The 60,948-nt window shown below is 40.6% G+C and overlaps 2 protein-coding genes across 4 annotated transcripts in view; both read right to left on the bottom strand.

The window, feature by feature from the left end:
- Window positions 1-289: 289 nt before the first annotated feature.
- On the bottom strand, window positions 290-30,467 carry IL18R1 (interleukin 18 receptor 1). 3 transcript variants are annotated; one of them, XM_057742706.1, is made up of 10 exons: window positions 30,407-30,467; window positions 27,206-27,449; window positions 23,930-24,095; window positions 21,270-21,420; window positions 15,334-15,396; window positions 11,120-11,240; window positions 7,755-7,894; window positions 5,603-5,764; window positions 2,708-2,866; window positions 290-678 (listed from the first exon to the last, which is right to left on the bottom strand). In XM_057742706.1, exons 1-10 carry the CDS (start codon window positions 30,465-30,467, stop codon window positions 323-325), a joined length of 1,623 nt encoding a protein of 540 aa, XP_057598689.1. In that variant the 3' UTR covers window positions 290-322. The 3 variants fall into 3 exon arrangements, with proteins under 3 accessions (XP_057598689.1, XP_057598690.1, XP_057598692.1); XM_057742707.1 differs by having other exon boundaries at window positions 27,206-27,446; XM_057742709.1 differs by having other exon boundaries at window positions 5,603-5,761; window positions 27,206-27,446.
- Window positions 30,468-44,787: 14,320 nt separating this feature from the next.
- IL1RL1 (interleukin 1 receptor like 1) overlaps window positions 44,788-60,948 on the bottom strand; it is a 16,689-nt gene continuing 528 nt past the window's right edge. The window contains exons 2-10 of the mRNA XM_057743071.1: window positions 60,713-60,923; window positions 59,541-59,712; window positions 59,283-59,445; window positions 57,561-57,632; window positions 55,888-56,029; window positions 55,649-55,794; window positions 52,131-52,277; window positions 50,394-50,561; window positions 44,788-45,173 (exon numbers count right to left, since the gene is read on the bottom strand). Of these exons, the coding sequence (XP_057599054.1) occupies window positions 44,788-45,173; window positions 50,394-50,561; window positions 52,131-52,277; window positions 55,649-55,794; window positions 55,888-56,029; window positions 57,561-57,632; window positions 59,283-59,445; window positions 59,541-59,712; window positions 60,713-60,923 (1,607 nt within the window). The remainder of the gene's footprint in view (window positions 45,174-50,393; window positions 50,562-52,130; window positions 52,278-55,648; window positions 55,795-55,887; window positions 56,030-57,560; window positions 57,633-59,282; window positions 59,446-59,540; window positions 59,713-60,712; window positions 60,924-60,948) is intronic.

The following is a 60,948-nucleotide window of genomic DNA, read 5'->3' as shown; positions in this document are numbered from 1 at the left end:
CTTATTTTAAGGTATAAGTTATTGTGCACCGTGTCCAGTCTCACAGTCGCTGAATATGGGATTGAACAGAGAACTTGCATCCAGTTATGAAAGAAGGAGAAACAGGAGACCTATTTCTGTTGAATTCCAGGGTCTTCTGGGAGCCCATGACCATAGCTCATTGTTTAATTTTATCCCCGGCAACCTAATGACAAATGTCACCTTCAGACTGTGAGTAGGACGTTCACAGAGTAGAGTTAAATATTTGAATAATGCCCTTTGATATCAACATTCAGTTCCCAGATTGTCAAGATTGGCTTCTTCTGCTCAGTTTTTCTGAAGATCAGGACTGCGAAAGAACAGGCAAGACTTCTGCTTCATCTTTACATGGTTTGACTGCTTTTGCAGGCATCAGATAAAGAAGATTCTTCCAGAACCTTGAGTTATAAGACAGAGACTTATCGGCCTTCCACTTCAGAACTCTGTGGGATTTCAAAAGCTTCAGCGATTGAGGCAAGAAGGTGAAGTCTCCGACAGGTGTAAATTCAATTAAGATTATTTTAATTTTCCTTTCCACTAGTGCCTCATGGAGTCCACTTTCAAGTTCATACCTGACTTCATTAGACATGTAACTTTTACTCAGGACAATGATCAGCCTTCGGCTTTTCTCTATCAATGAGTGGATTTCATCCACAACAGCTGAAAGTACAAGAGGTGGCAGATTAATTTAAGAAAACTGAAAGGGTGGGCATGAGATAAAAAGCATTTTGCACAGTCCTATTTTGCATGAACTCAATTTCACTAATATGTTTTTCTTTAAGACAAATCATTAATTCTCAACTTTATACGCCTATTAAAAGAAGCAATCATCTACACAATGATACAATGACTACGTACTTAGGATTTAGTACGGGCCGTACCTTCTTCTAAATATTTTATGTATATGCACTTATTTAATCATCATAATGACCCAATGAAGAAAGTATTGTGATCACCCCCATTTTACAGATGGGGAAGCCAAAGCACAGAGTGGTTAAGTAACTTGCCCAGAGTCACACAGCTAGTAAATTGCAGAACCCAAATCTGAACCAAAGTGGTCTGGTTCCAGAATATATATTCCTAACTATGACACTATCTTGCTTCTTTATATGCATGGAGGAACATGTTAAGATTCGAAATTAAAAAATTTTTTTTAAATCCTGCCATTATTCTAGACCACAGGTTGATAAATTTTTTCTGTAAAGGGGCCAGATGGTAAATATTTTAGCCTTTGCAGGTCATACTGTCTTTGTTACAGCTAGTCAACTCTGCTGGTATAGCTCAAAAGTAGCCACAGACAACACATGAATGTATGTGTGTGGCTGTTTCAATAAGAGTGGCAGGCCAGACCTGACCCATGGCTGGTAGACTGACAACCTCTGTTCCAGACCTCTAGCCCTTCTCAAATAGAGTTTTTAACCAAAACTAGCTGCAATTGAATATATGAACATTCTTTATTTTTATTTAAGAATTAGAAGAAATCTGTTTTTAAAATGGCTCCTAGAAAATAACAGAAATATTGGGTTGGCCCAAAAGTTCGGTTGGGTTTTTCTGTAACATCGTATGGAAAAACCCAAATGAACTTTTTGGCCAATCCAATATAATAAAATTGATGTAAACCAAGCAGAAATACTTTGTAAGTGACAGCAGGTCTTCTTAGATACAAAGAGTGACCCACAAAAATATCAGTGTTGAATGGGTCTGAAAATTTGGCATATTATTTCTTTTGAGAAGTTACTTATTATTAAAAAGTATTTTCTTGTTCTAATTTGTAATATTTTTCTTTCTTAACTTGTAACCCGGCGGGGGTGGGGGGATGCGGCCGGGAGGAAGACAACTGTTTCTTATTTACTGCTCTATCCTCAATGTCCAGCTCAGAATTTGTCACAAGGATGGTGTTCAGTAAATGCTGGATGAGGGAATGAGTGATGGTTAACTAGGAAGACATTTGTATCGCATCATTTGTGATGCGCCAGCATCCAATAATTTGATATCAGATTCCAAATCTCTGGAAGACTTCAAAGCTCTGGAAGACGTTCAGAGAAAACGTGGAAATGTTACTAAATTTCTTTGATTTTTAACTGTAATATACTTCCATATATGTAGTCACATATTAATTACAAAATCGAATTTCACAACTAAAGTATGTTAGGAACCACCAATCTCCTTTTATTTATCCTTTGCCATCACTCCTAGTTTTTACTTCAATTTTCTCACCAGTGTTAACACGATAAAGAAGAAACATTTTCCGGTAAGAATTAACATGCTTTATAGTCCAAAAGATCACATATTAAATTAGGAACTGGGTCTGCTATACAAGCTATTATCAAAAGAGGTATTCTTACTTACTGTGGGTTACTTCTAGATAAATGCCTCATGATAATAATTCTGGACCTGGTTCTGAAAATGGAATGCCCACTCCGTTTCTCCAAAGATTCAGAGAACTGTAAAGCCAGGTGAAGAGTTCAAGTCCTAGACCAGGTCCCCAAGAAGCCATTTTTAGAAGTAGTGCAATTTGCTCACCCTCTCACTGTTGATTGTATTGATTTAGCTGGTTATTTCTGCTTTAGAGGACCACTTAATTTGTTTGTTTTTAGGCAAGCAGAACAGCCTTTCCTAAGGCTAAGCTATTCAACTTTTAAAAAGAAAGTATCTCCACTAGCTTTCTATCTGATATTCCCTTTCTTACCTCCTCCAGGCATCACATCACGTTCAAATATGCATAACTTATACCCAAAATGTTTCTCCAACACCCTGGGCAAAGTCTCCACAGCAAAGGTATGCTCCTCTCCGTTCTCGGGCTGACATTCTTTGAGGTAAGACACAAAAGCATCATATGTTTTTCCATCTAGGAGATAAGGTTGACTCTTAATTAGTGTGAAAATAAGGGTTTAAGTATAAATTTGAGTGAAAGTTCTGAAAAATGGGAACAGAATCATTGAAAAGGAAAAGTTAAATATAGCATCCTTATGTCCAAATGCACCAAATAGTACACATTAAATATGTGCAGTTCTTTGTATACTGATTATACCTCAGTGAAGCTATTAAATAAAAGAATGAAATATTTTTGACAGAAAACAAATAGTTCTATAACTTAATGACAAATTTAGCTCAAAGCTAAATTAATTAACTTTGCTATCTTTTATATTAGTAAATTAAAAGTTATAAATGTGAATAATGAATCTATAAAAACTCAGGAAAAATATGAAAATTATTTTATGACTCTGAGGGGTCAAGACTTCATGGAATAAATAACTGCAGCTATGATGGAAACAGCAAGAGAACTAGAATTAGAAGTGGAGCCTGAAGATGTGACTTAATTACATGATGAAACTTTCAGTGGGTGAGCAAAGAAAATGTTTTCTTGAGATGGAATCTACTCCTGGTGAAGATACTGTGAAGATTGTTGACATGACAACAGAGGACCTAGAATATTACATAAAGTTAACTGATAAAGCAGCAGCAGGATTTGAGAGGGCTGACTCTAGTTTTGGAAGAAGTTCTACTGTGGGAAAAATGCCATCAAACAGCATCGCATGCTACGGAGAAATCATTTGTGAAAGGAAGCGTCAATCAGTGCAGCAAATTTCATTGTTGTCTTATATTTAAAAATTGCCACAGCCACCCCAAGCTTTAGCAGCTGCCATCCTGATCAATCAGTAGCCATCAACATCAAGGCAAGACCCTCCAAAAAAGACCCAGCAAAATGATTACAACTTGCTGAAAGCGCAAATGATGTTTAGCACTTTTTAGCAACAAAGTATTTTTAAATTATGGTACATACATTGTTTCTTAGGCATAATTCTATTTTACGCTTGATATACTACAGTATAGTATAAACATAATTTTTATATGCACGGGGAAACCCCAAAATTTGTGTTACTAACTTTATTGCGATATCTGGAAGTGAACCCACAGTATCGCTGAGTTATGCCTGCACATGAAAAAGTCCTCCACACACCACTCACAACAAAGTCAAAAGCACATCACTATCAGCAACCTGGGAATATTATTTGCATTTTATATTATAGACAATAGGCTAACCTCTCTAAAATGAAAACAGCTCCTAGAAATGAGCAAGCAAAAAAAAAAAAAAAAAAGTCAACAACCCAATAGAAAAATGGACAAAGAATATGAATGGGTACTTTGAGAAAGGAAATACGAATGAGTCTTAAACACATGAGAAGTTGCTCATATTCTTGCATAGTAAGTGAAATGCAAATGAAAACTACACTGTGATACCTCTCAGATTTTATCTATCAGATTGGCAAATATCCAAAAGGTTGTGGGTAAGCCTATGAGAAAAAAAAATGTACTCCCATCCTTTGAAGGTGGTAGGTCATAGAGAAATATGCAGGGCAATTTGGCAACATCTATCAAAATAACAACTGTATCTACCTCTGCATTTCTAGTAATTCCACCTTAGGGAATTTTTCCTTCAGTTACACATATGAAACAGTAACTATCACATTGTCTCTGCAACAACAAAAGGCCTTAAGCAACCAAACGTCCATCACACCACGACTAAATAGTGATACATCCACAGAAATAAATCACTGTGCAATACTAAAAAATGAGAGATTTTATAAACTAATATGAAAGGGTACCCAAGGTAGAGTAATGCAAAGTTCAGAATAGGGTGCATAGCATGCCAAAATTTGTCTTTTAAACAGGAGTGAAATAAGATTCTATATTAATAATCATTGGATATACCATCAACGGGGGATGAGGTGGGAAACAGGCCTGGGACAAGTAGGCATGTGTTATAATTTCTAAGACTTTTGATGTTTGAACTATGTATGTTCTACACACACACACACACACACACACACACACACACACACACAGAGAGAGAGAGAGAAACAAAAGCAAGTGCCATGAGTTAGATTGATTTTTTTTTTTAATCTGGCAACTATTTTGAATCTTGAGGACTTCTGGTCACCCTCAAAAATAGGGAAACTGAGACAGTCACCAGATAGAAGTAGGAGTAGGTAAACAGTGGACTAGAACTCAGGTCATTTGGTATGTAGTTCATGGTTTTTACAAGTACATCATGCAGCCTCCTTTGCCAGGTTAAAATAATTAACCATAATACAATTCTTTTTTTGGCTGCACTGCATGGCATGTAGGATGTTAGTTCCACGACCAGGGATCGAACACTCACCCCCAGTATTGTAAGTGCAGAGTCTTAACCACTGGACAACCAGGGAATTCCCAATTCAACTCAATTTAAATGAATTTTATTGAGTGTCCACAATATATAAGGTACTAGATGGCATGTGAGCAATGACATTCAGACACACAGTTCCTGGGCCCAACCATCTCACAGGGCATTTAGAAGGACATGACACACATGCATGAAACAACTAGAAAACAATTTCTGGCAACAGATAAGTAAGCACAAGAAGAAGTGGCCCAAACAACATTCATAACTGATGATTTGTTCAGATCAATTTTTCTTATGGAAAACCTCTACTGCCATTGTCAACAACATAAGCTAAATGAGGTGAAGATTGATGTTTATTTATACAGCTTCTTAATGAAATCATAAAGTAAGAAATCCCAGCATGATGACATTCATTACCTGCTAAGGTTTCATCTCTTCCCATGAAATGTCTATAAAATAGGACCAAGTCAACTCTATAAATGAAACCCACGGTCACTAGGCACACGACGACCACTGATATCAAAACAGCTACAATCATTCCTCTAGTGAAGATGTGGCCTGGGATGTCAACCATGTCTTCTAGAAAGAAAAAGAAAAAGGGAAAATTAGAGAAATTTCACCAGTGTCTTCTATCATCACTCTACAGTGGTCAGCTTTTACATTGAACACAAATCTACTTGTCTACCCAACACCTTCCATTGAGTTACTCCACACTCCTTCCTTTAGTCTCCAGTGGTGATCTTTCTGCTCCAGTTTTTAAAGAATAAAAACATATACAAGGATATTCAGAGACGTGAACTGAAAGCACTGCAGTGTAGTCTGTCCCTACCTGTGGAAGTCAGATCTCTAGGAGGATAAGACACTAGGATGAAATTCAGAGAGACCCACACATAAACCTCAGCTAGTGGGTTGGGAACATAACATGAAGGCACAGCATCTTGAGGGAGCAAGTGCTGAGCTGAGCTTGTGTGGGCTCCAGCCTGGCTCCATCACCTATTTTGTATCCTAGGGAAAGTCACTGATGACCTTAGTATTTCATCTGTATACACAGTATAGCTATGAAACGAATAATATTTCCTCCTTCACTTATAGAGTTGCTGTTTTGGAGGAAGATTAAATAAACCAGAGGACGATTGACTCAGTTTATGCTCATTATGGACAACATGAGATAACAGAGGAGTATAAAGGATAGAATAATTTTTAATATCCATCCCACAGCATGGCAATAGCACTGCCAACATGCTAGTACATTTCCTTCTAAGTTTTCTTTCTTCCCTGAAAATATTTACTTAACTGGGACCATATGATGATCACTCTTTATTGCTTACCATTATACTATGAGCATTTCTCTAGGTCTTTAAAATTACAATTCATACCATCTCAATATTTACATTGACTTCAGTTTTTCATAAATACACGTAATGCTAAAATGAACATAGGCATAAAACCTTATCGATCTTCCTGATTATTTTCCTAGAGTAGATTCTAATGGTGGTGGGATTTCTAGGTTAAAGAGTATAAGCCTGCATAAAGCTCTTGCCACCTTGACATAATTTTAGGATTTATCTTTCCAGTAAAATTAACTCTTAGGATGTAAGGAAGCAACCATCATTGCTTAGTAAGTGAACTCTGAATAAAGCCAGCCCCTGGGGTTCCTGCATCTCTGAAAGGTCTACTTATTTATGACTGTGCCACACAAACACACACACTCTTACATTGGCCCAAACACTCCTCCGGGACTAATGGTGGGGTTGAAGACCCTATTCCCCAGGTGACATTTGTAAGTCCAGCAGAAGGAAAAAATGATCAGGTAGAAACGTCTATAGCAGAGATAGCACAGCCATGCACCGATCTAGGACAGTCTACAGAACTACTTCTGAGCAGCTCCTGAGCCTGTGGCCCTGGGTTGGACTGTTTTGGTAGAGGATGGCAGTTGGACCGTTTTGATGGAGGATGCCCTCTATCAGGTGGGCACTGAAAAACGTTGAGTCCAAGTGATCAGAGCCATCAACTAACTGTCCACTTGTGGACAGGGACTGTCCAGGGACTGGCCCAAGAGAGGGAAGCCCAAGTTAGTCTTTGTTGAATGAAGGACCACACCCAAGGGCCCTTGTGCCCACGGCCCAGCTAAGGTAGGGTGGAGGCGGCAATTACTCCTGGACCACTGGCCTCATCCTACACCAAGTTACAAACTTTCCTCCTTTGTTCAGAGTGTGCCAGAGCTGCCCAGACCACCTCCCCTGCAGCCCTCACCCACCAGCATCTCCAACCCTGAGCTCCACCCACCTCCCCACTCTGGGCCCCTGGATGCTACATAGGATTGGAATATGATTGAGAGAAAAAGAAAACAGTTGAGGTTTTCATTCTCTGCTTGGAATCAGGGCACAGGGGATTGCAGCGAGGGCTGGGTACCAGCTCTGCCCTGAACGTCTATGACACAGGGCGAACCCTTCACCTCTCAGGAGCTTAGTTCCTGATGTGTAAGATGAGGAAGCGATGAGCTACGACAGGTCTCTCAGCTGCAACATTCTAGGTTTCCACAAACTGCCCAAAATAAAATTTCTCACACCTTTTTTCAACAAGATGAAGCTTTTGGTGTCTATGCCTCCCTTGCTGGCCGCAGTACAATTATACAAAAAGTTTAGATTTTTTTTATTAACATTCTCAATTCTCAGTGTTTTTGAAGCAAGCCATTTGCCTTCTGAAGTCCTGTAAGAGAGGAAAATGGTTTAGCAATAGGCTTTGTGTGTCACTGCCAGTAACGTTACCCATGAGAGAGGAATTCGTATGTGCAAATACATCTGCACAGAGACAGCGCTCTGTGGACTCCAGGGAACCTTCCCCTTCTGGTGGGTTCTCTTCAACTGTGAGCCCCCTGCTCCCCGGGGGAGTCAGCCCTCCTGAGACCATCTGGGGACGGTGCTGTAAACTGCCTAGAATTAAAATGCCTGGAAGGTAAAGATGCTCAGTTGAAAATACAAGAAAATATTCTCTCTCTCAATTACAGGCACATGTTATTTTATTGAGCTTTGCTTCATTACGCTTTGCAGATATTGCATATTTTACAAACTGCAGGTCTGTGGCAATAGGATGTCAAGCAAGTCTTTCGGAGCCATTTTCCCAACAGCATTTGCTCGCTTTATGTCTCTGTGTTGCATTTTGGTAATTCTCAAACTTTCACATTTTTCATTATCATTATATTCATTATGGGGATTTGTGATCAGTGATCTTTGATGTTACTACTGTCATGGTTTGGGCATTTATTTTAGCAATAAAGCATTTTTAATTAAGGCATTTACATTGCTCTTTTAGATGTAATGCTATTGCACACTTAATAGACGACAGCATTGTGTAAACATAACTTTTATATGCACTGGGAAACCGAAAAAGTCATGTGACTTGCTGTATTGCGATATTTGCTTTATTATGGTGCTCTGGGACGGAGCCCGCAATATCTCCAAGGTGTGCCTGTGTTTTCCCCTCTTCCTCCTGTCCTAACTGCTCAGCAGTCCTCCCACTGTGAAGTCACCACCAATTGTGACAAGGCTGCAAATCGTTAGTACAGATGCAGATTATCAGCTTTGTCCTTGCAATCCTAACGGTCACTCTTCTTTTGTTCAGCATTTAAATTAAAAAACAACGCTATTCTCAGACACCCCCAAGCCGATGAGAAATGCCAATTAAGCTGTTCATTGAGTGTCAGAAAATGACCAGAGACCACCAGGAGCAGCCAGCTCTCTTTCTCTTCTAAAAGGAATCAAGCTGTCCTGTTCTTGATGCAAGGCAAGTGCTCTTGACATCTGCCTCCTGTCAGGGGCAGGCTCTGAAGGCTTGGCGGGGGGCGGGGGGGGCATCTAGCACTCCCAGGTGTAGTCACTCACCTGCCAGGGCCCTCGCAGCTGTGATGTGGTACCCACCGTAGCCTCTCACTATCACAAATGCATTTTAGAACATAATTCTGTACTGAAGTCACTAGTCTAGAAATATCGACCACCTAACATCAATGTAAAATCCACCAATAAGGCACAAAAAACCACTGAGAAGCCAAAACAAATGACATAGAAGTTCCTGCACCCACTATAAAGAAAGATTTAGCTTCACTTAAGCTCTCAGCTTAGCTTAAGCTCCATTTCTAATAAGCTTGGTGAGTTGGTCTTCTATGCCTCCAGAGATCAACGATAGATCATGAGAAGCAGGAAACACAGGAATCCAATGGGGGACAGATGCTGAAGACAAGATACAGCAGCAGGGTAGCCACGCAATCCAACTGAACCATCATTCCATGAGCACTAATCCCGCACCTGGTTCTGGGCGAGGGTATGAAAAGAACCTCAGAAGTGCAGCTAAGGTGACAGACACTTTAGCACCACTACTCACTAGAACCTGAGTGTATAATTACCTTAATGACAGTAGTGACCCAAAGCCATTCAGAAACATTTTAATGGCTATAGGCTTAGCGTGTTTTGTTTTAATAAGTATAATCATTCCTTCACATAGGCTATTTCAGTATTAAACTAGATGTCATTTGGAACTTCTCGCACCAACTCTGCCTCCTAGATATTTATATCTAACCATTGCCCTGTTTGCTTTCTCTGCCTGTTCTTAGTGTGTTTCTAATTTCCATTAATGGACTCTGACAGGAAAATGCTGCCATAATTATAATGATCAGTGTCACAGGGCAGGCGACTGGTCATTTAAGTTAGTATTTTCTTGAGTCGTCACTTACATCTGACAGTCTTTGGAGACTCTTCTGGACTTGAGAAAATTCCTCAATTCTCACCTTTAAGAAAGATAATCAGGGACTTCCCTGGTGGCACTGTGGTTAAGAATCCGCCTGCCAATGCAGGGGACACGGGTTTGAGCCCTGGTCTGGGAAGATACCATATGCCACGGAGCAACTAAACCCATGTGCCACAAGTACTAAGCCTGCGATCCAGAGCCCGAGAGCCGTAACTACTGAGCCCACATGCCGCCTCCCAGCTTGCCACAACTAGAGAATGCCCCTGCACAGCAACGAAGACTCAACGCAGCCAGTAAGTAAATAGGTAAATAAATAAATTTATTTTTAAAAAAAAGAAAAGAAAGATAATCACTGGAAGGAATGTTCTACAAAGAAGCTCTGAACTCTCTAAAGAGCAGGAGGCAGTTCCTATGTCTGCATATCTCATGCCCAGCAAAGAATTCCCCAAACATACAACACAAAGCAGTCTTCAAACAGCTATTTTTCTCTTTGTGATTTTCGGTTGTTCTCAAGTTTCTTATAATGAATTATTTTCAACAATCAGAACAAAGAAAGGTATGTGTGTGAGCCAAGTACAGGATGTAGATCTGGAGAGGTAGCAGTAGATGGCCTGCCTGTGGCAGGGGCTGCCCCCAGGGTCCTCAGGGAAAGGTACTGATGATGCACTTTGCCACTTATGGACACAGCTGGCCCCACAGTGACACGTGGGCAACACACCTACGCACGCCTACTGCACACAAGGGGCCCGCTGTACATGTCCCAGTCTCCTGACCTGGTTTTTTCTCTGGCACATGAGTAAAAACAAAGCATTTGACACAATTTTCAAAATTCAAATGACAGTGGCCTAGGTAATCACTCTTTTATAAGATGCTTAGGTAAAGTCCCCATCCCCATCAGACCCTGACTGACCAAAAGCTACTTTTCTGTAAGTCGATGCTAAAAAGTTTCATTGACCTTCTTTTTCTAATTTAGATCTCAGCAATAAATTTCTGCATAATGCATCAGCCTACAGTATGGGAATTACAATTATAAAATACATGTTATAATTATAAGTTAAACTCATCTCAAGCATCCTATCAGCCATTCAGGAGTCTTGTGTTTTTATATCATATATATATACACATATATACATATAAAATACAGCATGATTTTTATATATCTTGCTATGCATGATGTGTATCACATATTCGTACCTAATTTTCATCACTTCCTCTTCATGCACATTAGGGTCCTTTCCATTTTCTTTCCAGATGTTCCAATAAATCACATCCTTTTCATTCAGCAAAGCAGAGCAGTTGAGCTGTACATCTTTTCCTAGGTAAAAGTTGACAACCAGGGTTCAGATTTTAGAAACTCAGGTTTCCCAAAGCTTAAAATTAATATAGCCAATGTATATTAACCTACCATATAATGCTAATATAGTGCTGCATCTAAGAAAAAAAATGCCTTGTTTTTCAATTTAAAAAAATTTATAAAGCAGAGAAATTAGGTTGCAATTACAAGTCCTCACCAAACTATGAATTGGCTTCTCTTCAAATGTCTATGTCTATGGGGGGGGAGTCGAGGGGGGGGGAGTCAAGGAAGGGAGGGAATACGGGGATATGTGTATAAAAACAGATGATTGAACCTAGTGTACCCCAAAAAAAATAAAAAATAAAAAAAATAAAAAATGTCTATGTCTAAATCAATTATTAAAACTTAGGATGGCCAGTGGACTTTCTTTTCAACCTATAGTCTAAAAAGTAGTGTCAGGCCAACATACTCACTACAACTTCTACAAAAACTAAATGGATAAAAAGCCAAAAAAAATTTAATTGGCTAAAAAATCAAAGACATCAAAGTGCATGGAAAACAAAGAGAAGCAGTTGAACTGAAACTTGAGTTAGGAGTAAAGACCTTGCAGGGTGAGCTGAGATAGCCTGGAGGAATTTGCTTTGGTTTGTACAACATAGAGGGAATCTCATAAAGAAAAGAGAGGCCAGTAGAAATGCTGACGGCCACATGGGTTCACAGGATTATTGCTAAGGGCTTGGGCAGTGTAGGAGGCTGCAAAAGCTTAATGATTTCTCCTGCAGTCTCGTGGTACTTGGCAGAGTAAGTCCCATTGGAGGACAACAAACACATGACTGGAGTCTCCCCTCAGCTACAAGAGACAAAAAGTAGGTTAAATCTGACAAACCTGCATCCTAGCTACTGCCCAGCTCAATTCCTGACTGGATCGAGATGATCAAACTCTCACATTATCTGCCTAACAAAGAAAAGCAAACACTCTCAGGAAAAAGTGATACAAACTTCATTCACTGCAGTTGTTTTAGATATAGAAATATCCACAACAACAGCAGAGACAAACAAAGGGACAAAACATGGGGACAATAAACAATACAAAAAATAGATAACAGAAGTGGACCCAAAGATGAGACAGATGCTTGACTTGGCAGATAAAGAGTATGAAATAACTAATATAAATAGGTTAAAGAAAACTGAGGAAAAGATGGACAAGTAGATGAAAAGATGGATGTTTTCAACAAAGAAGAGTAATTTACTTTAAAAGAATCAAATGAGCAATAGATAACTGGAAAAAGTAAAACCCCATGAATTTAAGAACTCAATGGTTTTAACAATAGATTGAGCATAAAAGAAGTCAGGATTATAAGCTTGAAGACCAAGACCAAAACTAAAGCACAGAAGGGAAAAAAAAATGAAAATAACAGAACAAGAGCATAAGAAATATGTGGAACACAGTTATTACACATAATTGGAAATCCAGAGGAGAGAGAAGAAAGGAGAAGGAGAAATATTCAGACATAATGGCAGAGCATTTCTCCCAAATAAAATACATCCACTTGCAGACTTAAGAAGCTCAGTGGAACCCAAAGCAGGATAAATGGAAAGAAAACCATACCCAGGCACATCAAATCAAAGAGAAAGAGAAAATTCTGAAAGTAGCCAAAAGAAGAAGACACATCAAAGTAGCAACAATAAGACTAAAGGCTACTTTTTCATCAGAAACTATGGAAACCAGTGAACAATGGAAGGGCATCTTTAAAGAGCAGGAAAAAAAACTGCAAACCTGCAATTATTGAAATTATTGAAAAAAGTCTTCAAAATTGTAGGTAGGGATACTTTCAAATAAATAATAGCTGAAAGAATTTATTGCAAGCATAACCACACTATAAGAAATACCAAAGGAAATTTTTCACTCTCAAAGAAAAATTATCCCAGATGAAAGCAAGGACATACGTTAACAAATGAACAGTACAATACAGGACAAACATTTGGGTAAGTACAATATAATTTTTGTTGTTTAAACAATAATAATGCCAAATTCTTGTGAGCTTTATAACCTACGCAGGAGAGAAATACATAAAGTCATAGCTTAAGGTGAGGTAAGAGGATGAATGAAATTAACTATTGTAAGGTTCTCACGTGCTTGTGAAATTGTCAATGCACTAATATGTGCATTTGTCTTGTAGTAAGAGGACATACATTGTAATCTCTAGGAGAACTACTAATGAAGAATACAAAATCGTATAGCTAAAAGAAAAACAAAGCAGATTAAAAAAAGAAAAATATTAATCTAAAAGGAACAAATAACACATAAGACAACTGGAAAACAGTATGATGAGAGGTCTCAACTCAACTGTATTTGTAAGTCATTAAATGTAAATGGATTAAACACCATACAGACTGGATTTCAACAAAGATCCAAATATTTGCAGTTTACGTGAGACATATTTTATGTATAAAGACAACGAAATGTTAAAATAAAAGGATGTGAAAAAAGATAAAACATGCCAGTCCCAAACAAAAGAAAACTGGTGTGTCTATCTAACATGAGAGAGTAGGCACTGGGGAAAGATGTAGTATGACAGATAGAGAGAAGTCTCATAATGTTAACGTGTCAATCCAAGAGGCATCAATTTGTATGTGTCCATAAGATAACCTCAACACACATAAAGCAAAAATAGAACCAAAGGATATACAGACAACTTGACCATCATAGCTGGAGATATTAACATCTCTCCTGGCAACAGACAGAGAAAGCACATAAACGATTAGGAAGGCTACTGATGATCTGAAGAGTACCACTAACCAACTTCACCTAGTTGACATTTATAGAATGACTAAACCAAAATCTGCAGAATACACATTTGTTTCAAATTCATCAATATATACCATATTCTGGTCTTCAAGCAAGTTACTTCAAATTTCAAAAGATTTAAATGATACAGTATATAATCTTAGACCATAATGGAACTAAACTGGACATCAATAACAGAAAAATAAGTAGAAAATCCTCCAAATATTTAGAAATTAAGAAACATAAATCATCCACAGGTGAAAGAAATATCACAAGGAAAGTTTTTAAAAATACTTTGAACTGAATAGTTGTGAAAATATGGCATACCAATATTGTTGAAAACAGCTAAACAGTGATTAGAGGGAAATTTAGAGCTTAAAATACTGCGGGAGAAGAGAGGAGAACTGAAATTAATTCTCTAACTCTCCATGAGTACAAAGGAAAAATTAGGTGCAAATTAAGCCCAATATGAGAAGAAAAAAATAATCAAGATAAGTTCAGAAATCCATAAAAATAGAAAGCAGGCAAGCCACAAATAAAAATGGCAAAGTATCCGAGCTACATTGGGCATTTGTGGTCACATATATGACGGTGGCCTGCTGTGGTCAAAAGGTGTGTGCTTTGGAAACAATCAACAGGATGAAACGGCAACAGTGTAAGAAACTTGCATCCCAGCTCTGCTCCTTTCCAATGGTTTAACTGCAGACAAATCACGTAACCTTTCTGAGCTTTGGTCATTTAATTCATAAATGAGAACAATACCCCTCAGAGTTGCTCAGAGGATTTAATACAATAACATATTCCAGTTACCTAATTCAATACTTGGTTTAGCATATATGAATTTATTCTTTTCCTTCCTTCTTTTCCCTTTTGAAAGAAATTACTCAACTGGACATATTGATTCACCACGACCTGTCTAAACAAACCCTAAATGTACAGTTAAGTCAGTCCATTGATTCAAAGTGAACCCATTAATCAGCTATTCAAACCACACAGTAAGTTTGAATCACTTCTGCAGAGTATTCTCCTTGAGTTTTCATATTTAAAAATGACCATAGATACTATTAGAGAAAAGCCACATACAAAGTGACTAAAACCACAGGTATGCAAACCGCAGGCACTTCCATAATCTTTTGAACAGACTGTTAATTTTAATTATTGCTAGAAAAGGCAACATTCAATGACAAGGCTTTCCTGATTTTGTAATATTCTTGAGTAAGCATGTGTCATGAACACAATGTTGTTGAATAAGGAACTGGATTTAGCCTTGGAAGACTATTATGCCCCCCATTCATAAACCCAAAATATATGTATGTCAAAATATACCTAATTCCACTTTAACAGGAGTAAGCTTTGGTCCAAGAAGAGCTGGAATTATATTACTCTTGTCTGAAAGTGAAAAAAGAAAAGAAAAATGCATCAGTGTTGCACAGAGTTTTGCTAAGACAAACATTTGTTGTAATACACTAATTATTCCAGGTAACCAAGATCCTAACAGTCTTCATTTTACATTTATTATTTAACGTCTTTTCATTAAATAATGGTTGCAGGGAATACTGGCTGTTGTTTCACTTCCCATCAACTCAAAGCTCACCTAGCTGGAGAAAGCATACTGAATTTGGTCTCCTCTCAATTCCAGTCTGTGGCTTCTGCCTGCCGTAGCTAATAGCCAGAGGAAGATGCTCACCCAGGGAGACAATGAAACTTGTAGGACTTAGAAGATGCAAAGTCACTGGGACGTGTTTCTCTGCTCTGTCTTTCTTCTTTCCCTCTGACTTCACTCCTCAAGATAGATTTATTCGGTGCAAGGTCAAGACTCGGGTGAGGTTGGCAAGACACTTACTCTCAGAGCCTCCCGTGACCCTCCCCTGGCAGGACAGTGAGAGGAGCACCCCCTTCAGTCTTGTGCCCTGGATGCCTCACTTTAGTCCCAGCCCTGCTGGGGGTGTCCGCCCTTGTAAGCTGAGTTCTGAGTTCTACTTCCATTCCTGAGTGACCTGTGACCCAGACTGGAGGTACATAAATATTCTCCAACTCAGCCCCATTGAATGATACTTAGGAAGGAAGCAGTCCCCCAGAAGCCTCCCACTGAAGACTACCCCACAACCTAGGATGTTAATAACTGCAAAACACAGACGGCCCTGTGGTCCTGCACTGACACGGCCACGTCATCCACTTCTTGCTGCTCCTATTATTAGCATCAGCAACTTTCTTCACGACTCGGACTCCCCCTTCCAGTACCTCCGGTGCTTCTGGGGCACTTCCAAGCAATGTCCAGAGCAGCCCTCATGGGGCTCCCAGGTGCCCAGCAGACAGAAGTGCCTGGTCATGAGGAGTAAATGTGCTCTCCTGCAGCAACCACACCCTCCTAGGCTCTCCCAGGAAACACGTGTTACAGAGCGAAGAGCAGAGAAGGAGAGGAGGAGGAGATGGGCAAGGATACAGAATGAAACCAGTGCAGCAAACCCCAGGGTAAGGGACTTCCCCGGCGGTCCCATGGTTAAGACTCCGTGTTTGCAATGCAGGTGCCATGGGTTCGATCCCTAGTTGGGGAACTAAGATCCCAAATGCTGCATGGTGCAGCCAAAAATAAATAAATAAAAATTAAAAGTGAAATAAAGTAAAGAGATCCTCAACTACCTTAGTAATAAGCTGAGAAATAGATCATAGATTATTGTTTTTAAAAAACCCAGGGTGAGACTCTCTTCTGGGATTCAGACTCTGGGCAAGAGTAGAATTCACGTCGGCAGGAGGATCTGGAGTAGTTGCCTCCAGAGGAACTAACCCTCAGCACTGAGGAACAAGGGCTGATTCAAGGACAAAGGAGGTTTTGTATAATAGAGAAAACTGCTACTGATTATCTTTCTCTTCATCCATCTCTTTTCTCAGGAATTTGATGGGAGTCTTGGGAAGAGGGGGCGTAAAGGACATTTTAGGGATGGGAATCTTTGAGAAAGGATGCCATCTACTAGAACTCAAACTATATCCTTGAGAGCAGCACTGCATTTGTAAAACTGGTGTACAGTGAACGGTACAATCCTATTGAAAGTAGCAGAAGGAAGAAAACACCTCCGTGTGTGCCCCCGGCATGTCTAGCCTACCTATGAAGCTACCATCCCAGAATCAAAATGGCACAGAGAGATTGTCAGCAGCAGGAGGAGACACACCAGCAGATCAGCCAGAGTGTGAGATGAAGACAATGGCAGAGGCCAGGTGGGCTGAGTGCACTGTGATGCTCCCCATGTGATGCTCCTCGTGTGACTGCTCAGAGATCCACATCCATGACCACAGGTGAGCACAGACAGGGTAGGCACTCAGAGTCCCACTGTCCTCAGCAGAGGTCATGACTCCTCCTGATCATCAACTTCAACTCTACACTCCACATATTAAAAGAATGGTGGCAACTTCACCAAATCCAAAGGAAAATGGCCAGGATGGTGAAGAGTCTAGACTTCCTGTTGAATGAGGCACAATTGAAGAAACTCTTCCTATCTAGATACAGGCAGACCTCAGAGGTATTACAGGTTCTTGCCAGACCACTGCAATAAAACGAATATGACAATAAAGCGAGTCACCCAATTTTTTTGGTTTCCTAGCACATATAAAAGTTATATGCACACTATACTGTAGTCTATTAAGTGTGCAAGAGCATAATGTCTAAAAAGCAATGTACATATCTTAATTTAAAAATAATGGTGCTGATAGACATGCTCAATGCTGGGTTCCACAAACCTTCAATTTGTAAACAAAAACAAAAACCCAGCATCTACAAAATGCAGTAAAATGAGGTATGCCTGTAGTTCACTCAACAGACATGTAATGAGCACCTACTATATGCAAAGGGACAGCTATAAGTATGGGAGATGCCAAGATGAGGAACAGAACTCAGTTCAATCCCTTCTTTCCAGGAGCTTTTCATTCTTCTAGTGACAGAAACAGACATGTCACCAATTCTGGCAGCAACCAGAAATAAGAACAAGAGGCCATGGGGACACAGAGGAGGAGGAGGGACATTTAGCTGAGTCCTGAAAGACACAGGTGGCATTCTCCAAGATGAGGGAAATGATGGGTGGTTAAGACAGAAGAATAGCACGTGGGGCAGTGCGGGGATGTGGGGGTTTGGTGATGGGAGATGGTAATACTAAGATGGTAATTACAGAGCTTTCCATGTCCCTAGCACAACTATCAAGGCTTTACACTCTCACTCGGTCCTTAAGGCAACCCTATGAGAGATGACTCATCACTGTCCCATGTTACTAGTGAGGAATCAGAAAAATTCATTTAACTTGCCCCAGGTCACATGCTCACAGAGTTCAATTAAAGTATTTGGTTTGAGATGGTTCAATGAAAGTATCTGGCACAATTCGTGGTCTTGTGTGTGCTCTTTTGGTAGTAGATATTCGTATTGCTCCTTCTAAGAAGGAAGCAAAGAGCAGCTGATGGGCAAAGAGCAGAGATGGATGGAGGCAGGGAATTGGTGGTGGACATGTCAAGGGACCAGAGATGTATATGAGATTAAAGAAAGTAAAACTGAAGAATTTAAGGTAGATAAATAGAACTTAAGATATTTGAGTTTAAGAATCTAGTTATGGGATTCCCAGGTTATGGGGCGTGAAAAGTAGAATAATGTCCCCCACCAAAGTTGTTCACATCCTAATCCCCAGATCCTGAATATTACACCTTACATGGCAAAAGGGACTTTGCAATGTGAGTTAATTAAGGATTTTTGGAGAAGGAGGGTGTCCTGGATTATCCAGGTGGGTCCAAAGTAATGGCAAACATCCTCACAGGCAGAAAGCAGATGGTCAGAGTCAGAGGAGGAGATGAGATGAAGGAAGCAGAGGTTGGAGAGAGATCTGAAGATGCTGCACCGTTGACCCTTGTTAACTATAAATTGGCACTTGCCATCTACCTCTACTGCAAGGATTAAGTCACAGGTGCCGCTGCAGCTGCTGACCTTCAACATCCCCTGAAGGGCATTCAGGGCGGAGACCAGGAATGAGGCACTCTGTGCTTTGGAAAATGGGTGGAACAGGTCTTCAGATAGTTAGATGTCTTCAGGAGCTGATTTTATGAGCCCAGCCCTTGCATCTCCTCATATCTAGGAAAGCACTAAATCCCTACATGGTGACGTCTGCTCCTTGTGACTAGCAGAAACCCGCTACAAAATTATGTGTTTGATTGCATGTACTTCTCCTTCACCAAGATGGCATATATACTAATCTTCCCCCCTGCCTCTTTGGAACAGTTTCTCAGAGCTATCTGGGATGCTGTCTCCCCGGCTGCAGTCCTTATTTTGCCCCAAATAAACTCAACTCGCAACTCTCACATTGTGCAATTTTTTTAAGTTGACACCCTGAAGATAGAGGAAGTGGTGTGTTCCAAGGATGCGGATGCCTCTAGACGCTGGAAAAGGCAAGGAATCGATTTTCCTCCAGAGCCTCCAGAAGGAATGCAATCCTACTGAAACCTAGATTTTAGCCAAGTGAACCTATTTCAGACTTCTGACCTCCAGAACTGTGAGGTAATGCATTTATGCTGTTTGAAGACAGGAAGTTTGTGGTAATTTGTTCATTTGCAATGCGTGGAATACAGCTTTATAAGTGGATGGTTGGAGAGAAGAAGGAAAATGTCGCTAAAGTAAATGAGCTCTAGTAACTGTGAGCCCACGAGGTTGTTGAATGAGTCATCCCAGAGTTTACAGCTTCCTGGATGATGGAGAAGAACGAAAAGGGTAGATAAGCCACTTCTCTTCAGAGACTTGAAGAAGTCATCATTTTCAGAAGGGACCAGACAATCTGTGGAGTTACTGAAGGCAAACACAAACAGCAAATGGAAGCTACTAGAAGGCGTAATTGGACTCAATGGGGAAAAAAAGACTTCTCCACAATCATGCATTAAAAATCTGGATCCAGCTGCTGTGTGATTTGGTCATTTCCATGGTAGTTCCCAAGAAGAGACTGAATGATCTATTATTGGTTGAGCCATGTGAAGGATATCTTCACTGATGGGGTTTAATTAAATGACTTCTAAGGTCTCTGTCACCCTAAAATTCCAGGCTTCAGTTTTTCCATTACCTATGGTCTGGGTTCATGATAAAGCAGACTAATAACCATCATCCCAAAATGTGCAGCCCCTTTCCACAGCCACACCTGTTCTCCTTACCCACTCTTCCTCCTGCCCGTCCATCATGCTCAGCCTCTAAGAACCAGCTCAAACAGAGCCTCCAGCATCTTTTCTACCTCTGGACTCTCTCTGTGCCCTTAACACCTCACAGATGACTCCAATTTCATATTCTATGGTGCTTCTATGTGGCTTACCACTTTGATACTGAGCAGGACCTTGTGGGGCTCTTGAGCAAAAAGCCTTTCTATGTTCCGCATTTCTTTTCTTTTTTTGGCTGCACTGGGTCTTTGTTGCTGCGTGCCCACAGGGCTTCCCATTGCAGTGGCTTCTCTTTTTGTGGAGCACAGGCTCTAGGCACATAGGCTTCAGTAGTTGTGGCATGTGGGCTCAATAGCTATGGCTAGTGGGCCCTAGAGCACAGGCTCAGTAGTTGTGGCGCAGCAGCTTAGTTGCTCCGAGGCATGTGAGATCTTCCCAGACCAGGGATTGAACCCATGTCCCCTGCACTGGCAGGCGGATTCTTAACCACTGTGCCACCAGCGATGTCCCTGCATTTCTTGATTACAGGAAATAGGCTTCATTCAGCCTCCAGGACCTTCCCTGAGTTCCAAGGAGCAGGTTCAAACAGTAGCTAATCAGGGAAGGGAGGGGAGGCAGAGACAAGGGAGAAGCAGTCAAAAGAAACAATAGTGCAGCCTTGGGTCAGGGTCCTGGTTCCTCCTCAAGGGATACACATAACAATGTCCTTGAGCTGTTTTGCAGATACTGAAAACCCCAGAGGGTGGGAGAAGTTAATGGTGATAAATGGAATATTGCCTGCCATATCAGTGAACAAAGGATGTCACAGAGGTCAAGCAGATGCTTAATAACAAAAGATCCCACAATTTACTCAAATACCAAATAAGAGAACTGACCCATCAGAGGTTCACCTATATAAACTTTCATTACTATCCCCTCCAAAATTTTTCAGTATGGCTGGTGATGCCAAAATGATTCTGACCCTTATATTTGAATTAGTGATGTGGTCACAACTCCAACTAAGTTGCCTCTGGCTCCTTGTACGGCTTTAAAAAAAAGAAAATATTCCATTTTACTAAGATACATTTGTTTTTTCCCGAGTATAAAATTTCTCTTACCTCCAACTATTGTTATATTGAAGGTTTTGGTGACGTTGAATAGTTTTCCATTATGATGAAGGAGAAACATGCAGGTGTAATATCCCTGATCTTTAAACTCCGCATTCTTCCTTAAAAATGGGTTTTGATTGTTTTCTATCTTTCCACAGTTCTGTTTTTTTTTAAACAAAAGCAATTTAAAATATTTTACATAAGAGTGGTATCATATGACAAAAATTCAAAACTTTAAAGTTAAAGATCTTTAGAGAAAGAGGGAAACAGAATAAAACCCAGCAATTTCTGAGCAAATGTCTCAGTGATTTGGCACCACCTCTACTGGAACGATGAAAATAGTCCCATTCCTGGTGTCATCATTATTATCAATACATGCTGGGAAACAGAGCATAGTGGGCACTGTAGCTGCTTTGATCATCTTCTTTTAATCTCTTATACACACAAAGAGAGGGAAGAGGAGGAGGAAGCAGAGAGAGAGAGCGAGAGAGAGGAAAAAAATACTACAACAAAAAAAAAATCCCTGCTTATGTCAAAACTTTCCACACAACTCTTATTTCTTAATGCTTTTAGCCTAATTCCATGTATTCAGGACTACCCACCCTGGGGGTGGGTAGTGGAGGTGGGAGCAGAATTACTCAGAGAACCGGGTACCGAGCAGACTACCCACCCCCACTGATGTCCTCCACCAGAAGACAGTGGACTGATTAGAAATGTATGAAGAATATTCCAGTGTATAGGCATACATAAACATCTCTCTAGCACAAATGTCTGTATGTCGTAGGAATTAATAATACCAATAAAGGTACCCATAGATAGGTTCTGGAGCAATCTAAGAACGAAATGGGGAAAATGGGAACTAAATTGCTAACCTTCACTATGGAACACTGTTGCTGCAAATACCAACCAGGGAGCACCTACTGCCCACAGACTCCTCTCAAAGCTGCCAAAGCTGGTAGCAAGCAGAGCTAGACCCAGTGGGTGCATAGAATGGGCTTGTGAAGCATCCACAAGTGTATCGCACATCAGTAAATTGTTTCTGCGTACACCAAATTTTTATAAGCCCACACTTATTTTTTCTAAGGCATATTAAACTATCAATACCAAGGCATATAAAAATACCTTTATCTTTATTTCAAATCAATTGTTTACGGATTTAGCTTCCTTGTTCCCCTCCCCTCAATTTTCTAGCTAAAAATATTCTCAATACATCTATTTTCTAAATTCAAATATCTGCATAGAGGGATTTCATAAAACCCGGTACACTGATCCTCACAAATTTATATGCACTGTAAAAACATTTGTACACGTGACAGGAAAGAGAGCCAAATCAACTCAGGGCTCACACAGACGTTTGGAAAACATTTTGGATAAGAGCCTTCCTTGAAAAAATCACAAGTAAAGAGTGTTCAAGCAAAAGGTACAAACAAACGTGTCTAAGGAATCATCATCAGTAGCTTGAACTTTCTCAAGGTCGTCTCTTCAGACCACCCTCTCTCACAGCTCTTCAAAGTTTCCATGACAGAGTTACACTTTTCAGGTTTGTTCTTCTATAGAAATAATATAATTTGTGTTGTGTGTGTGCCTGTGTGTGTGTGTGTGTATGTATTATGTATGTACATGTGACTGCATATATACTTGTGTATATATAATTTCCACAGTATTGTCTAAACAAGCTCTTACAACTCAACAAGTAAAAGGTACACCAACTGAAAAATATAGACAGTTCACAAGAAAAGTAATACCAGGATGCAATAAATACATAAAAATGTTTACCTTGTTATTAAGGAAAGCAATGGGGAAAGATACTAAGAGTTACAGAAATTTTGCATGTCAGATTTTTCAATGTTCTTAAAGTATTCATTCCCACATGGTAGTGGTATGAAAAAAAGAGGGTTTTAAACTGGTGGAGCTCCCTGGAGAGCAATTTGATAATATAAATCGAAAGCTATAAACATGCTCATAGCCTTTGATCCAATAATTCTACTTTTAGGGGTTTGGTTAAAGAATAAAATCATAGTACACCTTATGACTTACAGGAATGATATTTATTTTAGCCTTACAAACAATAGTGAAAAGTAGGAAACTAACAAGTGCCCAATAACAGGGGCTTAGATACAAGTGTATACACAATGGAATCCCATGTTTGGGAAAACGTTTAAAGATGTGGGGAAACCATCACAAAATAGTTTTTAGTGGATAAAGAAAAAAATACCACTTTTTAAAAGTAGATGTTTACACAGAGAAAAACCCCAGTCTCTGGCTGGTAGGATCATGAGTAATCTCTGCTTTCTTCATTATTTGTTTTTTCTATCTTTCAGTTTTGTAAAGTAAACTCACATATTCAGAACAAATATATAAAATAGAACTTAAAATTTTAAGTATATGCAGCAGAAGAAAACGAGCTAGCATTCCTAAAAATTACTTTTTTTGAAAAAAAGGAAAATTAAGGAAAGAAGAGGAAGCCGTTATCACTTATTGAATGCCTAACATGGGGCAGGAACCTTGACACCTGCATTACTTGTAGGAGCTCAGACAGGCCACCTGAGCCCTGTGGACACACAATTTGTAGGTTACAAGACCAAAATGCTTCACAGATATCAGACCCTCATTGTGGAATGCTGTCTTTTCTGTCAAGTCGTAAGTTAAAATATTTTAAAAAGTGTTACCTTGTACAATAATGTTCTGTTGGCCAGTTTTTGATAGTAACTATGTTCACAGGCTATCTGCAAAGATTTTTTAACTTCCACAACTTTACTTATTACTTGTTTCTCAGTGAAACAGCTGTGTTTACTCCTTCTGATGACATTTAATTTCCAGTCATAGGTATCATTTCTAGGAAATAAAGGTTTAGAGATATTTTATCATTAGTACAGACTTTGCAAATACCACCTTTTAGTAGCCAATCCAGTGAAAAATGTCCCTTATTTTTGTACAAAGAGATTCATTCATTGATGTTCAAATCCTGCTCTGTCTCTTTTTGATTCAGTGCAGAAGAAATTTAATAACTGCCATGGGAGGAGGTAAGGGCCAGTAAACCCGAGGTGTCCTAAACACACACACACATCCCCCTACACCAGACCTTGAGTATTATGGATATAGGGACAGAAATGTTTACAATGTCATCAATAATCTTTGGAGATGGGAAGGTTCTTGACCCAGGATGGGCAAGTGGAGGTGGTTTCACGAGGACTATAATGTTTTCTGAAGGTTTGCATACATGCATTGGGTTTTATATTTCTCAGGGCACTTTGTTCTAATCTCCTTCTCTTACTGTTGAGTAAACCATGTCTGGAGTGGCTGCCCTCTGTGTAGCTGTATTAGCACTTTAAGTGTCGTATTGAGCAAAAGTTAGTTCTAATAGATGTCACTGTTGTTCCTTCTGGTTAGAAGTTAGGAATCTAGAGGAGGAAAAGAATTTTTAACAGCGTTTTTGGAAATGATCTTTCTTTTAATTTCATATTGGGTATAGGTGATTAACAATGTTGTGTTAGTTTCAGGTGTACAGCAAAGTGAGTCAGTTATACATATACATATATCTATTTTTTTCAAATTCTTTTCCCATTTAGGTTGCTACATAATATTGAGCAGAGTTCCCTGTGCTATACAGTAGATCCCTGTTGGTTATCCATTTTAAATATAGCAGTGGAAATAATGTTTTGAAAAAGAAAATGTTTGCAATCTGATGTTCGCTTAAACTGCGCATGTGATATAGAGGTGTATATACTAAACACAAAACAGGGTTATGTTGTCCTGTGCACCAGACGCATTTGTAACTCCCTCCCCCAACAAGGCTTTTCCAGCTCTCCTTTGAGTCTACAATCGGATGGATAGAAAACTGGCACTCACAGAGTTCCACGTATTGTACCACGTGTGTGCACTGAGATGACTATTTTCCTTAAGTTAGATGAGAAAGCGAACCGTCAGGCAAGATTAAATAACTTGCCCAAGGGCACACACCTGGTACACAAGATAGCAGGATGCAAATGCACATCAGTTTGGCCCTCAAGGCCAGGAATGCTTTGTACAATACTATACTTTCACCAAAATGTGATTGGACAATGTGATTTTCCATGTGGGATTAAAGTATCAGTCTCCACACCTTCAAAGCTTATCACACAGCACGCTGAGCATCCCCACCCTCCCTGTCCTCTTCCTGGTCCCTCCATGCCTCTCCGACATCCTACCTCCACCTGATGAGTCCACTTTCTCTTCCTACCCCAGGCTGTGTTCTCTGCCTTTCACATCAGAAAGTAAGTGAATGCCCCTAACCCTACCTGTCTCCAAGTGACATTCATAGATAACCAACTCTCCCCTCAATTTGTCCTTTCTGCCATGTCCAGATCGGTTTGTGCATTTAAATCACGCCTTTCTTCAATCAGGATTAGGGAGACGTTCTTCTTCCTTTACCCCAACTACGAGTATACGTTTTACCTTAGTTTGAAAAGACCCAATTGTGACCCACTCTTGGAATCGTCCCTCTTAAAAGGTCACATAAAATTCATTGGTTAAAAAGAGTTTTTTAATTTCTTTCTGACTCCTGGGAGTTCCCACATATAAAAACAAACCAAAATGACCTCATTTGGGGCAAAACCATAAGAGTGCTATCAAGGTTTCACTGTGATATCTCACTCTGCTCTCAAAGGCAGTGTTGATAACACCAGGACTCACTCCACAGGCACTCGTGAAAGAAATCTACTACTTCTGACAGCACACCATTGCCTCTCACATGGCCTTGAGCTCGTTCTACAGGTCAGTCTCAAAGCTCCATAAAAATGCATACACCCATACACATACATACGTAGAGTCACAACATCACATATGTACTGGATAAACACCACGTCATCAATGTTCTCACGAACAGTTCATCACATGGAAGATTTCTTGTCCTAGCTACTCCTTCTCCATCTCACCAAATAAACTATAAAGAGAACTAAGTTCAGTAAAAATTATGGACACATTCAGTTGGTTGCTGCCATTTCATAGAATTTAGGATTCTTGACTACGAATAGCATGGAAGACTCTAGGGTTAGTCCTGAGGAGGCTGTGCAAAGCCTGTTCTGTGCTCCCCTCTCTCACTGTCCCTGGCTATCAATTTGTGCTTGGCTGACACACACAAATTCTTCACCAGCACTGCCACCTGACTCTCAACAAACCCCTGAAAACTGGACTATGATGTGTCTACACCAATTCCAACCTGTCCCCCAGCCTGAGATTACCACCCAGGAAGCTGACACTGCCCTCCTTCACTACATGCTCATAACACTATGAAGCCCTAGCCATTTATTTCCTTTTTAAAATTTATTTATTTGTTTTTGGCTGCATTGGATCTTTGTTGCTGCGCATAGGCTTTCTCTAGTTGTGGCGAGCAGGGGCTACTCTTTATTGCAGTGTGCGGGGTTTCTCACTGTGGTGGCTTCTCTTGTTGGGGAGCACGGGCTATAGGCACACAGGCTTCAGTAGTTGTGACTCATGGGCTCTAGAGCACAGGCTCAGTAGTTGTGGTGCATGGGCTTGGTTGCTCCGTAGCATGTGGGATCTTCCCAGCCCAGGGCTCGAACCCGTGTCCCCTGCATTGGCAGGTGGATTGTTAACCACTGCGCCACCGGGGAAGTCCCCACTTATTTCCTTTGACCAGCGGCTCTAGGTAACAGGAACAGCTGAATTTAAAAATGAATTTCATTCAGTCCTCACTTATCTTTGGCGAGGATCACCTAAAAGTAAATCATACTAAGGTAATCTCCTTTCATTATGATTATTAAGAAAACAAACACTGGGCGGTATTTAATTTTTCAACAGTGAAGTATGTATTTCATGTAGTAGGAAGAGCAGGGAGGAGGAAATGCATGGATTATCTGACTTTCCTGATGACTGTATATCTGATTTGCCAAACAAAGTCCAAGAGTGCTATGAAATATACCGATACAAAGAGAAGGTGTACTCACCCCATTCGGAAAGAGTAAGATCCACTGTCATTCAACTCAACTGGCCAAAACTCCAAAACATAACCAAGCAAAATAATTCTGGGTGAACTACTCGAGCTCAGTTCAACAGGCCCATGTAATTGATTTTTGTACCATTTCATGGTGGTGGTTTTGTTCTCATGCTTAGCTGAGGATGAACAGTATTTCAGATAGAAAGGTTCCCCTTCAACTGCTGTAATGTGAAGGCGTGAGGTACAAGTTTCTTCTAAAGATTAGCAATGTAAAAGAAAAAACAAAACAAAACAAAACAGGATGACACAGGTAAATTATTTTCCTATGCATTAGGTGAAGAAGCTGGGTTAGTAAGAACATCCTGAAAGATCTCACTGTCTCATTTCTGTGGATTCTTTTATTTTAGGGTCAATCTTTCCGACACTAAGAAACAGGAGGTCAATCTTTCTAACATTAAGGCACTTTCTGAAATGAAGACAGACAAACCTTTCAACAGCTTCTCCCAAACAGGAAGATACCAGAACTTAACCCACCAAAGCTAGAAGCCAGATAAATGCACTGTAATCTTTTAAAAGAAAATGTTACACATTACAACTTCTTAAGGAAAGCCACCAAAGTCACAATGTTGCCACAGCTACCCTGAAACATTCCTAGCTGAGGAATCTCCAAGGAAGGGAGGGAATATGGGGATATGTGTATAAAAACAGATGCTTGAACTTGGTGTACCCCCCCAAAAATAATAAATACATAAATAAAATAAATTTAAAAAAAAGAGAAACCTAGAGCCCTCAGAGTTTTTCACCTGCATCGTCAGAAGTCTGACAGGTCTTATTCTCAACGAGTCTACCTAACCATTCCCCGGGGCAGGTGTGGGGATGGTTAAAGGTGCACCTATGTGTGTGTAAATCCATTACCTCTCTAGGTTACCATGTGGATAATCAGTAATTGACTCATATAATTGATACTGATAACTAATTCAAATTAATTCATATCGACTCACTCCAAGTCTGGGTATCTGTCACTTCCTTTTTCTGAGATCCCTCTCTCTTCTTCCCTCTTTCTCGACTAAGCCAGATTCTCTGACTTTAGAAATTTACCTGACCCTTTGGGTTATACAGGGTCATTATTCCCCTCCTTCTTCACTTCTGACAGTTCAAAGTCAGTATGAATGGACTTTCCCTGTCTTCCGGCAGCGACCTTTGACTGCGTTTTGAGGGCACAGAGAACATGCCTTCTCTATAGTCAGGGTTCATTTCTCAAAGCAACTGTCTGGTTTTAATTCAGTGTTGTTAACCACAAGGTAGAGAGGAAGTGGCTCCAATGGCAGAAGCATTCTTTGAAAACATGGCCATCAAACCTACCTGGAAATACAACACAATGTACATCAACCTTGCGTCTGGAGGTTGTTATTAAATCTTTACCTTACAATTCAGGACTTCGACTTAGAAGGTGTGATACATGTGTAAATGTGGGTGTTAGTTTTAATTAACACCTAAAAGGATGGTAGGTCATTAACAGCTTGATTTATTTTCTGGTTTTAGAGAGATAATCTACATACAACAAAGTGCAAAAATCATACATAATTAATAAAAATTAATTTTAAAAAAGCTTCTATGAACCCCTGTGCCTGTGTTTATACAGACATAGGCACTCATTCCTCTTTGGGGACAGCTATCACTTGAAGAAAACTAGATGGGAATTCATACTCTCCAGGGTGCGTGGTTGGCAGTTGAAAGTTCAATACACCCCAGGCAGCTAATGACTTCCGAGATCTAATCTTACACTTAATATTGCAGGCTTTGTTGATTAGAAATGGCTTTTGGAGAAATGATTGGAGAAATGAGTGGAGTTCAAGGTGCACGGACAGCCCAGCACATACATCTTACATTGACAAAGCACCGGGATGCAGCAGGGTCAAGAGCCTATAGCCTCTGCAATGATGTCTGGGTTTGGAATTGTCTTGGGTTTGGACAATAATAAGATATCTCACTTCAGCGAAATGAATTTGGCAAGTAAAATACTGTCATGTCTGCCCAGAGAGACCCCCTTCACAAAAGATGCTCTTCAAATACCAAAGGACAGAGAGCTGGGACCTTAGCCTCCTTACAGCACAGGCTGTATGGCTGTTTGGAGCCTGCAGCATGTTTTCATTGTAACCTGGGAGCAAGGTTATCAACCTATGTCTATACAGCAAGGGGCCTTTTCATATGCTGCACACTCTCCTGCACCTTGGTCTCTCTTACCTGTTCTGACAGGTCCTTCCATATCAAGAAGAGCAGGTCTGTCTCCTTCTTTTAACACCTGGACAGTGATGCATTGTATGGCCCTCAACAATATGTAGACCCATTTAAGTAAGTACCCCCCAATATTGGACCTGAATTACTTGAAAGTATCAATAAGCTAACTTCAATCTCTACATCAGTGATTCTCAAAGTCGGGGATATGCGCTCATGTCTTCCCTCTACCAGATAACAGATCAAGGCAAATCAATAATTGTGCTCCTTCTTTTCTTCTCCAGAGCCTTTGGAGAACCTCATTAATCAATCTCAGAACTCTTCTTCAGAGAACCAGGCAGAGGTCTCACAACCCTTCTCAGTGAAAGTCTCCAAGCAGTGACTGCTAATAAATTAACGTCAGTGCCTGATACCACATACAAAGCCTACCTGCCTTCCTGGTCCAAGCAGACTCTTTCTTATGCATTCCGTCTAACTCTAATATTTTCTTTAAGATCTGTAAGGTATTCCCACTCACTTTCCTCATTACCTAAATAATGAGATGAATCTTTGCCTTCCTTTCAGAAAGGAAACACCGTATGTAAAACTTGGTAAAAATCAGCAACAAGGATGGCTGTGATCGCTTTGGTTTTAAATAACACGAAGCAAATTTTCATCTCAGACAAATGTATTTCAGGATAAAAGTTTTCATTTCCTGCTCTCTCTCCATAAACTCACAGGCCTGAATCTTGTCTTCACCAGTAACTCCACATGAGTCTTTACTTGATTCCTATAAATCTTTCATTCTCTATGCCAGGCATCCCAAATGGTTGGCAACTTTCTAAAGTAAAATTGTAATTTCACAATTTACATTTACATTACGATTACATTTAATAAATTCAACATCTTCAGTAACCACCACCACATAAGTAAGCAAAACATTGATATTCCCTCTAGATGACCAATGAAGTATGTTTGCGACATTATAATTACTTACCTGACATGCTTATTATAAACATAAGTACCAAAAGTGTCAGCAGTATTTCTCTAAGACGCATGTTTCAGACTCTGCTTCAAATGGTTTCTCTGGAAAACAGAATGAGATAGGTTTAGCCAGGCCTTTCAAACAGAAGCATACCTCTCTCATGAAGGAGGTTTTAAAAAGTCTTCTGGTATATGGACTTTAAAAAATCAGCCCAGAAAATGTTTATATCTCTTCACAGAGTCACCAGTCTTCCTCAGAACCTTCAGCCATGTAGAATTAATAAAATTTCAAGGTGATATATTCTGGCATCTAGGGGAAATCCCAAATAACACAAATTTCTAAGACAAGAGAGCCTGCTGTATTTCAGGCCTGGTCTACTAAATTTGACTCCAAAGTCAAAATGGAGGACAACAGTATTTCCAGAAAATCTACTATTCTATGAATGGACAGTCTGCCCAGGTAGAAGTGTGTGCCTGTGTGTTCTAGCTGCTTTCTTTCCCTCTCACCACACCAAAATGTCCATCACAATCTTCACTCAATGGGTTGAATTTTTAAATATCACTCTTCTTTCTTCAGAACTAAGTTAGGAACTAGGTCTGTTTTGCTCATCATTCTATCACTGACGTCAACATCTCCCACAAAGTAAGCACTGATTAATACTTGCTAAGAGGAATAGGTGTGTGTACGTGTGTGCGTGTGTCTACACTCACATGCTGCTAGTGTTTATTTTAGGAAATGGAGACACGAATCCGGGAGTTTTCCACAATCCAGATGCCTAATCTACATCGACTCAATGAACGCAAATCTGTGTTGAACTTTGATCCTACTCCAACCCATCTTTTGTTCTAATAATTACAAGCTGAAAAAGAATTGGGGAAGGGTGCATTGGGGTTCATACACCGTGTCTGAATATTTCAAATGTTTATGAAATATTCCCATGTTCCTGTGTACCACACACCTAGCCCCACTGGGTGCAGGAGGCACCGTGTGAAGGAAAGAGAATTTGGGGACACACAAAACTTGGCTGACATTCCCGCTTGAGTTTTGACAAGCTGTGCAACCTTGGGCAAGTGACTTAGAAGCCACAAGGCCTGTTTGCTCATTACCAAAATGGGGTTGATAAGAAGGCCTATCTCCAAAACATACTTATGATCGAAGTAAGTATTTATGAAGGCTTCCTGGGTGCATGGTAGCCACTCAACCCCAAATAATTCTTTCACCAACTGTCACTCACCCCCGCATACTAAAAAAGAGTACCGTTAATGCCCAAATCCTTGATGATGTTTAACAGCTAAACTGCCAAACCATTCACATCAAGCCTTATGAATAACATCACCGAGCCTTTGATGTAATTTCAGAGAGATAAAAATAATGTAAAGACAAAGGAATAGCATGTATGGAAAGTACCAACTGCTCATAACCAAATTAGAATACGTCTGTGGTTTGAAATCAATCCCCTGACTCCCCCCACACACACCCCACATGCTCACACACACACACACACACACACACACTCACACACTTTATTATTAACTCTATCTGTCCTCTTACTTCAGGTAGAATGAAAAGTGTTGTTTTCTCTGGTTTAGGTCGGCACAGCCTTGCAAAGGGCACGGCTAGGTTTTTTTGTTTGATTTTTAACATGTTCAAGGTATACTAAGAGATAAAGTTATTATGAGATTATTCAGTATTCTGATGAGTTAACACTGAGTTTCAATATGAAACATGTTAAGATCCCACTATGCAAATTAGCGGATATTTGCATCACTCCCTGTATGTGTATATATAAAATAATTAATGTACTTATCATGGATTTAAAAGATTAAGATATTAAATAATGGGACTCATTTCCAAAAGAAATGGTCTTTTGATCAATGTCCTAGATACCCTAGAACTTATTAATAAAATATATGTAGGAGGATATAAATATTACATTTCTTGCATGTAGGAATTTTGGGGTTTTTTTTTTTTAGTGTTATGCTTGATGTTGATACCATTTTTTTTTTTGCCTTTTCATAGTTTTTAAATTTCTTCTCTTTTTTTCTCTCTTTTTAAAAAAATTTTTTTTTGATTCCTAAAGGAACGTAGTCCCATTATAGGACATTTATAAAATGACTGAAAAGAAGAAAGTAATCTCAACATGCATAATACTTTAGCATTGTTTTGTACTTTTTCTGTATATTTTCAAATAAAGATTTAAAATAATCTCATATCCTGCAGTTCCTACTTAATAAAATAGCATTTTCCTGTGTGAAAATATACTCTTTTTTTTATCATTTTAATTGCCACACAATAGTTCTTCTTGTGGATATCTTATAATTTACAAGATGTATTTTACTATAAAATAACCACATGACCATCTTTTTGTGTAAGGCAGTATGGAGCATGGCCTCTGGCACCAGACTGGCTGGATCTGAACCCTCATTCTACTCTTTACCAGCTGAATAACATTGGGCTGGTCACTTACCGTCTCTGTTCCTCATTCACTTTATCCGTAAAAGGGAGTAACAATATTACCTCCCAGAGCCGATGTGACACTTACATGAGTTACTATTGCACAGTGTCTGGTGAATAATAAATATCACTAAGCTATGATTATTTATCTACATTTCTTATTATTTTCATGGTGCTGCTTCATGGCTGTATAGTCTATGAGTCAAAGAATACATTTTAAACATGATAAATGCATACTGCCAAACTGCACTGAGAAACGTTGTCATAATTCATACAGTGAAAGGCAATAACCCCCTACTACACATAAACATTGAGCACTCTCATTCCTTCAGTCTAATTAGGTATTTAAATTGGTAAAATGGGGGCTTCCCTGGTAGCACAGTGATTAAGAATCAGCGTGCCAATGCAGGGGGACATGGATTCGATCCCTCGTCCGGGAAGATCCCACACGCCACAGAGCAACTATGTCGCGTGCGCCACAACTGCTGAGCCTGTGCTCTAGAGCCCAAGAGCCACAACTACGGAAGCCCAAGCGCCTAGAGCCCGTGCTCTGCAACAGGAGAAGCCCGAGTATGGCAACCAAGAGTAGTCCACGCTCGCTGTAACTACAGAAAGCCCACAAAGAGCAACAAAGATCCAATGCCACCAATAAATAAAAATAAATAAACAAATTTTTTAAAAAATTGGTAAAATGGTATTTCATGGCTTATTAACCTGCATTTCTATTGATATAAATGAGGCAAAATATTGATCGTGTATTTCAACTATTTTATTTCCATGTTTTTATGCTTTTTTGTTCGGTTCTTAAATTTTTAGTGTTTTTTTTTCAACTTGCATAGTTTTCCTTTTTAAATCCTCTTTTTGATGTCTTAACATATGGATGATTTTATATTTATGCAGTCAAACCTATCATTCTTTTGTTTTGTGACTTTTCCGTAACTTTTACATTTAGAACATTCCTTCGCCCTCGGTAGTCAGATAGATACTTACCTATATTTTCTTCATTTTTATGGGTTAGTGGGATTTTTTGCATTTAATTTTTTATCCATTAACAATTACTTTTGTTGTTTGGTATGAAGATAGGGTCTAACTTATTTTTTCCCAAATGGCTACTAATTACTTCTCTGTCATTAAATAGTCCTGTCTTTCTTTTAGAGTTAGTTGGTACCATAATTATAAGGTACAGGGCTTCCCTGAGCAATCTGTGGAAAATCTAACTCAGAAAATCTAACGTCTGCTTGAAGGTGAATACATACGTACACACACATACACACCCCTCTCTTTCGGTCTTTGCTCTCCCACCTTGCTTTGTTTTTCTATTCCTAGCACTTATCACCAACTGATATACTATTATTTTATGTTTGCTTGCTTGTTATTTGCTGAATTAATGAATGCATCAAATTCATAAAACATGTACAGTTTGGAGTCTTAGGTGATTATCTGATCCATTGTTAAAAGATTAAGATAATTTTCTACCTGTGACATGATTCTTAAATCATAACATCTTGCAAAGTATGTTTTAACGGCTGATGTTAAGTCTAGGGCAATCCTGCTCATTTGGTGCTTGAAAAAAAAGTGATGCCTGGGTTCCACGTAGACCTCTGGAATACTGTCTGGGCATACCTATTTGTAAGAATCCTCCAGGTGATTCTCATATGCAGCCAAGGTAGGGAGACACTAATCCAGGGGACTTACTTGTATACTTAAGAGTAAATTTAAGGACTTCCTAGGTGGCACAGTGGTTAAGAATCCGCCTGCCAATGCTGGGGACACTGGTTTGATCCCTGCTCCAGGAAGATTCCACATGCCGCAGAGCAACTAAGCCAGTGCGCCACAACTATTGAGCCCCTGTGCTGCAACTACTGAAGCCCATGCGCCTGAATCCCATGCTCCACAACAAAAGAAGCCACGGCAATGAGGAGCCTGAGCACCACAATGAAGAGTAGCCCCCACTCGCCACAGCTAGAGAAAGCCTGTGTGCAGCAACAAAGACCCAACACAGCCAATGAATAAATAAATAAATTTATTTTTTTAAAATGCCATCAATATCCTTTTTTAAAAAAAGTAAATTTAAAATATCCTAAACATATATTTAATACGAATATCTGATAGTTAAGATATATAAATATACGTGCATGTATACTTATGAATACGTGCATGTGTGCATATGTAGGTTCTCTAAATCACCAGATGGCATGAAGTTTTCTCTAAATGAGAAAGGTTCTCTTCCAAAAATTGCGTGACCCTGGGTGAGGCTCAGATACAAGCTGACCACTCCTTTTGCCCCAGAGGCCACACAGTCAGAGGCGCCTCCAGACCATCCGAAGGGTCATCTCCTGAGCCCCTCGTTCTGCCCAACTGCCTTGTTTATAAACCCCATTCTGAGCAAAGTGACACTTACCTAGAGAAAAAAATTCACAGAAACTCAGAGTTCTTAGGCCACTTCGAGGCTCTTTCTCTCCAGGAAGCTGAGACTCGACCAGATGAAATGATCAAACAGTGTTTGTTCACTCATCTTTTGAGATGACAAAACAAATGCAAAGAGGAGAAAATGATCTTGGACATTATGCACATGTACAAGCGTGCATACGCGTGCACACACTTCTACTCTAAGGAGTAAAGAATTTATGTTGAATTGGGTTTCTCATGGGCAAGGCCAGGGGAATCATTCCCATCTCGCAGTCCTGGTCACACAAATGTCTGCTGTTACTACCCTTACGCTTCCCCACCCCCACCTATGACTATGCTAGTCCTGCTGCTGGAACCACCCTCACCACTTCCAGCTGCCCGGTCCCTGCAGTCTTAGTAACTTGGCCCAACGGCTGCCTGCTCAAAGAAGCTCTCCAACTATCCCAGAACCTGCACAAACCCAGTTTCCCCCAAGTTTACCCCCTCCCAGCCCATCCAAGGCCCTCGGGTTGGAGAGTGAGTGCCAGATCCCTGCACTGCACAGCACCCAATGGGGGTTATATATTAATACAGCGAGCTCAGGTGCCTGTATCTGAAGGGACGGCCCAGCCATCTGTTTGTCTGATAACTGCGGCACAGCTGCTGGGGTTCTAACTCCTGGAGGCACCTTGGATAAAGACAAAGGTTTTGGAATCAGGAAAATTTGGGTGTGAATCTGGGATCTGTTACTTACTAGCTGGATGCCCTTGGGTAAACTACTGAACCTCTCTGCGCTCAGCTTCCCCTTCCTTTTAAGAAGCATACTTCATTTGGCCTGCAGGAGGCTTAAAAGAACATAATGCAACTAAAAGGGTCAGACACACGTTACTGCTTCATAAACGAAAACTATCACTTCTTTCAGCTGTTCTCAGCTTTCTAGAAAAAAACTGAGACTGTTTCAACCTCTAAAACTATACTATTAGGGAAAGTCGATAATGCTGAATCACCAATTACTCCTGTGTATACACACACACGTATGTGTGCAAATATACTTAATACTTAAAATTATATTTATATATATATTATGTATAATAGTTAATATGCATATGCATGTAACTGATCTTTCAGAATCCCTGTCCCTGAGGCTGGGTTGCCCCTTGCCCCCAGCTGGCAGCAGAGAGCAGCGGGAGCCGGCGCAGGTGGCAGAGGCAGGTCCGTCCTTACCTTCAGAAGGCGTCCCGAGGCTGGGGAGGCGACGGCTGTCCCTCCTTTACACCTGATGACGGAGGCAGGTGAGCAATAGTAACAGCTGCCTTCCTACCACCGTGAAACAAGAAAAGAGAGGAGCTCCAAGTGTAATGAAACGGATAAGGCAACCAGAGAAGGCCGAAAAAGAAAACAGAAAAAGAAAAAAAGGAACAGAAAGATGAAGAAAGACAAAGCATCTGGCAAAACTCGGCTGGTGGAGGCTGCGGGCGGGGCGCTGCTCCTGGTCCCACCGCCTGGGTTGTGTCCTGGGTTTGGGATGCTCCTCGACCGGGGTTTGTTCCCAGCCGGGAGTCCTCCGGGTCTGGCTCCTGCGTGAGGGCGCTCCGAGTCGGGGGCGCTCTGAGCCCGGGTCCTCCCAGTCTGGGGATGCCCCTCGATGGCGGCGCTCAGGTTCGGGGTGTCCCGGGGTAAGGGTGTTCCCCGTCCTGGGTGTTCCGGGTCCGGGACGCTCCGATGCGGGGTGCGCGCTCCCCGCGGCTTTCGGGGTACCGGCTCTCCTCTCTCGGCGCCCCGCCCGCGGATTCCGGGAGCTGCTCGCTCGCGGGGGCGAAGGCGCGCAGCTGGAAAATCCGGCACCTCGCGCGGGGCTGAGAAGGCTGCAGCCGGGGGCGGCGCGCCTGGGTCCCGGGAACTGGAGGGCGGCGAGCGGTGTCCGGGCTACCGGCGAGGCCAGGAGGGGGCGCTCCGGGGCTGCTCCCACTCACCGGGCAGGCAGGACCAGAGCCAGGCGAGAAGGGAGTGAGCCCGCGCCCCGCGGAGGGACAGCATCTGCGCCCAGGGGAGGGCGCCGGGGCCGGCTGGGGACTGGACGGAGGCCGAGGAGGAGTCCCAGTGCCACCAGGAGGCTCCCCAAGGCCAACCTAAGGTACGGAGGACTTCGTGGCTGAAGCCCTGGGGTCCTGGCTCCATCCTAAGACCTTCTGCTTAACCTGAGGGGTGAGCGTTCGCTATTTGGAAGGAAAAGAAAGGCGCAGGGGTGTTAAATTGAGATTTTAAATTGGTTAGAAGAAAAGGAGTCCAAAGGAGAACGTGAGCTTCTAAGTTTTTACGGTGTGGTGGAACCCAGGATACAGTTTTAGACTGGTCTGTGATTGGGTCTTTCAAACAAAAATGAAAAAGGAAAGCCACAGCAGACAGGGAAAGGGTTTAATGAGAGTGATTTTCATTCTTTTTGTCCAATCTGGGTCATTCACCACATAATGAAGGAGAAAAATCATATAATTATCTCAATAAATGCAATTAAAAAGCATCTGGCAATAGTCAACACCCTTTCTTGATTAATAACACTAGGGAAACTGAAAATAGAAGGGATCATTCTTTTTTATATATATATAGTTATTTGTTTGTTTGTTTATTGGCTGCATTGGGTCCTTGTTGCAGTGCTCGCGCTTCTCCTTGTGGCTTCTCTCATTGTGGAGCACAGGCTCTAGGCTCGCGGGCTTCAGTAGTTGTGGCTCACAGGCTCTAGGGAGCAGGCTCAGTAGTTGTGGCACATGGGCTTAATTGCTCCAAGTCATGTGGGATCTTCCCGGACCAGGGCTGTAATCGGTGTCCCCTGCTTTGGCAGGTGGATTCCTAACCACTGCACAACCAGGGAAGCCCAAAGGGATCATTCTTAATCTGATGAAGAATGCCTATAAGAAAGCTCCAGGTAACTTCATAATAAATAGGGAAACACTTGGCATTTTCCTAGGATGGGGAACAAAATAAGGATGTCAGCTCTCACCCAGGACAATCATTTTGTAACTGAAATCATTTGGAAGTAAAAGTAAAAGGCATAACTATTGGAGAGGAAGAATTAAATCTACTGGTTTTGACAGAGGGCATAATTTTATGTAGCTCACCCTTTGAAATCTACAAAAAAGCCTGTTGGAAGCAATGAGTTTAGCAAGATCATGGAATACAAGGTAAATATACAAAAATCAATTGTAATTCTATATACTAGTAATTGAAATTTGAAAAATGAACTGTTTAAAAAATACCACTTACAATAGCATAAAAAATCAAATAGCAAAGGATAAATGTTTTGAAATATGTACAAGATACTGCTGGGAGAAATGAAAGACCTCAGTGAATGGAGGGCTATACCACGTTCATAAATTGGGAGACTCATTGTTAAGGTATCTATTCTGCACAAACTGGAGAGTTTATAGAGTCTATACATTTTTAGACTCTATAGGTTATAGAGTCTATGTATTCACACAGTCTCAATTCAAATCACAGGAGGAATTTTCAAAGAAATTGAGAAACAGTTTCCAAAATTTATATGAAATTGCAAACAACCTGGAATAGTTAGAACAATCTTAAAAAACAAAGAATAAATAGAATTACACTGACTTGAAGGTTTATAATAAGGCAGTAATAGTCTTGGCAGTGTGATATTTGCATGTGCATATAAGTGGAAAATAAAAGAGAGAAGAATAATAGACCCATACATGTATTGTCTTTAGATAGTTGACCAAGGCACCATGTCAATTCATAGAGAATGAAAAAGCCTTTCACAAATGTTGCCGAAATGACTGCGTCTCTCTATGGGGAAAAAAAAAGAGCCTTGACCCTTACCTCATTCTATATACCAATATTAACTCACAATGGACCATGGACTTAAATATAAGAGCTGGAACCATAAACACGTTATAAAAATACATAGGAGAATATCTCCATGGCCTTGGGATAAGCAAAAAAAAAATTTTAGGACACAGAAAGCACTGACCAGGTAAGAAAAATTGATAAATTGGATGTCATCAAAATTTTAAATGTCTGCTAATCAGTAATACCATTTAAAGAAATGAATAGGTAAGCCTGGAAAATTCTCACCTTAAGTCTCTCTGAAAAGGAACTTGCATCCGGAATATAGAAATAATTTCCAACCATCAACAATGAAGGGAAACAACACCAATTTTAAAAGGTACAAAAGATTTTACCTTCCCTTATTGATACACGAATGTTATGTTGTGTGAAAGTAATGCTGTCTGACTTTATTGATATGAATTCTGAGATCGGACAGAACTAACCCATGGAGACAGAAATCAGAATATTGTTTGCCTTTGAGGAAGGAAAGGGATTGACTGAGCAATGGCAGGAGGAATCTTTCTGGGACTAAGGAAATATTTCTATCTTGTTTGGGGTGATAACTACACGGGTGGGTATGATTGTCACAACTCATCAAACTTAGGAGCTGCATTTTATCATGCACGAGTTTGACTCAATTGAAAATAATTCTTTGTGATTTTTATAATTCACGAGAATTTTTACTGTGATCATATGGTATATACCCAACAAATCTGGCTGAATTCCTTTTATTCACAGGACCTTGTGTGGAAGGTGAAGCATCTATTACTCTCACTGTACAGATAAGGCACAGGCTTAGAAAACAAACTTATGGTTACCAAAGGGGAAAGGTGGGGGGGGGGGAGGGATAAAGTGGGAATTTGGGATTGACATATACACACTACCATGTGTAAAGTAGATAAACAAGGACCTACAGTATAGCACAGGGAACTCTGCTCAATATTCTGTAATAACCTAAATGGGAAAAAAATTTGAAAAAGAATAGATACATGTATATGTATAACTGAATCACTTTGCTGTACACCTGAAACTAACACAACATTGTTAATCAACTATGCTCGAGTATAAATAAAAATTTAAAAAATTTTTAAAAATAAAATGAGGCAGGGCTTCCTAGGTGGCGCAGTGGTTAAGAATCCGCCTGCCAATGCAGGGGACATGGGTTCGATCCCTGCTCCAGGAAGACCCCACATGCAGCAGAGCAATTAAGCCCGTGCGCCACAACTATTGAGCCTGCACTTTAGAGCCCGTGAGCCACAACTGTTGAGCCCATGTGCTGCAACTACTGAAGCCCATGCACCTCAAGCCCATGCTCCACAACAAGAGAAGCCATGGCAATGAGGAGCCCGTGCAGCACAATGCGGAGGAGTCCCCACTCACCGCAACCAAAGAAAGCCCGCGCACAGCAAAAGAGACCCAACACAGCCAATTATATAAATTAATTAATTAATTAATTAAAAAAATAAAAAATAAAAGGAGGCAAAAATATACAGTGGAGAAAAGATAGCCTCTTTAATAAATGGTGCTGGGAAAATTGTACAACTACATGTAAAAGAATGAAATTAGAATGCTTCCTAACACCATACAAAAAAATAAACTCAAAATGGATTAAAGATCTAAATGTGAGGTCAGACACTATAAAACTCTTAGAGGAAAACATAGGCAGAACACTCTATGCTATAAATCAAAGCAAAATCCTTTTTGACCCTCTACCTAGAATAATGGAAATAAAATAAAAAATAAACAAATGGGCAATGAAACTTAAAAGCTTTTGCACAGCACAGGAAACCATAAACAAGATGAAAAGACAACCCTCAGAATGGGAGAAAATATTTGCCAATGAAGCTACTGACAAAGGATTAATCTGCAAAATATACAAGCAGCTCATGCAGCTTAATACCAAAAAAGCAAATAACCCAATCCACAAATGGGCAGAAGACCTAAATAGACATTTCTCCAAGGAAGACATATGGATGGCCAACAAACACATGAAAAGATGCTCAACATCACTAATCATTAGAGAGATGCAAGTCAAAGCCACAATGAGGTATCACCTCACACTGGTCAGAATGGCCATCATCAAAACATCTAGAAACAATAAATGCTGGAGAGGGTGTGGAGAAAAGGGAACCCTCCTGCACTGTTGGTAGGAATGTAAGTTGGTAGAGCCACTATGGAAAACAGTATGTAGGTTCCTTAAAAAGCTAAAAATGGAACTACCATATGACCCAGCAATCCCACTACTAGGCATATACCCAGAGAAAACCATAATCCAAAAAGAAACATGTACCATAATGTTCATTGCAGCACTATTTACAATAGCCGGGACATGGAAACAACCTAAATGCCCATCAATAGATGAATGGATAAAGAAGGTATGGCACATATATACAATGGAATATTACTCAGCCATAAAAAGGAATGAAATTGAGTTATTTGTAATGAGGTGGATAGACCTAGAGTCTGTCATACAAAGCAAAGTAAGTCAGAAAGAAAAAAACAAATACCGTATGCTAACTCATATATATGAAATCTAAAAAAAAATGGTACTGATGAACTCAGTGATAGGACAAGAATAAAGATGCAGATGTAGAGAACAGACTTGAGGACACAGGGTAGGGAGGGGGTGACGGGGAAGCTGGGACAAAGTGAGAGAGTAGCATTGACATATATACACTACCAACTGTAAAATAGATAGCTAGTGGGAAGTTGTTGCATAACATAGGGAGATAAACTCAATGATGGGTGATGACTTAGAGGGCCAGGATAGGGAGGGTGGGAGGGAGTTGTGGGAAGGAGGGGATAAGGGGATATGTGTATAAATACAGCTGATTCACTTTGGTGTACCTCAAAAACTGGCACAACAGTGTAAAGCAATTATATTCCAATAAAGAGCTTTATAAAAAATTAGATCAACAATTGTCAAGAAGAAGGAGAGGGAGATGGAGAGGGAGAAGAAGGAGAGAGAGGGTAGCGGGGAGGAGAAGGAGGAGGGAAAGGAGAAGAAACTAAGAGAACTTAGCTGCACTGCTGGTATGAGAAGCCAGGTCTTCTGGCAGCTCCCCAACCTCTCTGTGAGTGTGCTGCTTGGAACCTTGGGCTATCAGAGCTGAGAAAGCCCTCAGAGCTCTTCTTCTCCATCCTCCCACTTTTCAGTCACAGAAACTGAGGCCCAGGGAGCTCAAGTGGCTTGGGAGGTGGAGTGTAAGTTTAGGACAAGCAGCGATGGGGAAAGAGCTGAGCAATGTCACAGTTCTTCCCAAGGCCAGCCCTGTGCATGTTCTCCAAAGGGCTTCTTCTTCCTTCTGAGTTCCCACCATGGACTCCAAACCCAAAGGTAAGTAGACTGTGCCTTGCTCACCTGTGCAGCTCGCTCCTGAGTCCTTCCTCTCCCCACCCCTGCCAAAGAGACACTCAGCACATGACCAGAAAATATAGATGTTTGTTAAATACTTGTAAAGGAGCTAATACTATTGACAATTAAAATATATTTTAAAAAGAAATATGGGGCAAATTGAAAACAAAGTTGTTATGGAGCCAGGGAATAGATTATTATTAATTCTCTGTTATAATATCCCTTATACTTGCTGTAGAAAGAGCCCAGATTTGCCTCTGTGCTTTCAAGTAGCTCATGTAAAGAAGGAAATCAAATCAGTTCCAAAATGTCCTGTGTTCATAGATCAAAAACATCTCTGCCATTGTAGGTGGTGGTGAGTCTGGAGAGAACTTATACTCTAGAGACCCAGATGGAGAGAGAACATGGAATATAATACACATCACAAGAAAGTGTCTTAACAACTGTAGCCATTTATTGAATTCTTACTCTGGTCTAAATGCTTTTGTTTCCCATTTGATTAGCACAAAAATACAAAGAGTTTGGTATGATTATTCTCATTTTACCTAAGCTAACTAAGTTTTGGAGAAGTTAAGTGACTTGCTCATGGTCACATAGCTAGTTGATAGCAGAGGATGACTGCTGATTCCAAATTCTATGATGTTAATCGATCAACTCTACAGCCTCCTTTTTATTGGCAACTTTTTAGTAATTCAGCAAAATTAGATATCACCACGTAAAAGCACAATAGTACTACCAGAGTAGGATAACAAGAATTAGCAAATAAAAATACAAGATCCCCAGGTAAATTTGAATCTCAGATCCATTTCAGATGAAATTTCATTCTCTGAATTCAACTTTAACTGATATCTTATATTTTATCTGGCAACCCTAATCCAAGGTGTATAGATTTAGATTATAGGGCATCTAGAAGGATGGGTAACTACAGGCCCTTTAGACAACCTTACAGAAATATGATTTCTTTTCAGGCAGGACTCTGTAAGTTATTAAATAACAGGGAGTTCAAGATTATACTCCCTGTTGAAGGTCTGGAGTTCAGTTTTCTTGTGCAGTTAAATACAAAATCAAGCATCTCAGTTGAGGATGCGACCTCCATCCACTTGCAAAGTCTGATCTCTGACAGGATTCTCAGTCTGAGGGTGCTTCAGCCTTAGCTTTGTTGGGTTCTGAGGCCCCTGAGGGTGTGCAAACTCCAAGGAACTGATGGGAGTGAACTTGACTGTTTTACCAAAACAGTCATGCCAAAATGTCCTACTCATTTCATGGAAATGTTACAACAAATTTAATTTTTCTCAAATTAAAAAAGAAAAATTTTTAAGTTTTAAATTTAAAAAAGTTTCTCAAGTGAAAAAAATTGTTTTAATTGGAAGATATAAAGGATACTGATATGGCCAGGCAGAACTACTTATAGTGATGACTATTTACATTGCACACAACTTAAACATCCAACAGTAAGTATTAGGCACATCACCTGTAGCCCAACCATGAGCTGGAACACTATGAATATTTTTAAATGTTAAAATTTAAATGACATGTCACATGCTTTTATCATGATTTTAAATAGGTAAAAATGTAAAAACTACATGCTATGTAATCTCAGCTATATGAATGGTATATTTAAGTATAAATTAAAATTTTTTAAAATGTAAATTTACCAAAATGTTTAAAAATCATAATCTTAGGATGATGGATTTATGAGTAATTTCTGTTATTTTTTCTTTCATATCTTCTGTTCTATAACTTTTACAGTGAGAAAAGATGTTTCTAAAAAGAATAAAAATATATGAAAGAAATTTCAGAATTGAAAAAAACTTTAGTGACAATTAGGTAATTGGGTAAGTTGCTCCAACAAAATGGGCAGTACTGATATGCTAAAACTTAAGCATCTGATCAAATAAAGTCTAACACATTCTGGCATTGGGAACAAGATTTAGTGCCAGTGTTCTGCTTGAGGGCATCAGAGTGTTCTTCAAGATTACATGACAGTCTAACTCTAAAACTTTCAGTTTGATGTTCAAAATGTAGAATATCGACAAGGAATACAGAGAGCCAGAACAAGAGAAAGAGAGAGGAAGAGTAGTGAGAAGATGCTGGGCCACAATGGAGAAGGACCAGCCAAGGGAGATGGGCAAGGGGATGTGAGGTGGAGGCAGGGAGCTTGAGGATGAAATCTTAGGTCATTTTGCATCCAGCCAGAATCAGGGAAATGGAAGTAAAGTTAGTGCACGAAACCTGAGGTCTGAATCCCCTTGCTACTCTAGAAGAGTATTAGTTCCCTGTGTCTGGTACAGCAGCATGACCCAGCTGGGAGGAATTCAGATCCAAAAATTGGGTGTGTTAGCCAGCAAAACAAGCACTACTGCCCTTGGGCACTCAAGGATGCCGAGCTGGAAGTCTTTCTTGGAAATTTGTTTGGCAAAGGCATGTGGTACCTTACGTGCTTCCAAAACTTGGAATTTAGGGACCATTTGTTGGCCAGGTGGTCCTCCCTCCACTTGATAGTCCCCTGCACTTTGACAAGATGCTTGAGGGAGTCTTGAAGCTCCCCAAACTGCAGTCTGCCAGGTGGGCAAAGAGCCTCCATTTCAATAAGGATGGCCTTAGAGTCGTTCTGGATGAGGGTGCTGTGCAAGGCGATCTCCCGCTCATAGGCAAACTCCTTGCTGTGCATGATCTCAGGAGTCAAGATGAAGATGTGCCGCCTGCTCTTCTGGATGCTGGTTTCCACTGTGGTGGCTATATCTAGTAATAAAAGACACGATGGATAGGATCAAGATGGCAGAGTAGGAGGACGTGCGCTCACTCCCTCTTGCAAGAGCACCGGAATTACAACTAACTGCTGAACAATCATCCACAGAAAGACACTGGAACTCACCAAAAAAGACACCCCACATCCAGAGACAAAGGAGAAGCTGCAATGAGACGGTAGGAGGGGCACAATCGCGTTAAAATCAAATCCCATAAATGCTGGGTGGGTGTCTCACAAACTGGAGAACAGTTATACTGCAGAAGTCCATCCACTAAAGTGAGGGTTCTGAGCCCCACATCAGGTTTCCCAACCTGGGAGTCCAGCAATAGGAGGAGGAATCTCCAGAGAATCAGACTTTGAAAGCCAGCGGGATTTGATTGCAGGATCTCCACAGGACTGGGGGAAACAGAGACTCCACTCTTGGAGGGCACACAAAAGAGTGGGCTTACCAGGACCCAGGGGGAAGAAGCAGTGACCCCATAGGAGACTGAACCAGACCTACCTGCTGGCTTTGGAGGGGTGCCTGCAGAGCTGCGGGGCAGCTGTGGCTCACTGAGGAGACAGGGGCACTGGTGGCAGGGGTTCTCAGAAGTGCTCATTGGCGTGAGCCCTCCCAGAGTCCGCCATTAGCCCCAGCAAAGAGCCTGTAAGCTCCAGTGCTAGGTAGCCTCAGGCCAAATGACCAACTAGGTGTGAACACAGCCCCACCCACTGGCAGACAAGCAGATTAAAGTCTTACTGAGATCTGCCCACCCAGCCCTATCCACCATTAGTCCCTCCCATCAGGAAGCATGCACGAGCATCCTAGATAGCTTCCTCAACAAGAGGGCAGACAGCAGTATCAAGCAGTATCAGCAGCATTTCATCTTGTGGAACTGAAAACCACAGCCACAGAAAGATAGAAAAAATGAAAAAGCAGAGACTTTGCACCAGATGAAGGGACAGGATAAAACCCCTGAAAAACAGCTAAATGAAGAGGAGATAGGCACCTGGCCAGAAAAAGAATTCAGAATAATGATGGTGAAGATGGTCCAGGACTTTGAAAAAAGACTAGATGCAAAGATCAAAAAGTTTACCAAAGATCTAGCAGAAGTAAAGAGCAAACAAACAGAGATATGTAACACAATAACTGAAATGAAAAATACACTAGAAGGAACCAGTAGCAGATTAACTGAGGCAGAAGGGCCAATAAGTGACCTGGAAGACAGAATGGTGATCATCACTGATGCAGAAAAGAATATAGAAAAAAGAATGCAAATAACTGAAGACAGCCCAAGAGACCTCTGGGATGATGTTAAATGCACCAACATTTGCATTATAGGGGTCCCAGAAGGAGAAGAGAGAGAGAAAGGACCCGAGAAAATATTGGAAGAGATTATAGTTGAAAACTTCCCTAACATGGGAAAGGAAACAGCTATCCAAGTCCAGGAAGCTCAGAGAGTCCCAGGCAGGATAAACCCAAGGAGAAACAAGCCAAGACATACAGTAGTCAGATTGACAAAAATTAAAGACAGAGAAAAGTTCTTAAAAGCAACAAGGGAAAAATGACAAATAACATACAAGGGAACTCCCATAAGGGTAACAGCTGGTTTCTCAGCAGAAACTCTGCAAGCCAGAAGGCAGTGGCATGATATATTTCAAGTGATGAAAGGGAAGAACCTACAACCAAGAATACTCTACCCAGCAAGGATCTCATTCAGATTTGACAGAGAAATCAAAAGCTTTACAGACAAGCAACAGCTAAGAGAATTCAGCACCACCAAACCAGCCCTACAACAAATGCTAAAGGAACTTCTCTAAGCGGGAAACATAAGAGAAGAAAAGGACCTACAAAAACAACAACAAAACAATTAAGAACATGGTAATAGGAACATACATGTCAATAATTACCTTGAATGTAAGTGGACTAAATGCACCAACCAGAAGAAACAGACTGGCTGAATGGATACAAAAACAAGACCCATATATATGCTGTCTACAAGAGACCCACTTCAGACCTAGGGACACATACAGACGGAAAGTGAGGGGATGGAAAAAGATATTCCATGCAAACGGAAATCAAAAGAAAGCTGGAGTAGCAATACTCATATCAGATAAAATAGACTTTAAAATAAAAAATGTTACAAGAGACAAGAAAGGACATTACATAAAGATCCAGGGATCCATCCAAGAAGAGGAGATAACAATTATAAATATATATGCACCCAATACAGGAGCACCTCAATACATAAGGCAAATGCTAACAACTATGAAAGAGGAAATGCAAGGAAGAAATAGAGACATAGATGTAGAGAGCAAACATATGGGCACTAAGTGGGGAAAGCGGGGAGGGTTGGGGGGGAATGAATTGGGAGATTGGGATGCCAAATTGTACACTCTAAATATATGCTGTTTATTGTCTGTTAACTGTATCTCAATAAACGTTCTTAAAAAAAAAAAATCATTCCCAGAGACCTGTTTTGAACCTTAATCAAGAAATGGTCTTTCTAACACAACATTGTAAAGCAATTATACTCCAATAAAGATCTAGAAAAAAAAAAAAAAAGACACGATGAAAGGGGTTAGAACACCCACACCCCTTTCACCATGAGAATGTCAGCCCCAAGCCTTGTTCTCTCCCAGGCAGAGCAGTCCAGAGTCCTTCAGTTCAATGGGAACATAGAGATATGTAGCAGGAGACTTGGAATTCAGGTTCACTAGCTATCGATACACATTATCTTCTTAGAATATTAGCTTAAATGTTGTAAAAGTACTTAGAATTTTAACTCTCTTATTACAGAACATTCCATAGCAAATGCAGCAGAACACATGTTCTTCTCAAAGACACATGGTACAATCTCACGGATAGCTCTTGTGTTGGCACACAAAACAAGTCTCAGTAAATTTAAGAACACTGAAATCTTATCAAGCATCTTTTCCAATCACCATAGTATGAAATTAGAAATCAACTACAAGAAGAAAGCAGGAAAAATCATGAATATATGGAGACTGAACAGCATGCTATGACCACCCACTGGGTCAATGAACAGATCAGGGACTTCCCTGGTGGTGCAGTGGTTAAGAATCCACCTGCCAATGCAGGGGACATGAGTTCAATCCCTGATCCAGGAAGATCCCTCATGCTGCGGAGCAACTAAGCCCATGTACCACAACTACTGAGCCAGTGCTCTAGAGCACACGAGCCACAGCTACTGATCCCATGTGCCACAACTACTGAAGCCCCCGAGCCTAGAGCCCATGCTCCACAACAAGAGAAGCCACCACAATGAGAAGCCCGAGCACCGCAACAAAGAGTAGCCCCCGCTCACCGCAACTAGAGAAAGCCCTTGCACAGCAACAAAGACTCAACACAGCCAGTAAATAAATAAATGAATAAATAAATAAGTGTATGAAAAATAAAAAATAAAGACTGCCAGTCCACATGGTCCAAAACAGGAGATGAATGTGGATTAGTACCAGACAGAGACCTTGTGTCAGTTGGGATCCTAACAGAAAGCTCAGCACACTCAAAAGCACTGACTAAAGAGAGTCTAATGAAAGGACCGTTTATAAAAGATGTGGGCAGAGCCAAGGGAAATCAACAAGAGATGGTGCAGAGCCCCACAACTGATGACATCAGGCAGCCACAACTACCCTCTGGGTGTGAAGGGGAGGGAGTGGTTATGGAGCCCAAGGCACATACGTGGCTGAGGAGGGCCAGCTGACAGGAGCCCAGCTACCCAGGTGACCCCACCCAGTGGGGACAGGGATGCACCCTGCCCTCTGAGCACCTGCCAGTGCCTCCTATTGGCCAAGCCCAGCGTGGAGCAGAGGGCAAGGGGGTGATGGCTCCCATAAGGATCAGCCACCAGGCCACTGGATGGAGGGGGCTGAAGAGTGGATCTGAGGGAGCAAATGGAAGGTAATTGTCATGGGAAGAAATACACTGCATGGGCCAGTCATGAACTTTTTCTAAGGGAAGAGTGAAGTTTGGTGTTGTTTTGTTGTATTTTATTTTACTTTGGTTAAGGTAAGGTCAGAGGACATACTGGAGAGAGAGGAGGTGGGAAAACTCTCTGAATGAAAAACAATACACTAAAGGCCACACAAGCTTGAGCACTAGTGAGCTGGCACTCACATTTGGCCGGGGAGAGGTGTAACTAGGCATGAGGTTGGAGGACCAAAGAAAGAAGAGATGGAGAGCATGTGGCCCCTGGTGTGACATCACAAACAACTGGAGTCCCTGCAGCCTCGTGAGCAGATGTGTAACATGCAAAGAGCATCTGAGTACCATGACATTGCGCTCGACTTGCACGGGTAGCCAGTGGGGAGAGGTGGAGGAAGAAGAAAGCCTGTTGGGAGAGACATGGATTATGTTTTCCTGAATTGCACACTATACGTGTCTCCCAAGCCAGTATGAGGCCACTAACATTATCCAAATATTCCAGGATAAACCAGATTCACCTGTCGTGTGTGCCTTTAGTTCTACAGACTTGAATCCATCTTTGCGGTAGGAATGCCAGTTTAAACTCACAGTGTATTGAACATTGACTTTAGAGGACTTACTCTCACGATGTCCCTGCCTTATTCACATTCCAAATGCTTCCTGGTCCCTGAGGAATTCGAGAAGTCCTAGAAGGAGGGTTCCTAGATACTTGACATAAAAATGGAGGGAAAGGAAAATGACTACTGAAATGCTGGAACTGTGACCCAAAAATGTCAAAAGCACATGAAATCGACTAGGAGTATTAAGAAACAGAAAACACAATTCTATCTGTTCTTGAGAGGATATAAATTTGCAAATGTTTCATCAGTGTAAGGAAAATCATAAAGACTTTCTGAGTCCTTTCAAATATTTAAGCCAGTGCCTATGGATGGTAAAACAAAATTCTTTTTAAGTCGTCCTTCATATCTTCTAGAGACACTTCAGAGATGTCAGTTATCCTAGTTGTGGACACAGAGAGTGAAGTAGGTGCTGGACCCTGCTAAATCCACAAGCACGGATGCCTTACCCTGTCTTCATATCACTTACATGACTGTGAAGACCTCAGGATCAGGGTGGTGATGGGGGCAGGAGAAGCAAAGAATAAGTACCTCCTTCTTCCGGAAAAATATTTAAAAGGTCTCATCTTAAGGTCTGGAATAATGATTGCAGCTCCTGATCCAAGGTCACCTATCACTTATCCTTCCAAGGAACGTAAATTTCTTTCCCTGGCAGTTGTTGGTAGTTTTACCTTCTCCAGGGAGCAGATCTCTTCCGTAAATGCATAATGTGTAGCCACATTTATTTTCAAGAACATCAGGCAGAATCTGGTGAACAAAGCACTCCACAGAGCTGGTCCCCTCTGGACTGTCGTGGCAGTTCCGCGGATAGATTACGTAAGCATCATAGAGCTTCCCATCTGAAGATAAGAACAAGGAACACCATGTCATTACTTGGTCCTCAAAAATTCTCATTTGACTCTTGGTAGACATTATTCAGGGAGTTTTATGGTTGTTGGTGGATGTATATCATCCTCCAGATATTCTAGAATTGTGAGATGATGACAAGAATCTACTGCCATGAAATGTCATCAGGAAATCAATCTTAGTCCTAAAGCTCTCCTTTTTACTGTCTCAGACTGAATGATAGAAAACAGGCAAGAGCCTAAGCAGTTTAATGCAAACCTTATTGCCACGTTTAATTAATAATCTATTAATAAGTATTTATAGTCATGGATAGGGGCTTTCTGCTGTGCTGGGCAGATCTGTTTTAGCTTTGGTTTTCCCCATGGGAAAGTGAAAATGCTAAGGGGTAAGTAATGGTGGCAAGGGAATAGAAGATTTTAAGGGATAAGAATTTCCCACAAATCAAACAATTAGCTCTAGTTGAGTGACCCATATGGAAAATCTAAATTTTATCTGCCTCCAAATGAAAGAACAGTGTTCATTTAGCAGGGAGGACTGTCTTCTTTCGTGGGTAATATACATAAGTGGGTGGGTAAGACTCCTTGTGAAGCAGGGTTTCTGGTAAAATACACCTGCATCCTGATGGACCTTTTTAACTTGTTCACATCTGGAAAACAGGAACAATTTTGTTAATGTTTTGACCTCCATAAAGTTTTCCCAACACACATTTTCCAAAATGCCTTTTCTGAGCGTGGAGTAGATTCTGTTATTGGAGATTTAGTAAGAACAGCAATTCTACGGGGGAGAAAATTGGAGCTGTTGAGATGAATCTCAGAACCACAAGGCAGGATGGAGAGTGTCCTCTGAGTGAACTCAAAAAGACTTATTGTTAATACGCTAGCAAGCAAAAGAGTATCTGGGTTTAGTAGCCTAACCATTAAGAGATTATTAGAGGGACTTCCTTGGTGATGCAGTGGTTAAGAATCCACCTGCCAATGCAAGGGACATGGGTTTGATCCCTGGTGCAGGAAGATCCCACATACCACAGAACAACTAAGCCCATGTGCCACAACTACTGAGCCTGCTCTCTAGAGCCCGCGAGCCACAACTATTGAGCCCACATGCCACAACTACTGAAGTCCGTGCACCTAGAACCTGTGCTCCACAACAAGAGAAGCTGCCACAATGAGAAGCCCACACACTGCAACCAAGAGTAGCCCCTGCTCACCACAACTAGAGAAAGCCCACATGCAGCAACAAAGACCCAATGCAGCCAATAAATAAATAGGTAAATAATTTTTTTTATTATTATTTTTTTGGGGGTACACCAAGTTCAATCATCTGTTTTTATACACATATCCCCGTATTCCCTCCCTTCCTTGACTCCCCCCACCTCGAGTCCCCCCCACCCTCCCCGCCCCAGTCCTCTAAGGCATCTTCCATCCTCGAGTTGGACTCCCTTTGTTATACAACAACTTCCCACTGACTATCTATTTTACAGTTAGTAGTATATATATGTCTGTGCAACCAACAGCCATCATAGAACCTTTTCTTTTGAAGAAAACTTGAAACTCGCCACTTACCGTTCCTGGTTTTGTGAGGTCTAGCTATATCTCTCCAGAGCAGAATAATCTCAATCCAGAACACTTTTAGAATTATCACCAAGGCATTGATTAGCAATAATAACATGCTAAATCCTGCAAGCATGTAGTAAGTGCTTTGTTGATCTGCTATTCAAAAGATAAGGGAAGGAGAAATACGATTATTATTATTTCTAAAACAGGAGAAAATAAACAAATACTTGGATGCTGGCTTCTGTTGGGAGTACGAGAGATTCATACAATGGTTGTCTACATGGCATTTTCATGGCTGTTTTAAGAATCAGTAAATTAATGTTTAGTGAGCCCCTACTCTGTGCAAGGCACCAAGCTATGCATTGTAGAAGATTTTCAAAGCATAAAAGAAAGACAGACATGTAAACTTAGCTAAGATTGGAAGTGAAAGCATCAGTTTTAGCTAGCAGAGGTTTTGGGAAGGCGTGCTTATGCCATGCTGGACTGAGCAGTAAAGACTTACTGCAGAATGAGGTCCCTAGAGGATGAGTAATATTCAGATAGTTGAAAAAAAGAAAAAAGAAAAGAAAAGAAAAGTACTCCTGGCAAGAGAGGATGCTGTGAGCCAAAGGGCAGAATGGGGATAGTCAAATTTGGGGAATTACTGGAATCTATGATTGGAACAGTGGGTCTAGAGCTAGGTTCCAGCTAAAGCTTTTTGTCTCTGTTCTGGTCATGGTAGTCACTGAAGAGTGTTGAGTGGTTCGTTAACAATGAAAGTGGTTTTCAAGCAGATTAATCTGACGGTAGTGGAAGTTTTGTTTCCACGGCCCATAGGTTCTCGGAGTAGAACAGGATGAGAAGTTTCTGTGGGTGAGACACGAGGAGGAGCCAGACTCATGTAATAATCAGAAAGGAATGGACACGCCTGGTGTTGGCAGGATTAAGGATAAACAATCAGCAGGTCTTGGAGACTTGTCATATCTGGGGTTGTTCGCATAGGATAGCAGGGAAGAAACAAGAGCTATGTAAGTCTCTAATGTGTATTTGATGAAGTCAAATGACTGGATGTTAGGTCCTAAATATGCCCTGTATTTCCCTTCTGGTGAACGTTGTAGCCATCACTGAACTCTTATCCTTACTGATTGCTTCACAACGTATATGTGTGAGATAGTCCCCATCTTTATTGAATCAGATATATACAAAATGAATGTAAGAACTGTGCTCACCAATAATATTTTTGGCTGTTTTAAGTTTACTTCCCTCTTTAGAATCGTTGGCTATCCTATCTTACAAATAGTCCCACTTAAAGGTAAATGTGAGAAGGCTCTCAAATGAGATTTGACTATATAGTTTCCTTTTCATTTTCATCTGATCTCAAAACACAGGCTCCCAGTTTTGCTATAGAAAATCAGTCCCGCATTTGTAAATTCCTTCATTAGCTCATCAGTTCCCTGAGTATCCAGCACTATGAAATCAAGGATGACCAAGGTGGGGAATTCCGTGGCAGTCCAGTGGTTAAAGGACTCCACATTTCCACTGCAGGGTGCATGGGTTCAATCTCTGTTCAGGAAACTAAAATCCCACATGCTGCATATCTTGGTCAAAAAAAATTTTTAATTAAAAAAAAGATTTTAAACTTAAAAAAGAATGCCCAAGGTGAACTGATCCAAAACTGAAAATTGGCAGTGAGCCTAGTGTCTGCACCATCATTAGTTTAAACAATAAATACTCCCTAAGTGAATTATTTCAATAGGATTCCTCCCCAGATTACTCTTTCTAAAATCTTATCTAGACACATGCTGGGAATCCCTATTTCTTACCAAGTACTTATGCATGTAACTGGCTAACTACAAGAAAGTTAATCCAAGACATTAAGGGAATTTGAAGTTCAGTATCTTCCTAAATGTTAATTACTTTATAAATGTATAAATAATCCTTGTATGTGATCACTAAACACTGAATACGTTCTGTAAGTGTTTATAAACAGGAAACAATGCTTGCATTTGAATCCCAGTTCTGCAACTATAGTACCTGGCCAATTATTTAACTTCTTTTTGCCTCAGTTTCCTCATGTATAAAATGAGATGATGGCAATAGTCTCTTCATTATGGATTTTTGATAAAATAAATGAAAAATTATGTGTAAAATGATGACAGGTCCTGGTACCTAGGGACAATGAATAAACGTGTACTATTATTATTATTAATATAGTGGTAGCAAATGTTTAATGATATTTACTAATATGGGGACACAAGCTTTTTAAGTTTTTGTTTTTAAAATTCAGGACAATGTGTAATCTCTTTTAGTGCATGATTAGAAATAAAGGAATTCATTGTGACCACTAAGAGCGGTTGTAACAATTTTTCTTTAATTTACACAGTTGTTGAGACAGTATAATTGTGTTGATTTGAAGAAACACAGGTGAAAGGTAGCATATACAGATGAATTAGAAGGATCAAAATCACCATGTACGTGTAACATGAAAACAATTCCAATACACAAGTACCTGGAGAACATTCATAAAACGACAACGTGAGCAAAGCATGGGGATAAGGACACCATGGCAGTGCTAGGGGTGGGGATGGCTTCCCTTTTCCTGTGGGATCTTCTATGTCCACCAGCACCACAAATGTCACCCTAAAATGACATCTCGACAGGGTCCACAAGTCCTGGGGTGACACAGTTATAACTGGCAGAATCCTGACGACCCATGGAACATGATAGCATTTAAAATCATCTACAGTAGTCATGATTCCGTTTTTGTTTTATAAAAACTTACAAGTCAGTGGTTAAAGTTGAACTTAAACAAGAAAAATCCCAAGCACCTCCTCAGGCAGATACTACATGACCTTATCAGATTGGTGGTCTGTTTTCTCATCTCTCCCAAACTTGTTGTGCCTTAGTGGGTTTATCCAAATTAATCTGGACTATATTCCACTTAGAGGTATCAACTGGGAGTTTAATTCTCCCTATGACTATTTGACAAACACATTAAACAATTTCTACATAGTGGTACATGGAGTGACAAGTAAAAATATCAAAATTTTCTCCTTACCCTTTATTACACTGGATTAAATGTAAATTAAATCTAACCAACGGAGTGTTTTTACCTGGACATGCAAACAAGTGAGGGAATTGACAGGTGGTCTGGAAGGAAAAGTTTGTAAAACTATTTTGCTGCCACCATTGTGCGCAGTGATATGCAGAGTGAATAGAAGAAAGATGTGCTTGCCCCCGAGAGGAGGGGCGTGTCCTCAGGGACTTGTTTAAACGCTGGCTGGTTGTGCTGAGAATAAAAACTACAGAGACTGTTGAATGGCTTCTTTTCTGTCTTGAATTCTCTACAGTGTATCCTCCTGTTGCCTACACCCAAGACCGCTCTTTTCTCCACCTGCCTCCGCCAATTTATGAGATGGACCACTCCGCTGTCTCCGTGGATCCCCCCGGAACCACCCTCCCATACACTGTTTTCTAAGAATGGGATTCAGCTTACAACTGTTGATACAGCAAACGCAAGTGACCAAAGTCTCAGAAACACGCCTTACTTGGGTCTTTCCTCCTTAGTCTAACAGTGTGCCTGATCAAGCCACGGAAATTCATGGCCAGACAGTCGTACTTCCGTGATAAATCCTCTTCTTTTACATCCGCTATTCTTAACACGTTGTTGCGGCAAGTCAGCTCACTGCTAGAACTAAGAAGGCAATCTGTTACTTTCAGTGCTTACTTTGCAGTTGCAAACTGTGTGGGACGGGAAGGGGATGCTTTAACCGCAATTTAAAAATACCTTTGATTTTGCTCTTGCTCCTCTTGTATTCTTGCTTCACCAAAATTCTTAACGCTGTTTCCGTTAACCTGCCACAGGGTCTCAGCCAAGATCTGAGAGCCTTTCCCAAAGCAAGCCGAGCACGTTATGTTTGCTGATTTTCCTAGATGAGAAGGAAAGAAATTAGCCAATAAGATTCACTTCTGCAAATAGGATTTAATTTAATTTCATGTGAAAAAAATTCATTGAACACCTAGTGTGTGCCATGAATTGATCACCATTTCCCTCCTCCTCTTCAGCACCTTCTTCCTTCTTTGCCTTCCCTTGGCCTCCTCCCCGCCTCTCCCATCATTCTCATTTCACTCACAGTTCAGGTTGAAGCTGAGCCCCCTCCCCTCTCTTCCCTGCAGGGGAAACTAAAGAGGCTTCACCACGGACACATTATAATCTGAGATTTCACCCTACTACGCATTGCCATTTCTTTCTTTCTTTTTTTTCTTTTTATTGGAGTATAGATGCTTTACAATGTTGTGTCAGTTTCTGCTGTACAGCACAGTGAATCAGCCGCATGTGTACATATATCCCCTCTTCCTTAGATTGCCTTCCCATTTAATGGCTGTCATCCACACTTTTCTCTTTCTACCGAATTCTCTTCATCTCTCTGTAAGCTACCCCTGTCGGTAAAACCAGTCCACCTGACTCAGCCACAATCCCACTACTTATTTGTCCAACCGGAGCCTCTCCACTCCCACTCCTGTTAATTTGAGACTTCTTCCTTTCAGAACTAGAAGCAGCTTCCTGCCTTGAGATGGGCATTCAGCCATCCCTTACTGAGTTCTTAGTCCCTGTGTCAAGAATTAGGCATCTGAAAAGAGGGATGAGATGCTTAGAGTCTCCCAGGAGGTGACAATGGTATAAGCAACGGATCAGAATACACAGTATTCTAGTGTTCTAACAGAAATATAGACAAATGGTGTGGGAATACAGAGAGAGAGATCAGTGCAGGGAGCTGGTGCACTGGTGGCCCTGGACTTGATTAGATGGTGGCTCTGATCATGCTCCCTGGCAGGTAAAGAGGTTGGTATGTGGGATATCACAGAGGAAGGGATATTTGAGCGTAGTGTCGAGGGATGGGAAGGAGGGCGTGCGCAAAAGCAGAGAAGAAAGCGAAAATCCTGCAAATCAGTAGAACAGCTGTGAGGTGGTCAGTGTTTCGTTTTACGTGCTGAGAACTTTGATTCTGACCCCATTCTATCAGGGAACCAGGAAAGGCAGAGATGGACAGAGGCATAAAATCTGGGTTCTGCTCCTTCTGTCACCGTTTATTCACTGCACGTCCTTGGATGTGTCGCTGATCCTCTTTAAGCCCAAGCATCCGCAAGCATAAAGTGGGGACAATGTCTATCTCCTGGATAGAAGTGAGAGGGAAATGAGGTAGCACGCATGAAAGCACCAAAAAAAAAAAAAAAAAAAAGCAAAGTGCGGTACAAATGTAAGTGCTGTATATTGTTGTGACCACATATTCCTAATATTAGCAAGTGCCCAAGGCTGTGTGTTTCCAAATATAACATCTCATTTAATCCTCAAGATCCGCTATGGTGATAGCCTGACCCCTGTTTGGGGAATTAAGAACAGAGGTCACATGGAAGGATTTTCCAAACAGAACATTTACAGTATTCTTAAAGTGTTCTTACCTATTTCCACTTCCTTTGTTTCATTTTGCAGAGGGGCTATAATTACTGGAAGCAAAGAAAAGCTTTGCTTATCTGAAATTAAAGACAAAAAGAGAATGTAAATATTAGGCGAGCATTGGGTGGTCAATATAAAGCCTGTATTTTCATATTTCTGTCCTGTTTCATAGGGATGTTTTTCAAGTTTTTCTGATCATCATTCATGGCAACAAACACACATACATACACACGCATATACACACGTGCCCACACATGCATATACACACATGCATACACACATATACACATGCACACACATGAGTATAGACACACATGCACACACATGCATATACACACATGCATATACACATGTATATAGACACACACACATGCATATACACACATGCATACACACGCATATACACATACACACATGTGTATAGACACACATGCACACATGCATATACACACATGCATATACACATGCATACACACATGCATATAGACACACACATGCATATAGACACACACACATGCATATAGACACATACAAATGGAACAAAAACATTCAAGCAATACTTTCTCTTACTACCTATGATGTTTTTTGGTATTTTCTATTCTCTTTTTATCATTAAAACAAATGTCATCCAACCCAATATATTAATTGCATGATATAGCAATTCTCAGAAAACCGCAATTCTATAGAATAAGCATAACAAATGCCACAGGGAAGATTTCAGATGACTCATGAACGTGATAAACACAAAAGTCCACATTTCCCCTCACAGCTTTCCACCCATGTGGCACACCCTATCAGGAAGTTTAATTCCTGTGGCACTGATGCCTAGACACAGTTGAAAGGGGGTCTTCTGGAGCATGGCTGCATTTCTGCACCCCTTGATTCTCATTTATTTCAGGGTGGTGTGATTAAGGACCCTTGCAGGTTTTGATGTAGAGTACTGAGAGGTACTAACATAAATGTGGTCCACAGATGCTTATTTTATAGCGATGAAGCATTGGAAAAGTCCAAACAAAAACTCTTCTCCACTATTGCTCTGCCCTAAGAAATCTGCCAGACCTACAGGTCCTGCTTCATCTACACCCATAGATCAAGCTATGTTAAGGAGACCCCAACTCTTTGCAGATTTAACAGGTTTAATTGTGAAGTCTCATCCCTGATGTGGACTTTTATAGAATTTAAGGTAATTTTTTTTTAAAAAAGTAGAATTAAATGATCTACTTAAGGTCATGGAGGATGATGAAAGTATTGCAAATCAAGATTGAAAACCAGACAACAAATATCTATGTATGTCATTATAAAGCTTCTCACTCAACTTCTAATCCAGTTAGTTATGTTAGAGATGAAATAGATTTTTCTCTATTTACAGAACCTCTGACAACAAATTGGGAGAACAAGAGTTAATCTCGCTCTCCAAATAGTTGTATTGTCATTGAAAACAATGTTAGGTGAACATTCAGATCACATTATCTTTGAAAAATTAAGCTAAAGAGGAGAGAACAGATGTGGCTTTGGATTAGCAACGTCATTTCCCTCCAAAATGTCTTAAATCTTGGTAGCGCATTTAGAAAATCTCTTTGCATCACATTAAAGAATGTGTAAGATAAGATGAGTCAGGAGGAAGTTCCGGGAGGAGCATGAAGTACAGGCAAATGGACAAGAAGGACACAATTTCTCTCACATTCTCTTCTTTCAAGTATTGCATGCTGTTAAATTCAGCTGCTTACCAATAACTGTGAATGACCTGGTTGCTGTCACAGTATAATTGACTCCATGTTCATTGTGCATAAATTTGCATCTATAATCGCCACTGTCCTTGCTGTTTGCATTGTCAATCAGCAAAAATGACTTGTGTGCTCGGTACCTGGGTCCTTGGAGAAATTTGCAATTCTGAAATGAGAGGTTCCAGCCCACTTTCAGTAATTCTTTCCTACCTCTATTTTGGTGGTGTAATTTTCATCTATGTTCCACAAGTGTCCTTTTACCTTAAACCACTCTACAGGCGCTGTCCAATTGTAGAGGTCAATTGTAGGACAGTATATTTTGGAATTTTTTTCTGATCCAGATGTTGTCGAATATATCAGATAATCTGGAATATCGCAACCGGGTTGTTTATAAATGGTGACATTCACGTGTCCAGTCTTATTGGTGGTAGGACTATTAAAATAAACCAATTTTTAAAAAGTCACTTAGCATTACGCAATAACTTAATCCAACTCTAAGTTTTACTTAATATTGCTTTTCTTCCTAAAACAATTGATATACAGTGGTTCTTATCTCAAAATAAACATTAAAATCTAGAGTTTTAAATGTTTTTTGTTATATTTTAGATAAGACGCAGCCCCTACAGTAGCCTTTAAAATAATTCCCTCACCATTTCGGTGTACACTGTATGTGCTGTAACACCGAGACCTTATATAATAAAGATAATTAATATTTATTAAGAGTTTACTGTGTATCATTCATTTTATCCTCACAACCATGCTTTGAAGTGGGTTCTACTGTCATGTTTATTTTACAGATGAGGAAACAAGGATGGAGAAGTAACTTACCAGCAACGCACAGCTAACTAGTGACACACCATGAATTTGAAACTAATGCTGTGTGACCTCAGAACCTAGGCTACCTATATCCATCAACTTAACTATATCCATCTTGCCTTTTGCCTTAGTTCATCTGACATCTTGTATGCCCCAAACAGGCACAAAATCACAACATTTGACAATTTACATGTAGAGTAAGTGACTTGTAGGCCCCCAGTCTCACGTAACCCTCTTGGGTTTGCCCCTCAGGTAGAAGGCAAGGATGACTGCCCTTTCACACCCATTGTAAGCCTCCTGATGCCCCACATCTAGGTTACTGTTTTTTATGCTGATTTGTTGTAATTCGGAGCCCAAAGTGAGTGATTGCTCTCAGTTTTTTTGGTCATTAGAAAAGCTAGGTCTTTTTCTAATTAGGCTACAAATTAAGCCCTGTCATTATACACCCAGATAGTTCACCATCACCTAACTCCCAACCTGAGGCTGTTCCTACAAGTGCTCTTTTATTGCAATCACTTTATAAATTTGACTGTTCCGGAGAGGTCTAGAAAGAGGAAGGAAGTGAGGCAGCTCAGAGTATCAACTGTTGAAGATAAAGGAGCGGGCCTGGATAATACCTTCTGATAATGCAAGTATAAAATCCGGAATCGTTGACTTGGGCTGGGAGAAACTTAAGACGTTCCCCTGAGGCAACTACACGATTTCTTCTCTGGGTGGAAATATGGTGATTGGTTTTTGAGTAATACCAGTCCACAGGGTATCGGGATTTTTCTTGTCTGGGACATCTCACAATTAAAGCCTCATTTTCCAGGCCCCAAGATGATTTGCCTGCAAGTAACAAAATATTTGTGAA

This window comes from Hippopotamus amphibius, chromosome 7, assembly GCF_030028045.1.
Source record: "Hippopotamus amphibius kiboko isolate mHipAmp2 chromosome 7, mHipAmp2.hap2, whole genome shotgun sequence".
Lineage (NCBI taxonomy): Eukaryota > Metazoa > Chordata > Mammalia > Artiodactyla > Hippopotamidae > Hippopotamus > Hippopotamus amphibius.
The sequence above is the reverse complement of the archived record's forward strand: the minus strand, read 5'-3'. Positions and strand labels throughout refer to the sequence as shown.

Coding starts and splice junctions, on each gene's coding strand:
- IL18R1 (XM_057742706.1), bottom strand. CDS start 30,467: ATGCGTCTTAGAGAAATACTGCTGACACTTTTGGTACTTATGTTTATA. Junction 11,241..15,333: donor TCCTGTTAAAGTGGAATTAG/GTATATTTTGAC, acceptor ACTTTTACCTAG/GAAAAGATGTACAGCTCAAC. Junction 5,765..7,754: donor CTTCATCTTGTTGAAAAAAG/GTGTGAGAAATT, acceptor TTTTCTTTCTAG/AAGACATGGTTGACATCCCA.